The following is a 72,089-nucleotide window of genomic DNA, read 5'->3' on the forward strand; positions in this document are numbered from 1 at the left end:
TGTAGGGTTACTGTAAAGTATATTTATCCCTTGTTGACATTTTGAACCCGTGAATTCACATACTTTCTATGTCTGTCAAGTTTAGTCCTTTTATAGTATTCTTTAACACGTTCAAGCTGATGACACGTGTTAATACATTATAGGACGTAAATTTTTCGAGGTGTTACGTCGGGGCATGGCACTGAGCGAAACAGATTGTCCAAGAGAAATTCCATAACAACTACTTTACCGAATAGTTAATATTATGTCCCATACCATAACCTATTAAGCAAGTAAATTGTTACAGACAGCGATATCTCAAAGACGAATAACATGTTCCGACAACTCAGATTTAAATAAAATAAATTTTCTTTGTTTCTAGACTCCATCCTACTTGATTCCACAAAAGCAGGTAAAGCACAGCATCCTAAGCATTCAAACACCTGCCACATACGTTAAAATAAAGGTAAATACACATAGTGTAAAGGTGAGCATACAAGTTTGATATAGCATAATAGAGTTTGAAATCGTTTACGCATAACCAGCATGTAACTGTAGCAAAGTGAAAGCTAGTAGGTTATCGACAGAGAAATATGCACAGACGTGACTGCGAGTTGTAGAATGCGCAAGTCAGGCACTTCGAAACATAGAGAGCGATATATTTCTTCATGCCCGGCCACCAGTACTTGTAGCGAAGGTTCTGGTACATTTTATCGGCACCGGGATGAATAGAATATCGAGACTTTTGGGCTTCGTCCATCAGAATCTGTCGTAAATTGGTCCGCTTAGGGATCCAAATTCGGTCCAGATAATGGAATATCCCATTCGACTTATTCACTAGCTGGGCTCCATCGTTGAGAATCCTTTCCTTCTTCAAAGTGCGCTCGGTAAAACATGCATGTTGGGCTTCGCGGATGAGAGTTTCGAGATGATGTTGGGCTTGGATATTACGAATGCTATGCAAATAGCTTCATCTGCTGAGGGCGCTGGCAACGACATTTGCTTTGCCAGGATGATAACGAATCTCACAGTCGTAATCATTGAGAAGTTCCACCCATCGGCGTTGATGCATATTTAGTTCTTTCTGGCTGAAGATGTGTTATAGGTTCCTATGATCGGTGAAGACCGTACACTTTGTACCATAAAGGTAGTGTCACCAAATCTTCAACGCAAAAACAACTGCGCCTAGCTCGAGGTCATGGGTTGTGTAGTTCTTCTCGTGGATCTTGAACTGTCGAGATGCGTAATCAATAACCTTGTCCTGTTGCATGAGAACACAACCAAGACCAAGGTTTGAGGCATCGCAATAGACAACGAAGTCGTCGTTTCCGTCGGGTAGAGCAAGGACGGGAGCATTGCAAAGCATATGCTTGAGGGTTTGAAAGGCAGTCTCTTGTTCAGTTCCCCAAACAAAAGGCTTGTCTTTATGCGTGAGAGACGTAAACAGCACGGCGATTTTGGAGAATCCGTCGATAAATCGGCGATAATAGCCCGCCAGTCCGAGAAAAGAACGGACTTCAAACGGGTTCTTAGGTGTAACCCAACTCTTAACAGCTTCGATCTTCGCGAGGTCGACGTGAATACCTTGACTATTGACAATATGACCGAGGAATTGAACCTCCTATAGCCAAAATTCACACTTAGAGAACTTAGCATAGAGTCGATTCCCCTGGAGTAGCTCGAGAACCAAACGTAGATGTTGCGCGTGTTCGGTTTTCGACTTGGAATAGATCAGGATATCATCGATAAACACGATGACGAAGTGGTCCAGAAATGGTTTACACACGCGATTCATCAGATCCATGAAAACCGCGGGTGCGTTGGTTTAACCAAAAGGCATAACAACGAACTCATAGTGGCCGTAACGAGTGCGAAAAGTGGTCTTGGGTATATCCTCCTCTTGAATGCGTAAATGGTGATACCCTGAGCGTAGATCGATCTTCGAGAAACACGCAGCACCTTGTAGCTGATCAAACAAATCATCGATTCGAGGCAGGGGATAACGATTCTTGATTGTCAGCTTATTCAACTCCCTATAGTCGATGCACATCCGGAATAACCCATCCTTATTTTTTATGAAAAGGACTGGTGCACCCCATGGAGAGGTGCTAGGGAGAATGAAGCCTTTATCAAGCAATTTCTGGAGCTGACTTGAGGGTTCGCGCATTTCGGACGGGGCGAGGTGATAAGGAGATTTAGCAACAAGGTTGGCTCCAGCAATGAGGTCGATACGAAAGTCGATATCACGACTCGGAGGTAACCCTGGAAGGTCGTGAGGGAATACGTTAGGAAATTCACAAACAACGGGAACATCGTTCACACCTGCCTTTCCTTTCTTTTCCTTCTCCGCTACTACAATGTGCGCCAAGAAAGCTTGGTATTCCTCGCGGAGGTACCTGCTAGCCTGGACACACGACATGAGTTGGAGTTTCTTCGACGCGACTTCACCGTAAACACCCAATTGATCACCATTTACTTCACCGTAAACACCCAATTGATCACCATTAGCGAGTGAGAAGCGAATCATCTTATCGAAGCAAACAACTTCAGCATGATTCTCACGAAGAAAATCCATGCCTACTATGACGTCAAAACTACCGAGCTGCATTGGAATAAGATTGATAGGAAAGATGTGATTATTGAGTTCGAGAGTACAATCACGAAGAACAGAATTGACGGCGACGGTTCTTCCGGTGGCAACTTCAACATCGAACGTCGAATGGAGATGGGCGCGCTTATGATTAAGGAGCTTTTCGAATTCAAACGATACAAAACAGTTATCGGCTCTAGTATCAAATAAACACGAAGCATATATACCATTCACAAGGAACGTACCATTGACCACGTTGTTGTCGGCTTGAGCTTGGCGGACATTGATGTTGAAAGTACGTCCGCGGGCTGCTGGCTATTGTTGTTGTTGCTGCTGGGGTTGCTGCTATTGTGGCTCTTGCTTCACCACTTGATTTGGGCACATGTTTGCGAAGTGGTTGGGATCACCACACGCAAAGCAAGCTCTAGCATGGATCGCGGGTGCAGGAGCCGCTTGCTGGCCTTGAGGGGCAGGAAGTAGAGCTTGTTGAGCAGGAGCTTGACCTTGAGCTGGAGCTGGAGCTTGACGTGGACCAGTACGGCAGTTAATGGTAAAGTGGACGTACATGTTGCAATGCACACAGTATCTGCAAGCGATTCCCACTGGGTGATGATAAGTACAAGTAGGGCAAGCCGGGTGAGGACCAGTGTAAGCACGCTTTGCCGGCGGTGCGTTGGTAACCGGTGCCACTACTTGGCGGTGTTGAGGTTGCGGTGGGGTTGTAACTAATTGGAGCGGGGCAGCAGTGGTGACAACGTAATTTTTGCTATTGTTATTGTTCTTCTTCCTATTGCGACGAGCGGACTTTGAAGACTGCGGAGTGGAGGCGGTTTCAGCGGTTGGAATAGCGGTAGCTTGATGCAGATTCTTGGTGGCCTTATCCCAGTAACCAGACTTGACTCGCTTGTCGTTGATCTCAGTAGCGAGTAAGAAAGTCTCCTCAATTGTTGTCGTCTTTGCAGCTTGAACGAAATCAGCCACGCAATCCGGAAGAGCATGAATATACTTCTTTATGGTGATTTCAGGCGTAGTAACTTGACTCGGACAGATTATGCTTAGCTACTTAAAGCGAGCAGTCAAACCAGCGTTGTCTCCATCTTTCTGCTTGATATGCCAGAACTCGTCCTCCAGCTTTTAGCGCTCGTGGGGAGGGTAGAACTCATGCATAATAATGTCCTTCAACTCATCCCACGTCAGCCCGTAAGCTGCATCATTTTCGCGCTTATTTCTCTCGGCCGTCCACCAATCTAGAGCTCGGGATTGGAAGACGCCAGTGGTGTTAAGAGTACGGAGATTATCAGGACAGCCACTCTGGCGCAGGGTGACTTCGATCGAATCAAACCATTGGAACATGGTCATAGGCTCATCTTTGGCGGTAAATTCTTTCGGTCCGCAAGCTTTGAACTGCTTGAAGCTAAAAGCAGACTTAGGTGAATCAGTTCTGGATTCTTTTGAAGATTTGCTAGTGTTTTCATTCAGCTCACTAACAATCTGGGGGATAACTTTCGCCATTTGCTTAGCGACGAGGGAGGCGATGCGTTTGTCATCATGATTGCGACGAGCAGATCGAGAATGAAATGATCCAAATGACGACATTGTCTGCAATAGACAGCGCCATAGGATTCAAAATGCTATATAATCGAATCTCACCTCACACGTACTACTACTAAAGCTCAGGAACACATCAACCACATAAACACATTGGCACGTAGGCACATAAACCACGGAATCACATAAGCACATAGGGCACAGAAACACGTAATCTCATAGACACATAAGGCAGTCAGAATACAGAAACCATATCATATTTTGCACGTATTCACCTATCATTCAGGGTCCCGAGTTCGAGAATAGTGATTGCGATTAGCGAGTACACAACGAGTAACATAGCATGTGTTTTTCCACAAGTAGCAGCGATTGGTTAACGTTTTGAGATAGATGTGCAGTGCGAGTCGTGTATGTCGATCAAAGCGAAAAACGTATAAACCACCCAAAAATCGAATTACATAAACAGGTAAAATCACATAAAACACATAAAATCGACAAATATCAGAGTCAGCAGTTGCGGGCTCAGAATCGAAACACATAAAATCAGTGATTGCGAGCTTGAAATCGAGGATGGATTGTCTAAGGCTTTCGTTGGAACACGTCTACCAAGCCAAGTGATTCGACTATTCATAAAGACTTTTAGGTATTCACTTTGGCCTTCTGGACTGTGCTCTCGCCTCGATCTTGGGCGAACGACACGCATCCTTCCAGTTAGTTACAGTGTGACTTCAAGTCCTTGGAGTCCGTCGAGACTTAGGTGAGAGTTTTGTAAAACCAAAAATAAAGATCGGAACAAGTCGTCGAGGTTCGGGTTTCACCCCTAACTTAACGACTTCGTCCCTGTTTTGATGAGATAGAGGAGAAAATCCGCGTTTAAAGTACGGATTTCACTCCTGATTCAACGCAAATTCTCCTGTTTATAGATGAAAATGCGGGTCGAACAAGCAATTTAGTCGAGAGTTTGCGGTTTTCACACCTAATCTCGACCTAACCACTCGTTCATTTTCGAAAAATAGTGTGCAGTGATAGTGTAGTGTTCAGCGAGTGCGAGCGAGAAATAACAAGTAAGCTCGTACAAAACCCTTACAGGGCATGCACAAGTCGGTCTGTTGGTACTTAGACTATAGACTAGGTCGTTTATAAGACATCAACCCGGACTAGGTCGAGTCTTGCCTAATTCCCTATAGTTATGGCTCTGATACCAATTTTTAACACCCCAACCGATGACGGAAACATCGAGGCATGGCACTGAGCGAAACAGATTATCCAAGAGAAATTCCATAACAACTACTTTACCGAATAGTTAATATTATGTCCCATACCATAACCTATTAAGCAAGTAAATTATTACAGACAGCGATATCTCAAAGACGAATAACATGTTCCGACAACTCAGATTTAAATAAAATAAATTGTCTGTGTTTCTAGACTCCATCCTACTTGATTCCACAAAAGTAGGTAAAGCACAACATCCTAAGCATTCAAACAACTGCCACGTACGTTAAAATAAAGGTCAATACACATAGTGTAAAGGTGAGCATACAAGTTTGATATAGCATAATAGAGTTCTAAATCGTTTACGCATAACCAACATGTAACATGTAGCAAAGTGAAAGCTAATAGGTTATCGACAGAGAAATATGCACAGACGTGACTGCGAGATGTAGAATGCGCAACACATATCCCCATTGGGACACGTGAAGTAAAGCCCTTAACAACCCCTGTCCATGACAGGTGATGAGTCCAAACTATAGTACTATCGTTGCTAATGTGTCACGCAACAATCACTATGTTAACATACCATACAAGCATTCATCAAATAACACGTGACATGCAATAACGGTCAGCGTATAAATAATGTTTGCGTTGTGTGTCGATTGTGATTTAGAATACGTAACGTATGTAACACCCAAAAGTGCGTAAAGCAAAAAGGGATCGAGTATACTCACAGATTGTGTTTAACAAGTAAACACTCTCTTGGATTGAAGGGAGCGCTCAGAGAGATTAGCCTGAACAGTTAACGATAGCATAAGCGAAGAACGACGCGTAAAACAGTGCAAAGTGACCAAGTATCGGATGGTAACTCGAGCGAATGGCAATCCGATCGGTTGACCATTCGATCGGATGTCAATTCGTTCGGATGGTCATCCGATCGGATGGCCATTCGATTGGATTGACATCTGTTTGGTAAGGATGTGTTTGTGTATGATGACTTTGAAGTTTTCATTTTAGCATTTTGAAAGCAGAGAAGTATCTCTACCTTTCAGGTCGATCGATCGTACGGTCGTTCGAGCGGATAGCGATCCGATAGGCAGGACACTTAGTGAGAATAAGTTCACAGCAGGATTGTCACTCGATCGGATAGCAATCCGATCGGTTGGTAATCCGTTAGTTACTGATGATATTTGAAAATTATGAAAAATGGTTAAGTGTCGAAGTTCCAAATGTCATATCATCGGATGGTCTTTCGATCGGATGGCTATCCGATCGAGCGGCAATCCGTTCGACCTTCAGATGTTTGAAAGTTGAATAAAATGTTTAAGCGTTGAGGCCAAGTGCAATCCGATCGGATTGCGGTTCGATTGGATGGAAATCCGATCGGATGGCGATCCGTCCCGCGATCTGATCTATTTGCAAACTTGGAAGTTGTTTTGAAGGTTTTGCGGTTTGATCGAGACGGTATGACAACGTGCTAAACAACAGAACCCCATCATGAACCAAGTGATCTGATCGAACAGGAACCACCCTAGTCTGATCAGTTTACCGGTTCATGACGGTTGTTCATGTTTAACCCGAAATCGGTTGCTCTTTGATAGAAACCAGATCTTGAGCCAACATGATGTGTGTAAAATGCAACATATAAAACACATCAATTAAGGCATAAAACTAACCCTTTTTAAGTACTAATGTTGGAAAAAGAGTGTTTTTGTCTTCCTTTTGTATTTTCAGGATGAAATGAGCTCAAAATCACAAAAGAAGCAAAAAGACCACTAATTCTACCATAAATACAAGAAAAGGAACAAAAGTGGACTGCCCGAACCCTCAACGGCACCTCCCAAGACAAAGAGAAGAAAACAGAGTCTGAACACGCCCCGTGTCCAGCGAACACGGGGGCGTGCCCAGGAAGCAGCAGAAAAGACAAACCAGTAGAAGCTTCCATTGCTCACCACGGGGCCGTGTCCAGCGAGCACGGGGGCGTGGTGAAAGTACAGCAGGCGCATTAATTGTAATTCGCAATTACAATTAATGAAGAGAGAGAGTGTCAGACGGGCACGGGGCCGTGTCCAGCGGACACGGGGCCGTGTCCAGCGTTCTGTCCAGCCTATAAATAGAGGAGCTTGGTTTCATTCTCTCTCATCCCTTGGCACACCACCTCTCTCACACCTCATCCACCACCCACCACCACCATATCACCATCATCCACCACCATCATCCATTGTCCATCGTAGAGTGTGTGAGTCGTCTCGGGATCCAAGATTGATCGTAAGAGTTCTTGACAATCAAGGCCATGTTTGCCTAAGTCTCTTACATCACTTGGTGAAGACAAGTGTTTAGTATAATACTTTTTATTTTTAATCTTTTGCACTTTTTATTTGGTTTTGTATTAATGACTTTAATAACTAGTTACTTATGTTGAAGGTGATCTTTCCTTATTGTTTGTCCGTGGTGTCTTGGCATTATTTTACTGTCTATATAAAATAAAAGATTTTCACCATTCATATCTCCACGGTCTATATGGAGGTATGTTGGCTACCTGGTCGGGGGTTAAGGGAACGGTTTGGTAAGGGTCTTGCCCTTGTTCAGCGTTTAGAGGTCCTGCTTGGGACCTGGGTCAAATTTAGTAGGATCTCCTTCAATGCCCATAGGTATTGGATGGCGGGGATCCAAACTCTTTGACCCCCTCATAAGTTAACTACTATTAATACTATAACCCGGCTATTTAGGACTGTATCCCTGCTGACTCAGACTACTTAGCCGAGGGTAACGTCACCGCCAAAAGCGGGGCCTACCACAATTTGCATTAATAACTTAATTCATTATCTTTCAATAATCCGACCCTTTAGGATTGTATCCTTGCTGACTCAAACTACTGGGTTGAGGGTAACGTCGCCTTCAAAAGAGGGGCCTACTACAATAACTAAGATAATCTCTTAAACAAGTGCAAAAGTGCGAAAATAATCAAAGGTTATACTAATACACGTGTCGGATCCAAGTGATTCATCTTGTCTATCTGTTTTTATTTTATTTTATTTTTCAGCATTTAGTTAGTTTTTATTTTTCTTAGTTTAAATCATTTTTTCTAACCTTTTGATTTGATTAGACGTTGAGGATAAACCGGTATTAAAAGCTCTTGTGTCCTTGGACGACCTCGGTATCTTACCAACACTATACTACGTCCACGATGGGTGCACTTGCCCATATGTGTGTTTAGTGTTAGTAAATATCGTGTTTTATAAATTTAAAACTTGGCTAAAAGTGTAAAAAGGGCTTAATTAAACATCTAAAAACATATACACACTGACACGCATCAAGTTTTTGGCGCCGTTGCCGGGGACACAAGGATTTTAAGAAAGTTAGGAATCAACGGCCTAATCATCTTTTTATTTTTCTTTAATTTTTAGGATTTTTTTTTTTAGATTTTCCAGCTTCTGCAGAGCCCAGCACGGGGCCGTGCCTGGTCGGACACGGGCCGTGCTCAGCAACATTACTGGCAGTTTTTGTTCTTCAAGTTACAGAAGGCTGGCCACGGGGCCGTGTCGGTGCAACACGGGGCCGTGTCCAACTTCCAGTGACTGGGATCTGAAAAACAATCACTGTAACTCCGACCACGGGGCCGTGTTCGCTCAACACGGGGCCGTGGTGAACCTTCTGACCAACATTCTTTTCTATTTTTATTGCAGGACTTGGAACCCGACGCCAACCTCGCGTAGTGTATGAGCTCCAGTTCCAATAAAGACATAAAGGAACCATTAGAAGAACCCGAACGCTTTCTCAGAAAAAGGTTAAAAGCCAAAAACCAAGAGAAGGTTTCGGGTGATCCACCCCCAATGGCGGACCAACGTACCCTCATGGATTACTTACGACCCACTGTAGGTAATCTAGGCGCCGCTATCAATGCACCGAATGTCGAAGCTAACAACTTCGAACTTCGACCGCACTTGATACAAATGCTCCAAAACTCCGCGACCTTTCACGGGCTCGCGGACGAGGATCCCCATCTACATATAACTAATTTCTTAGAAATATGTGATACCTTTCGGATCAATGGAGCATCAAACGACGCCATCCGCCTTCGTATGTTTCCATTCTCACTGAAAGACCGAGCGAAAGCTTGGCTCAACACCCTCCCAGCTGGATCGGTAAACACCTGGGATGAACTAGCCCAAAAATTTCTATATAAGTATTTCCCTCCTTCTAAAACTGCTAAATTAATGGCTGAAATTAACACATACTCACAAGAGGACGGGGAATCCTTATATGAAACTTGGGAAAGGTTCAAGGAGCTATTACGCAAGTGTCCCCATCACGGCCTCGCAATATGGCAACAAGTATCCACTTTCTACAATGGGTTGTTGCCACATACTAGGCAGACACTTGATTCTAGCTCCGGGGGACTTTTAGGTAATCGACGCCCACACGAAATATATAATCAGATTGAGGAAATTGCTCAAACCAATTTTCAGTGGCACACTCCCCGGGGAAATAAAACTATCGCCCCGGGCGCCCATAAGGTAGACGAAAGCACCTCTTTACAAGCCCAAATCGAGGCCCTTTCTTCAAAAATAAAAAAATTAGAAATGACAAAAACAGTCTCGGTCATGGCTTGTGAGGGGTGTGGTGGGTCACATGAAAATTGGAGTTGCATGAAAGAAACGGACGATCAACAAGAAATGGTAAACTACATTGATAATAGACCTAGGTCGTCGGGTCCTCCAACGGGGACCTACAACCAAGGATGGCGAAACCACCCAAACCTTGGTTGGAGGGAGCCCGGCAATAGTAGTAACCAACAACCGCAACGAACAAACTTTCAGCAATCAAGAAATGAGTCACAAAATTTCACTCAACAACAAAGTGGAAGAGAAAGGCTCGAAGATACTATATCTCGCCTCGTCTCTGACACTGACAAGAAAAATTCGGAAAGATTCCTACAATTAGAATCAAACTTTAGGAATCAACAAGCTAGCATTCAAAACATAGAAAAACAAATAAGCCAACTAGCTCAAAATTTTTCCGAAAGACCACAAGGCGCATTACCTAGCAATACCGAAACCAACCCGAAGGCGCAAGTTCACCTCATCACACTACGAAACCGGACCGTAGGGCCTGCAGAAGTACCTCCAGCAACGGAAGAATCAACGCCAACACATCTGCAGGAGAAGGACCCTCCCCCATCAACAGAGCCTACCAAGGCTCCTCGAGTTCCGTACCCCGGTAGGTTAATTCGTCAGAAAACCAATGAGCAATTCGCAAAATTCGAAAGTTTGCTAAAACAATTGCATGTCAATATTCCTTTTATCGAAGTCCTAACCCAAATGCCCAAATACTCTAAGTTTATGAGGGACTTCCTTACACATAAAAAGAAAATTGAAAATTTGCAATTAGTTAATTTAGGCGAAGAATGCTCTGCCCTTGTACTCAATAAACTACCCCAAAAGAAGATCGATCCCGGAAGTTTCACGATTCCATGCTCAATAGGGGAATCACCCGTTCGCAATGCCTTGGCCGACTTAGGGGCTAGCATTAACCTCATGCCCTCTTCAATGTTCAAAAGGCTTGGCTTGGGAACCACAAGCCCCACAAAAATAAGCATACAACTCGCTGATCGATCGGTCAAGTTCCCGCAAGGTGTCATCGAAAATGTCTTGGTAAGGGTAAGCAGATTCGTTTACCATGTTGACTTTGTCATACTCGACATGGAGGAAGACACCGAGGTCCCCCTTATTCTAGGGAGGCCCTTCCTTGCCACCGCACAAGCAGTAGTGGACATGAATGACGGGACACTAACTTTGAGATACGGGGACGATGAGGTAAAGTTTGGAGTTGGGAAGAGAATAGAGGATGACGACCCGGTCCACTACATGAAGGTTATTGATTCAAGCTTGGATGCCGCTCTCCGACGGTGTAACTTGGGAGGCAAGGCACTCCAATCAAAAGACGTGTGACCGGGAATCGGGTCTAGCCAAGGACCCTTATAAACGTGGCGCACCACGGAGGCATTCCGCGGACCTATCCTTAGTTTAGTTTAATCTTTTAGTTTTTGCAGAATAAATCACACTTATGGTGGTAATGGATGAAAAAGGGAACGAGAAAAAATGGAACCATGCAGAAGAACAGAACAAACCGACAAAAATCTCCATAACAGAAGGCTCAACACGGGCCGTGCCCAACCAACACGGCCCCGTGCTGAGCCCCCTGCAGGAAATCACCCAGTTCAGGTAACTGGACACGGGCCGTGTTCAGCGGACACGCCCCCGTGTCCAGGCTTCTATTTCAATTCTATAATTTTTGTTACTGGCACTTGACCACGGGGCCGTGCCCGGTCAACACGGGGCCGTGTCCAGAGCGCCAGTAACACAAATCTTTGTTTTTAAACACACTTTTACATATTCTAATCAACCAAAAACTTTATTTTTGGACACATTGAGGACAATGTGTAATTTAAGTGTGGGGGGAATGCTAAAACCTTGAAATTTTGCAAAATCCTAAAACAAGCCTTACACAAAACTCTATTGGAACCGCTAAACACCCCAAATTTTTTCAAAAAAACTTTTTCATTTTTTTTTATTATTTACTTGTCTTAGTTTAAGTTGGGAATAACAAGTGATAAAAGGGTTATATTTTTTAAATTTACAACCGATAGCGTCGTGATAAAAAGAACTAACATAAGAAAATTATGAAACGGTATAACAAGTCTAGTTAAAAATTCAATTATATATGCTTGGTCACATTAAAAACCCATTCCCACAAAAGTGAGTTTTGAGCCTTTATTGAGCATAAAAATATACATATTTAGATTAAATGCTCATTTTTCGTTTCTTGTGTGAATAGTCGCTCGGTCTTTACAAATCTAGAACTTGCCACGACGATACATTCCCGGTCCTTACCAACTTAAACCCAAGTAAGTAAATGATGGAGGCATTAGGACTAACTATTTTTCTTTCAAAACCATTATTTTTCATTTTTTTTTACCTACCCAAAAATCCCCCTAGAAAACCCCTTTGAGCCTAAACCTTTCATTTCATTACCCCCAAAACTAATTTTTTTTTACCCACCAAAAACCTTTTTCATTTTTCACCCTTATTTTAGTAACAAGCTCGGTTTTTCATAAACATACCCTCTATGTGACGAAAAAAAAAAAATATGAAGTCAAAAACAAACAAAAGCTACAAAAGCTTGTTTGGAGAAATACTTCAAAAATAAATGTCACTAAAAACAAGGTATTTTACGAAAACCGACACTTGTTACGATTTTCGCCCTTTTTACTAACCACTAACAAACCACCCACCTTTAAACCCAAGCCTTCACCCCAAAAGTCCTCTTGATATTTACAAAGGTAAAAAGTTAAAAAGGAGGAGGATTGATCGCTTGGCAAGCCTATGGAAAACGTAAGTCCGTGCCGCTCTCGAGTGATTCACTTAAATATACACCTTCGGCCGAGTGTTGAGTGATCTCCCGTGAGGTATGTGAACTTGTATATAAATGGAATTTTAATAAGGCATGTTATGCCAAAATAAGTAGTTTATCTTATGAAAAGCTCAAAATAAATCATAACGAATAGGATTGTAAATAAAATAAAAATAAAACCTATAAAAACCTTGGATTCCCGACACTCTAGGACAAGCTAAAAACTTCTCTTCTACCTATTCCATTTGGGAGTGTAAGCCACATTAAAAGAGTTTTGCTTGAGGACAAGCAAAAGTTCAAGTGTGGGGGTATTTGATGTGTGTAAAATGCAACATATAAAACACATCAATTAAGGCATAAAACTAACCCTTTTTAAGTACTAATGTTGGAAAAAGAGTGTTTTTGTCTTCCTTTTGTATTTTCAGGATGAAATGAGCTCAAAATCACAAAAGAAGCAAAAAGACCACTAATTCTACCATAAATACAAGAAAAGGAACAAAAGTGGACTGCCCGAACCCTCAACGGCACCTCCCAAGACAAAGAGAAGAAAACAGAGTCTGAACACGCCCCGTGTCCAGCGAACACGGGGGCGTGCCCAGGAAGCAGCAGAAAAGACAAACCAGTAGAAGCTTCCATTGCTCACCACGGGGCCGTGTCCAGCGAGCACGGGGGCGTGGTGAAAGTACAGCAGGCGCATTAATTGTAATTCGCAATTACAATTAATGAAGAGAGAGAGTGTCAGACGGGCACGGGGCCGTGTCCAGCGGACACGGGGCCGTGTCCAGCGTTCTGTCCAGCCTATAAATAGAGGAGCTTGGTTTCATTCTCTCTCATCCCTTGGCACACCACCTCTCTCACACCTCATCCACCACCCACCACCACCATATCACCATCATCCACCACCATCATCCATTGTCCATCGTAGAGTGTGTGAGTCGTCTCGGGATCCAAGATTGATCGTAAGAGTTCTTGACAATCAAGGCCATGTTTGCCTAAGTCTCTTACATCACTTGGTGAAGACAAGTGTTTAGTATAATACTTTTTATTTTTAATCTTTTGCACTTTTTATTTGGTTTTGTATTAATGACTTTAATAACTAGTTACTTATGTTGAAGGTGATCTTTCCTTATCGTTTGTCCGTGGTGTCTTGGCATTATTTTACTGTCTATATAAAATAAAAGATTTTCACCATTCATATCTCCACGGTCTATATGGAGGTATGTTGGCTACCTGGTCGGGGGTTAAGGGAACGGTTTGGTAAGGGTCTTGCCCTTGTTCAGCGTTTAGAGGTCCTGCTTGGGACCTGGGTCAAATTTAGTAGGATCTCCTTCAATGCCCATAGGTATTGGATGGCGGGGATCCAAACTCTTTGACCCCCTCATAAGTTAACTACTATTAATACTATAACCCGGCTATTTAGGACTGTATCCCTGCTGACTCAGACTACTTAGCCGAGGGTAACGTCACCGCCAAAAGCGGGGCCTACCACAATTTGCATTAATAACTTAATTCATTATCTTTCAATAATCCGACCCTTTAGGATTGTATCCTTGCTGACTCAAACTACTGGGTTGAGGGTAACGTCGCCTTCAAAAGAGGGGCCTACTACAATAACTAAAATAATCTCTTAAACAAGTGCAAAAGTGCGAAAATAATCAAAGGTTATACTAATACACGTGTCGGATCCAAGTGATTCATCTTGTCTATCTGTTTTTATTTTATTTTATTTTTCAGCATTTAGTTAGTTTTTATTTTTCTTAGTTTAAATCATTTTTTCTAACCTTTTGATTTGATTAGACGTTGAGGATAAACCGGTATTAAAAGCTCTTGTGTCCTTGGACGACCTCGGTATCTTACCAACACTATACTACGTCCACGATGGGTGCACTTGCCCATATGTGTGTTTAGTGTTAGTAAATATCGTGTTTTATAAATTTAAAACTTGGCTAAAAGTGTAAAAAGGGCTTAATTAAACATCTAAAAACATATACACACTGACACGCATCACAACACATCACCAAGAAAGAGTAGAAGATCAGAACAAGCTCCGATTCTATCGGTTTTGAGTGTAAAAGAGTTGAAAGAAAGTTAGAAAACCATCTTTCAATCCTTTTAACCATGAATATGTGTAGATCTATGCGAAAACATTGTTTAATCATGTGGAAATCCTCCAGATCTGAGTTGTTCTTGGTGGATTGGGGCCAAAACTTGAAGTTCATAAGAACTCCATGATGACATCATCCTAGAACACATCAAATCCACTGATTTCACGGTTAAAAGTTAAGATTCAAAGGTGCAAATGATGAAGGAGTGCGTGTAGATCATAGAAGTACAAGATTTAGGTTGAAAACTTACAAGAATCGCGAGAAATCGAGAGAAAGAAGGCTTGAGTGCGGCTGGTCGAGTGGAGGAGCTGTCACATCACAAATGATGTGATAGGAGGGTATTTATAGGGTTTCCAAAAGAGGAAAGTGCACAAGGGTCGGATTAGTCACCGATCGGATGGCGACTCGATCGGATGGCAATCCGATTGGATGGCCACTCGATCGATTGGCCATTCGATCTAAGTGTTCGGCGTGTTGAGTTCGTTTCGATTCGCGTGTTGAGCGTTGCGATGCGTTTCGAGCGAGCGATGCGATAAATTAATAATAGGCATGCAATTACTATATCTAACATACAATCATCATAAATAACTTACGTTTAATGTTTGCGATTAGAGTTGCGATTGCGTTTCGATTGTTCACCACAAACATAAACATAAATAAACATGCACAAGTAACACATAAGTAGCACCCACACGTAAAACAATATCCAGAACGCATAGTTCGAGTTGCGAATGCGATTGCGATGCGATAAGCGATAAAACGATAAAACATGCGATAACATCGATTAGACCTCGATTATTAATTATCACACCCCTATATTTCCACGTATTACCGGTGGACCCGGTGGAGAGTATCGTGACGTAGTTGATATCATCATGTTCAAACATACACAAAATAGCACAGCGGAAATCTTGGAATATAAAATATTATTACAAACCCAAATGTCTGAAAATATCAAAGTATTTATTATAGACGAGTCTGTAATATCAAATCCACAGGTGGATCATTACAGAATGTATAAAATGAAGTCTAGCAGACTTTATGGCATCTTTAAGGACTTGCAAGATCCTCTTTTTCGACACCGAGCAACTCCCAACCTATTACGAGTAGTACCTGCCACTTAGTCTTTTGAAAATACGTCAGTTTTCACTGGTAAATACAATTAACTGACTCTTTTGAAAAGAGAATATGAAAAATTGATCTAAGTGCACAAGGCACAAACCATTTATAACTTGGGACAATCTTTAATAAAATCTTGTATACTGTTTTACATGTTTGTCATACATATGGGGCCGGTTTGGAAGCCAGTCATGATTAACCGACTCACCACTTACAAAACCCACGAAGGAGTTATCCCCAACATGTGGGTTATTTATATTTTATCATTTGCATCTGTCATGTGTATGCCTACACCCCGTGCATAGGTCGTGGCCATTTTTAACTTTAATGAGCCGAGGATATCCAGGACATGGTCGTTAACCCCCAATGTTTATGTTATCAAACAATACAAATTAAAACAGGTTATGCAGATTTATTAAATCACAATCCGACTAAATAATCTCATACCCGACCAAGCGGTATTATTTTATAATACCGTATCCCAAGCCCGTATAACGGAAAATAAGCTAAAAGTATTTACCTGAGCTAATACTTGATTCACAGCAAAATAACTCAGTCGTATTCAATCTATCTAAATGCAGGCAGCTTTTACCGGGTGGCTCTAGTCTGGAATGATGGTAATATATCCAATTCAGAATGCTAACGGGTCTTATTTAGGTCATGGACCTAGACCGGCTAACTTAAAGTTCTAGAAACGGTACGATACGCTAGATTAAGCGGTGACCGGAATAGAATGTGATTCAGGCCCGACAAGTTTGGTTACTTGTATAATATGGGCACACTATACACATTCTGAAATTTGAGGATTTGATGACAATGTTAGACCCGTTTCGGCTATTTTACGTAAACTAGTGACATAAACCGATCAGAACGCATAAATGCGTAACGGGTAACCAAATGAATTATATACAGGTCTCATATGTTATTATGCTTAAAATATGCTAATACATGAGTAAGATGTCAACATTTATGCCCAAGAAGTATTTAAAACCATTTTAAGTCACGTAAGGGCATTTTGGCCATTTTAATGATTATAAAAGAGATTTTATAATAAACTGAGGTTCTGGTCTTTAGTAATCAGTAAAAATATTTATTTTATCACATTACATCAGTAAGATATTATACATATGTGAGGTTTACTATTTATGGCCAAACTATGCCCCGAGAGGGCATTTTGGTCATTTCACATATGCTTTTAAGGACATTTTTGGAAGTTTGAGTTCATGACTTATACCTACTATAATGATATTAAAATTTGTTCAAAAATTCAGTAGGTAACAAGTCTTAGGTGTTAATTATGGTTTAAAACCATACTATGCACCTAAATAGCGTAAAAATCGCTAATTGACGATAATTAAGGTGTTTTATGGAAATCCGAGATTTTGATCAGTTTTGAATGCTCAAAATAATTTATTTAATGTATGAAATCAGTAGGAAAAGGTTTGGCATTCAAATCATTTGTTAATCTCATTTTATGCATGAAAAGGGTATTATCGTCATTTACCGAATTACACAAGAACTTCATGCTATGATCAGATTATAATCTGATCAACAATTCCAAAATCCTTAAAAATAATATCTTAACAGTAGGTAATGAGTTTTGGGTCCAAACCTATGTTTAAATATGATTTATGCAAGATATCGCAATTGAATTAATAAAAAGCTTCTATTTACGATATCGAGCATAACTCCTGTTTGAGAGCAAGAACTGATGTGAAATTTTCGGGACATACTTATATATCAGTAACAAAGGTTTTTGTCCTCTCACATTTCTAAAAATCTTGTTTATATGTCAAAAGGGCAAAATGGCATTTATAAGCATAATAACAATCATGAGCATTGATGTGTGTAAAGTGCAACATATAAATCACATCAATTAAGGCATAAAACTAACCCTTTTTAAGTACTAATGTTGGAAAAAGAGTGTTTTTGTCTTCCTTTTGTATTTTCAGGATGAAAGGAGCTCAAATTCACAAAAGAAGCAAAAAGACAACTAATTCTAGCATAAATACAAGAAAAGGAATAAAAGTAGACTGCCCGGACCCTCAACGGCATCCTCCAAAGCAAAGAAGAGAAAACAGAAGCCTGAACACGCCCCATGCTCAGCCAGCACGGGGCCGTGCCCAAGAAGCAGCATAAAAGACAAACTTGTAGAAGCTTCCATTGCCCACCACGGGGCCGTGTCTAGTGAGCACGGGGGCGTGGTGAAAGTACAGCAGGCGCATTAATTGTAATTGCAAATTACAATTAATGAGGAGAGAGAGTGTCAGACGGGCACGGGGGCGTGTCCAGCGGACACGGGGCCGTGCCCAGCCTTCTGTTCAGCCTATAAATAGGGGTGCTTGGTTTCATTCCATCTCATCCCTTGGCACACCACCTCTCTCACACTTCATCCACCACCCACCACCACCATAACACCATCATCCACCACCATCATCCATTGTCCATCGTAGAGTGTGTGAGTCGTCTCGGGATCCAAGATTGATCGTAAGAGTTCTTGACAATCAAGGCCATGTTTGCCTAAGTCTCTTACATCACTTGGTGAAGACAAGTGTTTAGTATAATACTTTTTATTTTTAATCTTTTGCACTTTTTATTTGGTTTTGTATTAATGACTTTAATAACTAGTTGCTTATGTTGAAGGTGATCTTTCCTTATCGTTTGTCCGTGGTGCCTTGGCATTATTTTACTGTCTATATAAAATAAAAGATTTTCACCATTCATATCTCCACGGTCTATATGGAGGTATGTTGGCTACCTGGTCGGGGGTTAAGGGAACGGTTTGGTAAGGGTCTTGCCCTTGTTCAGCGTTTAGAGGTCCTGCTTGGGACCTGGGTCAAATTTAGTAGGATCTCCTTCAATACCCATAGGTATTGGATGGCGGGGATCCAAACTCTTTGACCCCCTCATAAGTTAACTACTATTAATACTATAACCCGGCTATTTAGGACTGTATCCCTGCTGACTCAGACTACTTAGCCGAGGGTAACGTCACCGCCAAAAGCGGGGCCTACCATAATTTGCATTAATAACTTAATTCATTATCTTCCAATAATCTGACCCTTTAGGATTGTATCCTTGCTGACTCAAACTACTGGGTTGAGGGTAACGTCGCCTTCAAAAGAGGGGCCTACTACAATAACTAAGATAATATCTTAAACAAGTGCAAAAGTGCGAAAATAATCAAAGGTTATACTAATACACGAGTCGGATACAAGTGATTCATCTTGTCTATCTGTTTTTATTTTATTTTATTTTTCAGCATTTAGTTAGTTTTTATTTTCTTAGTTTAAAAACATTTTTCTCACTTTTTGATTTGATTAGACGTTGAGGATAAACCGGTATTAAAAGCTCTTGTGTCCTTGGACGACCTCGGTATCTTACCAACACTATACTACGTCCACGATGGGTGCACTTGCCCATATGTGTGTTTAGTGTTAGTGAATATCGTGTTTTATAAATTTAAAACTTGGCTAAACGTGTAAAAAGGGCTTAATTATACATAAAAAATATATTACACTACACACGCATCAAGCATATAATTCAAATTATTAAGGACCAGGTAATATAACTCCAGGGGGTTACACTACAACATAAAGTGGTCCTAATGGATGCTTAAAACATAGAAGGATTAAGCTCAATCGGGTCAGAACTGAAAGTCAAAGCAAAAGTCAAGCTTTTGCGACTTTCGGTTATGAACCGACCTTAAACTGATAATTGTCGGGTTAGACATGTTTAAACATGTTCTAATACTAATTACCAAGTTATTAGAATGATAAAATATGATTTATAACCTCTGTTTTATTAGTTATAATTATTATTTAAAAATATAGTCAGTTTGACTTTTTGACTTCTTAGTTTGACCCGACAATTAACTAGTCAAACGAAATAATTAGGAGGTGCCCTTTTAAGGGTTAATCACCTATCTAACTATGGTCACATAACCACTTTTAATTCGGACAATGATTGGACCATTTGCAATTAAACCGAAAGTCAAATTCAAATTAAGATATCTTTGACTTTTCGGTTTTTAAACTAAAAACTGAACTAAGGAAGGGGGCTAAGACACTTACAAAGGGTCCTAGCTATCTTTTCTACAAGAATAAGCTTCCCTTTGGGTCAGGAACCTCCAGAAATGCTCAAGAACACTTGAACAAGTGAGATAAGAGTGAATGTTTGAATGAGCAAGTGAAATGGCTGCACTAAAGGGGCTATTTATAGTTGTGGAGGACTTATAGGATCATCCCAAGTGGTTGTGTAGCCCCCAAGCATCAAATCCTGGCCATACAAGTGTTTAAGGACAACTATCATTTGCTTGGAGAGGTGTTAACTTGATGCCCACACCAAGAATTTGCAAGAAAGGTCCTCCAAGAACAAGCTGCAGCTCAAAAATCATGTTTCTGTCAAAATGAGGCCGTCGCCACGCGCGACGGCAACAGGGGGTTTGTGGCGCGACACCACCACCCAACATATCAGCAAAACAAGTTTCAATCTTGACACTTTTGGTCCCTACACCTTTTAATGCATGTTATCTTTCATTTTAAGCATATCTGGCCCTTCTAGTTAGTTTGTAGATGATCTAGGGAGTATAACCAAACTCTGTTAGGCCCGGTTTCGTTAAACGATCTCCGGAAACATAAGTTTTGCCTCGTTGACGCTTTAAACCCTAATTCTTGGGAATTCGCATAAACAATACATAACGATCTTGAAACCTCGTGAAATTTATATCACTTATTCTTGAGAGTATATTTGAATATTTCGAAGCCCCGGGTTTGTTAAAAGGTCACTCAGAGGTAAGAATTAACATGTTGACACGTTTAACCCCTGTAGTTTATAATCTTTCGATTATTTTCACAAACGGCTTCTTATATCCAATTAATTACTCGTTTAAGAATATATATTTTTTTTGTGGGTGGTCATTCAGAGGCACAAGTTTGGCATGATGGCGCTTTCAGTCCCTTCGGTTTCATATTTTGATCGTTTTACAACTTTAGTCCTTCAAACCCAATCTTTCACATGATTAGGGTTTAGGACACGTGTCTTTACATAGTTGGACACGTTTTTTACGTGGTGTTACATTAATAGATACTCCACATAATACAAGTATACAACTAAGGTAATTAAAATAAAAGATTCGATTACAGGTCAAAGAAGTCAAATCAATAATTAAGCAAGGAGTGACAGATCGCAATTAGCAATCTTTTCTTCCTTTGACTTCAATCTTGACTTTTACTTTCGAAACACGGGGTGTTACATGGGCCTTGGGCAGACGTCTTCGACAAGGAATATCCTCTTTGTGTCTTCTGACACGATCGTTAGTGTTTGCAGAGTGTAAAGACGTTGGTGCATTGTGATTGGAGCCACGTGGTCTGACAGTTGTTCTTGTTGTCGAATCTATCACCAACCACGAGTGGAGATCATGGAGCCGTGAATGACGTGACCTGATTGGTTACACGTCACTGTCTTGTTGTACCTATTGTTTCCTAGACGATTGGCCATCGTGAGAGTTGTTTGGTCAGGGTCTAGCGCGAGCTGATTGACTACAATGTTTGCCACATGTACTATTTGTACTTGTATTAGTTGTTGTTGTGTTGGGTGCGCCGTCGAGGGCCCGCACGCGGGTCTAACGACCACCAGGAATTATTCAGCTAACTTTGGGTATGGCTCCTTACACACGAGTGTCGTAACTTCTCACGCAGAATTTAAGACCGTACCCCTTAAATTTCCTTATTCATTATTTGAATTTGACAAAACACACAAAATCTTTAGATCACCCGTAGTGGGGAAATATTTGGGCGTTTTATGCCAAAACCATGCCCATCCACGCCCTCAAACCACCCCCATAGGCGTTTTTCTCAAAAACATTTGTTTTCGCGCTGTTTTTTCCATGCCATGTTCATTTTGTGTTGGCCAATGATTGTGCATACCTTTTTGTTTGGCCAATAACAATTTTTGATGGTTTTTTTATTTAAATTCTATTACGTCCCTTTTAACGTAACGCCCACATCCCCGTTACATCCATTTTAGAAAAACGCCCCATAATGCCCCATTGCTGACCGGACTACCACATGGCGCAAAATGCCCAAGGGTGGGGTGTCTTCCACTACGCATGATCTTATATTTCGTTTAAACTCTTGAGAGTCCCCGAATTTCAAACGGAAATTTAGGAGGTGTTTGGGATTCCTTCTCAACAAGGACTTATTAACTTATATAAGTCATAAGTGAGAAGTTAGAAATCTAACTTCTCAAAAATAAATTCTCAACACACAGAACCTTCTTAAATATGTTAATCCAAACACTACGGGGGTGTTAGGGTTAACTTATTTTGGAGTAACTTATGACTTGTTGACTTATAAAAGTTAATAAGTTGTTTTTGTAGTGTTTGGATTAACTTATTTAAGAAGGTTTTGTGTGTTGAGAAGTTAGAATTTCTAACTTCTCACTTATGACTTATATGAGTTAATAAGTCCTTATTGAGAAGGAATCCCAAACACCCCCGTACAAAAACAACTTATTAACTTTTCTAACTAGGGCTGTAAACGAATCGAACGTTCAGTGAACAGTTCGGCGGGAAGTTCGTTTATGTTCGTTCATTTATTAAATGAACGAACATGAACAAGAAATTTCTTTCAATTAGTTAAACGATCGAACATGAACAAAGGTTTGGTTCGTTCAATTGTGTTCGTGAACGTTCGGTAAGGTGTTCGTGAACGTGTTCCTAAACATTCATTCATTTGCGTTCGTTTATGTTCATATGTTTGTGTTTTAATTAAAGATTTTTGTACTTTCATATATTTTATCTATATGTTTTATATTATTAAACTTTTATTTATTTTATTACCATTAAACTTATTTATCTTAGGTAAAAGATCAAATACAAATAAAGTTAACGTACAAAACGTACGAACTAAAGGAAAAGATAAAAAACGTAGTGGCATTTTTGTAATTATCAGTAACTATCAAAATTACTCTACAAATGATCCTGTAGAGTAATTTTGATCTTTTGTAGAGTAATTTTGTATAATGTTCTTGTAGAGTAATTTTGTTCTTGTAGGATCATTATCATAATTACTCTACAAGTGTGAATCAAAATTATCCTGCAAGTTTATCAAACAACATACAATTCAAAATTACTCTACAAATGATCATGTAGAGTAATTTTGATCTATTAGAGTAATTTTGTAAAATGAACATGTAGAGTAATTTTGATCTTGTAGAGTAATTTTGCTAGCATTTAGTTATAAGGTTTAGCTTTATGGTTTAATTTTTAGCTTTTAGTTTGGGGGGGGGGGGGGGGAGGGTAAGGTTTTTTTAAGGTTTTGGGGGTGGGGGTGGGGGTTAGTTTTTTTTAGGTTTTTGGGAGGTGAGGGGGGGGTTAGTGTAATTTTGATAATTACTCGACAAAATCAAAATTACTCTACAGTATCATTTGAAGAGTAATTTTAATAATTACCCTACAAGCAGATGTTTAAGCCATATGATCTCATCATAATGCAAAATACTTAACACTTGAGCTTTTAGTTTTTAACTTTTATGTTTAAAACTTATCTTTCCTTTTTCATGTGTTACTTCATATAACTTTTATTTATATTTAAGATTTATTATTTCTCATTCTTATGTTACTTTATTTTGCATTCGTTCAAAACTTAATAGTTAACTATTAGCTTTATTATTTGAAGTATACACATAGTAAATAATTATTGGAGTGCTGTAATATCATATATCAAAAAATATTATTAGAAATTTAGACTATTTTGAAAAACAATTAATTTTTGAACCATGTTTATTATCTACAAATAGGATTAGAAACTTAGACTATTTTGAAAAGCAATTATTTTTTGAACCACATTTATTTTAGAAAGTGTGAGTAATACGTTTGTGTTACATATTGTTACTCTTCTTTGTCTACAAAAACTAAATAGGATTAATACGTTAATTTTAGAAGTATCGAACTTGACCAGTATGTCATATATCTAAAGAAAAGCCTGCAGCTAGATCAACAACATCATCCAGTTACAACTCCTCACTCCCCTTTTGAACGTGTTTCCTACAAACATAATGACAAAGAAAAAGAAAAACAAACAAAAAAGCCTGCAGTCAGATCAACAACAAACCCACGGGCAGAAGACTGAGTCCACCCAGGTGCTATGAAGATAGTTTCGACCTGATCTCCTAAGCTGTTGAAAAGTACTGTTGTTATTTACAAAAACAAGACAAAGTCACTAATTATAAATAACATAATGAATCCATCCTTTTATATCAAAAATAGTAGCTCGTAATCAATGATAGTTTACAAAGTCCATAACTAAGAACTCAACTAAAATAATTGATTAACGAATCAAAACTGAAAGAGCTGACAAAAGCAAACAAGCAAACCAAAATAACTTACCTAAGCTAAAAACTGACAGTTTGGTCTTTTTAACCAGTATTTACGCTTCAGTTTTGGTTATGCCTCACTCTAAAACCAAACTGAACCGAATCGAACAACACCGAACATTTTCAAATGTTTATTATTAAATATATAGTTTAAATTCATTATTTTAGACCAAAAGTTTTATGCCATAGTTTATTAAAAAGATGATTAACAAAAACTTTAGTACAAAAGTTTTAGCCCAATTATTTGGGAATATTTTTACTAGCCCAAACATTTCAAACCTAAATGAACAAACTCATAACTGAACTGAACCGAACCGAGCCCATACGCAAAAACCGAAACCAAAAAATCAAAACCGGACAACAGTCTAAAACTTAAAAACTGGATTTTCGGTTTTGGTTCAGTTTAAGCCCAAAACTAACACGGATCGACCCATGCAAAACCCTGCAAGTATTAAGTTTCATATTCAAGTTTCCTCATTATTAACCAACTAATCAAGCTTTGAAGATTCTCAACTTTTTGTAATTTATATGACATAGAAACATGAATGAATAAGAGACGTGAGCTTGTCTTATAAGAGACATGTCTTCTACAAGTGAAATAACTATAAACTAAATTAAATTAAACGCAACAAAAATAACTTTATATTTCGTTTTGGTCAGTGACTGAAAAATCTACGTTCAATGAAGTTTCTTCATTTTCCAGACCGTTTAATAAACGTATCATAGAAACTTTTTATCCATCTTAAATATCTAAGTAAAAAAACTTGTATAAAAGCTATTCTATTCGTCTTAAATATCTAATTAAAAAAAACTTTACATATAAAATGACATTTTACTTTTCATAGAAACTTTATATCCTTGAGATGTTTAAGCCATATGATCTCATCATAATTCAAAATACTTAGGGTGAAGGGGGCAGCCCCTAATCAGGTGAGGGGAAACTTTTTTTAACCCAATCATACGTTGCCATGTCATTTCCCCTCTATAACTTCCCTCTTGTCCAAAAACGTACGGGGTACACCCCTCTTAAGGGAATTGTTTTTTTATTCAAAAAAAAAAATAATAATTGATTGGTTGAAAATTAGGGTGGCCCACCATCTCCTCTCTCCTTCATGCGGTGAACACTCCCCTCACACCCTCCCCGATTTGCCTCACCCCCCGGATGGCGGCACCCTTCCCGCACGGCAAACCCACCCCCCGCATGGGGTCACCGAGGGTGCTGCCGACACCCTTAACACTTGAGCTTTTAGTTTTCAACTTTTATGTTTAAGACTTATCTTTCCTTTTTCATGTGCTATTTTATATAACTTTTATTTATATTTAAGACTTATTTTTTCTCATTCGTGTGTTACTTTATTTTGCATTCGTTTAATACTTAATAGTTAACTATTAGCTTTATTATTTGAAGTATACACATAGTAAATAATTATTGGAGATATATCAAAAAATATATTAGAAATTTAGACTGTTTTGAAAAACAATTAATTTTTGAACAACGTTTATTATCTACAAATAGAATTAGAAACTTAGACTATTTTGAAAAGCAATTATTTTTTGAACCACATTTATTTTAGAAAGTGTGAGTAATACGTTTGTGTTACCTATTGTTACTCTTCTTTGTCTACAAAAAACTTAATAGGAGTAATACGTTAATTTTAGAAGTATCGAACTTGACAAGTATATCATATATCCAAAGAAAAGCCTGCAGCTAGATCAACAACCCCATCCAGTTACAACTCCTCACTCCCCTTTCCAACGTGTTTCCTACAAACATAACGACAAAGAAAAAGAAAAAAACAAACAAAAACGCCTGCAGTCAGATCAACAACAAACCCACGGGCAGAAGACCGGGTCCACCCAACTGCCATGAAGATAGTTTCGACCTGATCTCCTAAGCTGTTGAAAAATACTGTTGTTATTTACAAAAATAAGACAAAGTCACTAATTATAAATAACATAATGAATCCATCCTTTTATATAAAAAATAGTAGATCGTAATCAATGATAGTTTACAAAGTCCATAACTAAGAACTCAACTAAAATAGTTGATTAACGAATGAAAACCAAAAGAGCTGACAAAAGCAAACAAGCAAACCAAAATAACTTACCTAAGCTAAAAACTGACAGTTTGGTCTTTTTAACCAGTATTTATGCTTCAGTTTTGGTTATGCCTCGCTTTAAAACCAAACTGAACCGAATCGAACAACACCGAACGTTTTCAAATGTTTATTATTAAATATATAGTTTAAATTCATTATTTTAGACCAAAAGTTTTATGCCATAGTTTATTAAAAAGATGATTAACAAAAAACTTTAGTACAAAAGTTTTAGCCCAATTATTTGGGAATATTTTTACTAGCCCAAACATTTCAAACCTAAATGAACAAACTCATAACTGAACTGAACTGAACCGAACCCATACGCAAAAACCGAAACCAAAAAATCAAAACCGGACAACAGTCTAAAACTTAAAAACTGGATTTTCGGTTTTGGTTCAGTTTAAGCCCAAAACTAACACGGATCGACCCATGCAAAACCCTGCAAGTATTAAGTTTCATGTTCAAGTTTCCTCATTATTAACCAACTCATCAAGCTTTGAAATTTCTTCTTTTTTCTTCTTACAAAGAATTTTCTTCTCATTTGAACCCTCCACAACTTGTATAAAAGCTATTCTATTCGCCTTAAATATCTAATTCAAAAAAAACTTTATATATAAAATGACATTTTACTTTTCATAGAAACTTTATATTCTTGAGATGTTTAAGCCCATATGATCTCATTATAATGCAAAATACAAAATACTTAACATTTGAGCTTTTAGTTTTCAACTTTTATGTTTAAGACTTATCTTTCCTTTTTCATGTGCTACTTTATATAACTTTTATTTATATTTAAGACTTATTTTTTCTCATTCGTGTGTTACTTTATTGCATCAATGGTTTCTTGAAGTAGTTGATAATTTAAATTTAATAATTACTAGACATGTGTAACACTTATGACATATATTCGTCACGATAATGCTACCATAAATATTTATGAATAAGAAAACTACCTAAAACAAGTGCCGCAACGCAAAGTCTCACTCCCGCCGCATCGCGCGGGCACCCTACTAGTTTCATTAATGAACGAACATGAACATAAAATCTCATTCGATAAGCGTTTATAAACCGTTCGTGAACACATATATTTCCTTAACGAACGAACACGAACAATACCTATTGGTGTTCATTCGGTTCGTTTACAGCCCTATTTATAACTCAATAAGTCATAACTTACTCCAAAATAAGCTAACCCAAACACCCCCTTTAGACCATGGGGTATGGTGAGGCGGGGGTTGGGGGGATGAGTTGACACGTGGAGTTCGAGCCCCCCCACCGGTAAGTGACGTGTCCGTGGGGTATGGCGGGGTGTGGGTGAACCTCGTGGCTTGGCAGTTTATTAAAAAGAATACAAAAAATAAAAAAAAATACACACAACATTAAAATGTCCCGCTATGACATGGCCAACAAGCGAATAGGAGCCGGCCACATAGAATCGTTAGTCCGCCCCATGCCCGGCTTTAAACTCCTGCCCCTTGGGCCACGCCCCAACCCAAGCCCACCCGGGGTGGTGGCTTGGGCGTTTTCAGCCAACCCACGCCCCAATCCAAGCCCTATATCCCACAGTCTTAAGTTAAAAAAAATGGAATTAATGAATGATTCAGCAGGATATGATTGGGTGGTTCCGCTGGTGGCACAATAATACTCCGGTGATCCGTCAGTGATCCAAATTTGCCGTTCAAAAAAAAAAATGAATGATTCAGCAACAGTCAACTGTACAAGGGTGAAGTCTGCAGAGGTCAACTTGGGGGGTGTTTGGCCTAGCTTTTTTATCTAAGCTTATAGCTCTTTTAGCTTATTTTTATAAAATAAGCACTAATGGGTGTTTGGTTTAGCTTTTTAAGCTTATGCTTATTAGCTTACTAGATTATAACCCCGTGTATTATACGGGTTGAGTAAATTATGTTTATATACTAAATAATAAAACATTATATATTTATATATTTAAAAACTTCATTTGTTGCACGGGTTGAATAAATATGATTTTATATATTAAATAATAAAAAGTTATATATATATATATATATATATATATATATAAGAACCATATTATACGGGTTAAATTAATGTAATTTTATATACCAAATAAAAAAAGTATATCTTTAAAACCACAAGTATTACACGGGTTGAATAAATGTAATATTGTTTACCATATAAAATAATACATCTTTAAAAAACCTCATTTATTATACGAGTTAAATAAATGTAATTTTATATACCAAATAATAAAAAAGTTAGTAAATGTAATTTTGTATAGTGAAAATAAAAATTTAATATATTAATACAAAGTTTGGTTTTCGTGATAAATAATTTGTTTTATTTAAAATGTTTTAAATTAACAATATACAATTTCGGATAATATTTTATTAGAAAAATAGAATAATGGTATTCGAAATTTAAAGTAGGATAAAATTTAATATTAGCTCAGTATTCATTTATTTATTTAATTAATATAAGATAAGTTTGGAAGTGAGGCGAGAAAATCATAAAATAAATAGCTACAATGAACGACATGTGTCACACATTAATGTTTTATTATATAGTATAGTATAGATAAAAATTTAGATTGATATAAATAGATTATTTTGTTGTAGCAAAATTTGTTAACGAAGTCTTAATAAATTTAACCCATTATTTAAAACTCCGTAAATGTATAAATGATAAATAATATTAGTTAGAGTAAATTACGATTTTGGCCCCTGTGGTTATATCACTTTTACCCTTTTAGCCCAAAAAAGATTTTTTTAACATTTGAGCCTTCAACGTCTTTTTTTTTTCTAACCCTTTTGGCCCCTAACACTAACCCCATCCATTAAATGTTAGGGGCCAAAAGTGTTAGAAAAAAGACGTTGGGAGCCAAAAAGATTAGAAAAAAAGACGTTAGGGGCTCAGATGTTAAAAATTCTTTTTGGGCTAAAAGAGTAAAAGTGATATAACCACAGAGGCCAAAATCGTAATTTACTCTATTAGTTAAACTAGGTTATTAACCCCGTTTATTACACGGGTTAAGTAAATAAAATATCAAATAGTTAATAACGAATATTTAACAATTATAAAACGATATTTTAAGACACTTTTCTAAATTTTGATATCCGAACAAAATGTTGTTTTATGTATGATCAAAACTTGTGATGTTTGTCAAGTTTATAAATATGAAAACATTTGCACCATCAATTAGAAGACAAATTGTATCATCGACTTTCTCACGACGTGAACCCAAGTTTTATTTAAAATAACAGTAGTATTAATTTATTAGTTCTAAATGTATCATCGACATTCTCACGACGTGAACCCAAGTTTTATTTAAATAACAGTGGTTTTAATTTATTAGTTCTACTAATATTATTGAAATGTTTAGATTAGGCATATAACAATTAGCCAATTAGATAAACTTATAGCTACAAAATAATATTTAAATTAATTAGATAAGTATAAATTATCGGTAATTATTAAGTTATATAGCTTTAAAATTTAAATATATGGACTTGAGTTTCATCTTAAAAGGATGATTGTTTTTGAATAAATTTATTAGTATGATAAATGTAGTTATTATTCTTCTTATATTTTAAATAAATTAAATAAATAAATTATTTGTTAAGCAAGAAAATCGTTTCCTCCACCCTCGTTATGAAAATGCTTGATATTTGTTTCAATTATTAAGATATAATTTCTATCCTAGCAATTAATATAAATAAGAAAATCGTTCCCTCCACCCTCGTTATGAAAATGCTCGATATTTGTTTCAATTATTAAGATATAATTTCTAACCTAGTAATTAATATAAATAAATAATAAGATAATTTATGGAATTTTATCCGTAATTTCTTAAATGTTTGAAAAAAAATATTAAATTTAATAATTTAAACTAAACAATAATTATCTACAATTAAGTAAGAGTAGATGATTTAGAATAATAACCTAGTAATTAATATAAATAAATAATAAGATAATTTATGAAACTTTATCCATAATTCCTTAAATGTTTGAAACGGATATTAAATTTAATAATATAAATTAAATAATAATTATCTACAGTTAAGTAATAGTAGATGGTCTAGAATAATGACATGTGTCCTTTTATTGGTTTCTTTTATTATATAGTATAGATAAATAATATTATAAATGAGAAGAAGATTAATATAAATAATAATTATCCATAAGAAATTAAACTAAATAATATTTAATAGGAGGATTATCTATAATTAATTAAATTTTTTTTAACTAAAATAATACTTATCTATAAAACATGGTCTAATATGATGACAAGTGTCCCCAAAATGATTTCTTTTATTATATAGTATAGATATAGATAATTTCAAGAAGCTTATGGGAACATGGTTTTTTTAGCTTATTTGAATAAGCTTATTTGAAGAAGATGGTTTTTTTACTCATTACACACAATGATATTATACCCCTCCCGATAATATAAAATAACTTAACAAACAACTAAAGATTAATTATTAATTATCAACTTGTAGAATATAACCTAATCCAAACACTTAAAAATAGCTTATTAAATGAAAGAAAATAAGTATAAGCTATTTTAAAATATAAGCATAAAAAAAAAATAAATAAAAGCTAGGACAAACACCCCCTTGGTGCAGCGGCGCAGTAGGTTGTCAAATTTACTATTTTGGCTTATCTACGCATTGAAGGTTGCCAGATAAGTCCTCCGCCACACACGAGTAAAATCCATCCCCCTCGACGCCGGATTACGTTCAATGACGCGTCTCTCAGATATCTATCTCTTCTCTTACAACTCCCTTCAAGCTTTCGGATGGTATTAACAACACAACCACTATCCTCGGCCAAAACACACACACTAACTAACTAACACCCATTCTTTGTGTTCAGGGCAATTGCTTTGTTCAGAATTTTAACTGACTTCTTCTCTACAAAGTCGGTCAACGGTGGCTACGCTTCTGCCGGAGAATTGATTTGTGAGTCATTTTATCAAACACCTAGTGTGCATACTTCGTAGTTTGATTGATGTAGGCTCACTTAGTTTTAGTGTTTAGTTAGGATTTATGAGTTATTAGACATAGTTTTGGGTTTATGAGTCATTTTATCAAACACTTGGTGTGCCCATTTACATTTTTAAATGTGGGTTCACTTAATTTTAAAGTTTAGTTAGGGTTTATGAGTTACTAGACATAATTTTGGGCGTAGATATTACAAGATCTATTTCATCAATTATTCTGTTTGTTTGAACAAAATCTGCATCATTTCTGACTTTTAGGGTTTTTCAGTTTAGTGAAACATTTTGTCTTTATGAAATTTACTACTTGGATTGATTTTAATTGTTGTTGTGAGATAGGTTTGTTGCAGACTCTTGCTTTCATAGAAGTGATCCATGGAGTTTTAGGTGGGTACCCGAGAACAACACAAGTCCTAAAACTATAATGTTAACATAGGATTTGAACTAAAAGTTCTATTTTTTTTTTGTTTTTGTATTTGTATTCAAGGTATTGTGCCTAGTGGATTTCTCTTCCCTCTGATGCAATGGGGAGGAAGGACACATTTCCTGCTCGCCATAGTTCGTAAAATATACGAGGTCCGTTTTGTCTTCCTTTATGCATCTTGTTTAACTATATACCAGAATTTAGCCCAAATATATATAAGAATGAGAAATGAAGGTGTTATAAATCTTTGATTTTGAACATCTTAGCTGTTGCTTCCTGTTCATACTAGTTTTCTGCATGTTGACTGTTGTTGTATATGTATGTTCTGCTTCTTTATATAGGTTCAAGAATCGCCTGCAGTTCTCATAACATTTGTTTCTTGGTGTTGCATTGAGGTAAATTCACCCTTCTGGTTACAATACATCGTTGCATACATCTTCTGAAGTTGATTTCATTAGGGTAGTGAGCCACTCGACCAAAGCTTTATTTCCGATCGTTAGTAGTAAACCTATATTCATTATATCTCTATAACATGCGCTAAAACAAGTGTTTTGACTAATCTCACGGAAACAGATAATTAGGTACCCATTCTATGCTTTGAGCTGCTTGGGTAGCTGCCCGTCTTTCCTTACCTACCTCAGGTTCGGTTCAGTCATCTTATTTGACATCAGCTCATGTCTTTACTGGTTCAGTTGTGCACATGAAAACATTTTGGACACTGAAGTTTAATATTTAGTTGAGAAAATAAGGGTTTCTTTTTTTTTTTTTAATATTTTGCTAGGTATACAGTCTTCATTGTGATCTACCCAATTGGAGTTGTGGGTGAAAGTAAGTTGTTTCTGTGTTATCTTCATAACAGTTTTCCAATACGTGCACGTTGTATATACTGACCAACTTATTCCTTAAACAGTGTGGATCATGTACCAATCACTCCCGGTTATCTTGGAGAAAAACCTTTATGCAGATTATTTTGCTGCCGTCCCTTTCAGCTACTATACGTTTGTCAAGGTATCTTACCATATAGATTTTGCTCCACGTCATGTGCCACGTCACCTATCTTTTTTCTATTTCTGTAACCATTAGCCTAAATGAAAACAATTTCAAAGTTTGAACCTTTATGTGAGTGCAAATAAGCGCGTTACGATTACGAAAAACCGAAATCAGATTAAAGTTTGTTGCTTTACTATTCTATTTGCTTATATTTAACTATTAGTTACTGATATGTTTTTTTTATAATTTAATTCTTTTTTCTTAACTTTTGAATCCAGGCGGTCCTCATTTGCTATCCATTTCTATGGCTGCAACTGTATCTATATTTGTTCAAGCAACGACGTTCTAAACTGTATCCACGCAGTGAGAAGGAGAAAAAGAGAAAATGAAGATCCAACACTTGATATATCTAGCTGAGGTGATAATTTAAATCCCTTCTGCATATTTTTTTAAATGTATCTAGCTGTATGTATCTAGATGTTTAGATCTACATGTGTATTATAATTCAAATATTTGCACATCTATATTATTAAACATGTATTCTTGTTATCTCTGTATTCTTATGCTGAAAATAATGCACATATACATGTTAGTCCTTGTGTAAGAGATTAAGCAAAAATATCCGAATCTATGTTTAAATGAGATTGAGCAAAAATATCCGAATCAATGTATACAATGTACTATCGAAGTTAATTACTTATTTATGATATTGCCACCATGTGAAAGACAGCCTATGATCCGAGGAAATAAACGACAACAGCCTATGATCCGACCTAAAATTATCATTTTATTATGAGCCTTTTGTACAAATTTGAACGTAACAAAGACAAATCTACAAGATTAATCGCCTATTTGCAGAAGAAAAACATATAATTTGTACAAATTATTTGAATAACCTTCATTTTGAGCAAGTTAACGAGCCGAACCGAGAAAGCGAGGCCGAAGGCCTTTAACGAAACGACTACGTGGCTGGGTCAGTTTGGCATAAACACCATCCTTCATTGCTGCAAGAGAATCATGAGTCCCTTGCTCCACAATTTGGCCTCCATTAACAACCAATATTTTATCAACTCGTCTCATCATAGACTCTCTACGTGCAACTATTATTGTTGTTTTGCTACCGATTAACAGTGTGTCAAGAGCCTCTTGCACCATACGTCTTGACTCGTGTTCGATCCTATTGTCAGCCTCATCCAACAACAAAATGGGCGCGTTTTTCAACACCACACGAGCAATGGCGATCCTATGTTTCTGTCCCGGTGTTAACTCCATCCCGTCGGGACCAGCCTTAGTGTCATACCCTTTAGGCAAACTACTAATAAAATGGTGAGCATTCGCGATTCTGGCTGCTTCTTTGATCTCAGTTTCACTTGCATTACGTCGCGCATATGCTATGTTTTCTCTAATGGTGGTCGAGAATATGACCGGTTCTTGTTGAACAAAACCGAGCTGGCTCCTTAACCATCTTAGATTAAAATGTTTCAAGTCTTTTCCATCTAGAAGTATCTGGCCAGAAACCGGATCGTAAAATCGTAAGATCAAAGAAAGGATAGTACTTTTTCCAGAACCGGATACCCCGACTACACCCACCGTGTGTCCGCCTTCAACTTTAACGTTGAAATCTCGCAACACCATGATTTCTGGACTTTTCGGGTAACAAAAGCTGACATTTTTAAACTCGATAGTTCCATACGCACTAACGGGCTTAAGTGCAGTAGATTCATCATGGTTAACCTCAGGAACATGATCGATGATATCGAAAACACTAGCGAGATCTTTCTGTCTTTTGTGTATGTTAGGTGTCATAATCCCGAACGGTTCCACTAGTGCAAAAGTTGCAAATGTAAAGACGATATATCCTCTAAGGGCCGTGGGAAGGTCGATATGGTCATTTCTTACAAAAGCAGCGGTGTACCGAAGTAGAACAGCGTTGCACGCGAAAAAGAGAAATCTTGAAAAACCGGACATGAGTCCAATTGAAATTCCATGAAGGAAAGTTTGTTTGTAGACCTTTTTTAGATATATAGTGTAGAGTCTCGAAGCCTCATTTCCGGCACAATACGCCATTACAGTCGAGATGTTACTTACCAAATCTTCTAGAACCACTGAAGCCTTCTTATGAAGCTCCGCAATTCTCCTCGAGAACCCAGAAAACAACCTTCTCTGAAAATCGACGATTGTTATTAACATTAATTAAATCTGGATTTAAACAACGAATCGAAGATAAACTGTTAACATTGACAAGAACCTGTGCGACTGTAGTGATGATTAGAAATGGTATAATCACCAAAGCCACCAATGCAAACCTCCATTCCATAGAGAATCCGATAATTATAGCAGTGAAGGCAGCACAAAAGTCCTGGATGATCATACATAGTCGGTTGCTGAAAACAGCACTTGCATATGTGGCGTCGTTTGCTAGTCGTGATAATAAGATGTCAGTATTGTTTTCATCGTTATCAAACCATCCTACTTCACTCTGGAGCATGGCTGAAGATTACAAATATTCAGTTTCAAAATTAGAAACAAAATGATAGTTAGTTGCTAAAGAAAAGATATAATAAACGTAACGGTTTTACCTGAAAACATCATTCTTCTGATTCTTTCGGTCATTTTTTCTCCCATGATTCCGAAGTAGAAATGATGCAGTACGGTGGCTACTAAAGCAATGATAGCCATGAGTGCAATTATCAAGCACCATTTATCAATATCAAAACGGCTTGCACCATGTCTATAGTACGCAGTCACTATGAGGCCAACAACATAAGCAAGGATCGGTCTTAAAGATCCAAACGCCGAAGCCCCCACGCTTCCCAAAACTGCGTATAGACACTCTGGTAAACTTAACTTCACAAGTCTCCGTAAAGACGGTGAACACTTACGGTCTGCATTGTGTCTCATGACTTCAATACTATCATCAACTGAGTCATTGTCATTGTTATTCTTACTTGGCAACCTGAAAATCATAACAAACTCACAATTCATTTAACCATCACAAACACGCGCGCACAAGAAGTACAGTAGCGTAGTAGCGTACCTTTCAGGGAGTTTGATCACTTCTTCACATCTAAGAAGCTCTGAATACAGGCCATGTGAGCTAATCAATTCATCATGCGTACCCATTTCGACACACTGGCCACCATCCATCACAGCGATTAGATCAGCTTCTTTCACAAGATTCAATTTCCTAGCGATCATTATAGTTGATCTCCCACGTGTAATCATCCGTAACGTCTCCTGAACAGCATTTTCTGCTTCCAAATCGAGTCTGCTGGTAACTTCATCAAGCAAGAGAATTGTCGGGTTTGAAAGAACTGCTCTAGCAATAGAAATTCTTGTCTTATGTTCGTCTGTCAACGTTAAACCGCTTTTACCAACCTGATGAATATCCAAGTAAAATATTTGAAAAAAGAAGTGTAAAAGATGGTAGTTTATTGAAAAAAATATGTTTGCAGACCGGAGTATTGTATCCGCTTTCAAGTGAACTTATGAATGCATGCACATGTGCGATCTTAGCAGCCTCCTCAATTTGATCTAACGTGACGTTAGGACGTCCATAAGCAATGTTATCTGCTATGCTTGAACATGCTAAAGCGGTTTCTTGTGTCACCAGCCCTATTTGGCGTCTCAACCATTCTAGCTTCAAGCTTTTAATATTTACTCCATCCAAAAGAACCTCTCCTGCTCCACATGACACATTATAAATATTATTAAAAAACAACTCAAAGTTACTGTAGCGTCCGTCACATCACGCTCAGAAACTTTTTTTTACTTTAGCCCTTTCACTTTCAGTTTTTACACATAGACCCCCCTTAACTTTCTAAAAACTTTATGAAATGTCATTTTGACCCCCTCGAGTTTTAATGCTTATTTTTGTATATATATGTGTCGGTATGAACTCAAGTTGGTTTACGTTTCGACATAAATTTTGTCGGGTAAGATATAATACGTTTTCGTGCTTATTTATAGGTACGTTTTCAGCTGGTGTACGTTTTGACGTAAATTTTGTTCGGAAAAGAGTGAGGTCAAATATAATACGTTTTCATTAGGCAGCATAAAGTCGAGTTTTTTACGTTTCAATGCCGCAACAACGCGCGAGAGAAATGTACTAGTTAGAATTTAAAATAAAGATTATTGTACTAAAAGATAACAGAGCTAGATCATCTTACCCAAATTAGGATCATACTGGCGTTCTAGGAGGCGGATCAAACTACTTTTTCCCGACCCACTTCTTCCCACAAGTGCCACAGTTACTCTAGCAGGGATATTCAGGTAAAATCCACTTAAGACAGGGATCGCAGGACACGTGGGGTATCTAAAGTAAACATCCCGAAACTCAATTTTTCCTTGCACAAAAGCTAAAGTATTTCCATCTGAACACGTAGCTGAACCCGAGTTTCTTATAACGCCATACAATCTGTATGCAGCTATACGGCCTTGCTCAAATGAATACAGGATTGTAGACGCCTGATTTAACGCACTACAATATAAGATTAGTAAACAAGGTGGCAATAACTATAAAAATAAATATTATAGCAACAAGAATATAAATTCTTACATGCCAATTAAAATTATAGCAAAAATGGCGGTAAGGATTTCAGCGCCGCTAGATTTTCCACTTGTAACTAAAATTCTTCCAACCCAAAGTTGCAAAGCACAAGAACACATTCCGAGTCCATCTGTGAATCCAATGCTAAGTCCTTGTACAAGGCTTATTATAATACCGTATTTCAGTGTATTGTGAAGAGAAGACGCGTAAGAGTGTTTGGCTAATGCTTCGTTTGTGAATGCGTATAGTGTTCTAATGTTTGACAATGCCTGCAAAGAGCATAACTTATTTAATAAAATGAATAAAATCCACATGAACAAGCTTAATTATTTTTATACAACACGTTAAAATTCCGAAGTTGAGATACACGCGCGTACCTCTTCAGCAACGCTTGCGGCATGAACGTTCGCATCTTGAAGGCTTCCTTCAAACTTACGGAGAAATATATTTGAAATCCAACCTGCAGCCAAAATTACCGGACTTGTTGCCAATGCTACAAATGCGATCTGCCAGCAGTTTATAAACGCAATGACAATCCCACCTAAACATGCCGCAACGTTGTGAAGATAATCTCCAACCTGTATATATAAAGCTTGTTATTTTTTTAATTATTTAAAAAAACTAGAAGAAATAGAAGAATATACGAATGTTGGGAAATAGGTATACCTTTTCACCAAGAACACATTGAATAACTTGAGCATCAGTCAACACTTGATTAACTACGTCCCCGTTGTTTCCATACGTATCAAAAAAGGTCATGTTTTGGTTTAGTATTACTTGAACGTACTTCGTCCTTAACACGGCAGTTTGTCTTTCGGCCGCAAGAATCCAACACCATATCTCTATAAGATAAATACAAGTTCACACTAAGCATAAAAAAATAATTACATTTGATAGTGTAAATTTTTTCTTACTGATCCAACTAGCAGCAAAGACAACCAAGCCTATATACACAATATACAAAGCATACTGCAAATTCAAAACAACAAAACAGTTTGTGAGAAATTTTGAAATACATCCACAATCAGTCACAAATAAGCAAAAATAAAAATAAAAATTAATAATAATTACAAGAGAAAAATACCCGAGAAAAACGGTCAAACAGTTCATCCGCATTACTATGAAAGCTCAATAAATGAATAACTTTTCCGAATAAATGTATGTATACCGCAAGCGATGCACCATGAACCACAGAACCCAACGACCCGAGCACCATAAGAATCCAGTCAAACCTATCCGCACAGTTAAACAACGCCATAAACGGCACTGCAGATGGTGAAACTACTTTTTCCTCCCCAATGTCATCATTCTCATCTATAACACTCCGGCGACTGGTGTTGGGCAAAGGAGTGTCCGGGGCCTCAGAATTCTCGGACACAGGCGTCAGCGGCCCCACACCATGCGCCGAAGTCCACCCAAGTTCCAACATCATTCAGATTGAAAGTTCAACCACTTTGTGTAAAAGTAAAAACTAAAAAGTAATTTGAGAAATTTAATGATTTGAAAGTGGCACATAATGACTGTTTTAGAAGAATGAGTTACAACTAGATGTTAAGGATATAAACATTAATTCAAGAATAAAAAGGTTGACGATATGATTGTATTTTGGGTTAGTTTATTCTGTTGAGTGTATGGGTATGTTGGTCTCTTCTTTCTCGGGTTCCCGCCAGTCCGGCAAATAACTTGAACCCGATTGGATGATCCGAAATCCGAAATATTACAATAATATTTATAGAAAGTTGACTCAACATTGGTCATGTCAATTGGTTGGCATGTATCATTAAGAAAAGTTAAAGTTAGGAACAAAAACATTACATACATTTCTATGCTCGGTCTTGTTATTGTTAGTTGCATTGTAAAACATATTTTTGACCAAAAATAAATTTGATATAATTCGAAGACAAAAGATAAACCGGGTTCAATTTTTCTATTAAGTAAGTTAAATTTATGTTTAACTACAATAACCACTCGAGTTCTAATATTTTTGGTTCAATCTTTTATGAATGTTATAATAAAAATGGTTCGAATATAATGAATATGAAATTTGATTACTATTTAGTTTGTTAAAAGGAAAACTTACTTGACGTAGAATAATCAAGAAGAAAAAAAAAAAAACCTAGTCGCTTCCTTCAGTTAGATATTCAGTCTAGATAATCATAAATTATTTTTAATAGCAATGAATAATATCAAAATTTAATTACTTTTAGTATATGGTTACACAAATGCATAAAAATAGCATCTTGTGGCTGTAGTTTAGTGGTAAGAATTCCACGTTGTGGCCGTGGAGACCTGGGCTCGAATCCCAGCAGCCACACTACAATTTTATTTTTACGCATTTATTTTTTCTCTTTTCCTTCAACTGTTAGTGATGCAAAAAGAAATGTCTAAAGGCTTGGTTTTCTGAAATCTAATAACAGCAGTGGCGAAGTTTGAAAATTTCCACCGTGGGGGTCGGAAGTCACCGAACCTAAAAATTCTATATAAGTAAATATTTTTTTTATAAAACCAAAAATTTTTACACGAAACGTACATACATAACACTACTGAGCTGAATAACAGAATATAGATTTTAAATTTTTATAAGATTAATTTGTAGAACTCTTTGAAATCAGAATATAGTTCAAAAGAAAGTTCCATGTTTTATTAAAGAATTAAATAATCCAACAAATTCGACCAAGATATTCAACTCTCACATTATCACCATTGTAGACCACAACCACCACCCCATAGTCGCCACTACCCACCCACCCCTACCACTGCAACTAACCACTCCAACATTATAGACATGGACGGTTATATGTAATCTACAACATCGAACTTAAATGACTTTGTAGGTTCTCGGATTATTTGATTGGATTGGTAATCACGTCACTACTTCATTGAGAGGAACGTGGTAAAATGGCGTGTTATACAACTACTTGGGCTACTAGTTAGTTGTGTTAAGCTAATAGTCCGAAAAAGTTTCACGATCATCAATATAAATTAAAAAAGCTCTAAGTTGACATTTAAGTTATATTTCAAAAAAAAAAAAAAAAAAAAAAAAAAAAAAAAAAACAAACAAACGAAACAAATCAAAAATCCTATACTTATACTCAAAACCCAAAAAAATAAAATAAAAATACAATGACTCAATTCAGTCCGAAAAAAAAAAATCTAATTGACCGGTAATCTTATTACCATATGGTTGAAAAATTATGAGCTAGTCATATGATCACTAAGGGTGAAGGGGGTGCTCACCTAATAGGTGAGTCCCCTCTCTTACGCCAAACCAATCCCCGTGTGCCACGTCAACTCCCCTCTTAAACTCCCCTAACACCCCAATTTGATGGCGCCACTCCCCTCTTAACTCCCCTTATTTTTTTATTCAAACAAAAAAAAAAGAAAAAAAAAAGAAAAAAAAAAGAAAAAGTTTGATTGGTTGAAAGTGGGCTGACCCACCATCTTTCCTCTCTCTCTCCATCGGCGAGAGCCCACTGCCTTGTCTACCTCTCTCTTGTTCATCGCTCCAATGGCGCCGCCCCCCTAATCGGTGAAACCCCTCCCCGAATTACGCCCCGCCCACCCTAAGATCGTGAGTGACTAATCATTTGTTTATGCCTCCAAACTTTTTGACTATAATTAATACCAAAATAAAGAAAATGTCTTTCTTCTATTCGTTTAACCAATTACGAGCTCCAATATAGTTATTAGGTGTCAGATAATCATATATACAATTTTTGAAACATTATAGCTTTTAGTTGGTGTTTAAACCTTATGATGATATGAGATAATGACTTTATATTTTATCTTTTATTTTCAATTAAATGTGTTATATAACACATATATAGGATCTGTCAGCTAAGATGACTGATGCATAAAAACTTATTGTGAATTACAAATGGTCCACATAATAGCCCGTTATTTTTATATACATACATATGTATATTTAGCCGTAATTTTGTCAATAGAGTGGTGGTGCATTAACAGGGCCGTCTCTGAAAATCCCTAAGAACTTTTAGGCCCTGTGCGAGTAGGAAAATTGGGGCCCTCAAAATAAATACGTGTATATAAAATCAGTATTAGTATTATGACGATGGTTGTAATAACAATAAACAATAAAAAATTATTATAGCAAAATGATCTATGTTAAATAGTGAGGTCTCCATATGTATTAGATAGACGGATGAACAAGTTTCAGAATCGGACGACATTTTCTATATCTCAAAGTCCACAATAAGTAACAAAGATTTTAATATGTACATTACATGTTTCAATCAACATACAGGGTTCAAGTGTTATCTAAACATCTGTATGAAAATGAGCTCAATTAATTTCAGAATTATTAAAAAAACTTATCAATTATCACAACTATTCATGTTCATAGACTTGATACAAAGCTCAAATTAGCATGGATTGAGAAAAATATCTGAGTTTTATGTTACAAATAGATTATTACACCTAACATTGGTTTCATGAACAAGCAAAAGTAACCAACACTTCAATTCTTTAAGCAAAAAGAACTCTAATATGTATAAACATATCTAAATTAGTTTGCAACACTAACCATTTCATATAAGTAAAATAAATGATACTAGAAAACGGAGTCCTACTAGGTTTATATTGTAAAAGAAAGAACTTATTATGTAAATGATAACATTAGGAAAAAAAAGAACTTACAAAAATTAAACTAAAGACTAAAAAGGTTAATTTGTTGGAGTATATGGGCCTTATGAGTTTCCACCAATTAAAAAATAAGCTGAATCATCTAGTTGAGGCCCAAACAAAACTTGAAAGAACTCAAAAAGTAGAAAAAAGAAATTAACACCACAGGGAATCGAACACGGGAGGTTTAAAATGGCAAAAAAGTGGCCTTTCCACTGCACGAAAGAGCCAACTTGTTTATGTTTTTACGTTAAAAGATTTATATATAAATTAAAGGTATATTTTTAAACAATTTTGGGCCCCTCGATATTATGGGGCCTGTGCGGTGACACTTCCCGCACAGGCCCAAATCCGGCCCTGTGCATTAACAAAGACAAAACCTTTAAACACCATAAAAAAGATTTTGGGTTCAAAACTTTAAACGCTAGAAATAAAAGAAATTTGTAGTTAAAAAGAAAAAATAGCCCGTATTCATCTGCCGGCTCCTTTTTCTGTCGTTCTTCCATACAGGCTACAACCTCTCACATCTTCCATAATCACTTAACTAACCTTCCATAACCAAAATCACAAACCCATGTCCATTCTCCGCAAATCACCCTGCACTTACACTCTCGTTCGCCATTATCACAAACAACAAAAACCCCACAAACCCCCCCGCAAACTGATCCCATTCGTCACCGATCTCAAAAACATTCAAAACCCAGACGAACTCTTCTCCGTATTCAACGATTACCACCAAACTGGCACCTTCAAACACGACTACCCATCTTACTCATCCCTCATTTACAAACTTGCCAAAAAACGAAACTTTGAAGCAGTTGAAACCCTTCTTCAACAGTTACAGCTGTATAACGTTAGATGTAAAGAAGCCCTGTTCATTGGGTTGATCCAGCATTACGGGAAGACCGGGTTTGTCGATAAAGCGGTTGAATTGTTTCGGAGAATGCCGTCGTTTGATTGCTACCGTTCGTTGCAGTCGTTGAATGCGATTTTGAATGTTTTGGTTCAGAATGGGAGGTTGGATGATGCTGGGGAGATGTTTAAGGGGTGTTCGAAGATGGGTTTTCGACCGAATGTGGTGTCGTTTAATGTTATGATGAAGGGGTGGCTTGGGAAGGGGGAGTGGGACGGTGCGCGTAAGGTGTTTGATGAAATGCTTGAAAGAGAAGTTGAGCCTAGTGTGGTAACTTATAATTGTCAGATTGGGTTTTGGAGTAAGAAGGGTGAGTTTACACAGGCTAAGAGGTTGTTTGATGAGATGGTTGGCAAAGGGAAGAAACCGAATGCTGTATCGTATGGTTTGTTGATGGAGGCGTTGTGTTCGGTGGGAAAGTTTAAGGAGGCGAAAAAGATGATGTTTGATATGGAATATCAAGGGTGTAAACCGCGGCTTGTTAATTATGGGGTTTTGATGAATGATCTTGCGAAAAGAGGAAACTTTGATGAGGCTAAAGGGTTGCTTAATGACATGAAGAAAAGGCGAATTAAGCCGGATGTTGTAATGTATAACATACTGATTAATTATCTATGCAAAGAGAGTAAAGTTGAAGAAGCCTACAAGATGTTAGTTGAGATGCAGGTTAATGGTTTTGAGCCGAATGCAGCCACATATAGAATGATAGTTGATGGTTATTGTAACAGTGGAAAGTTCGATGAGGGCTTGAAGGTTCTAAACGCGATGTTATTGAGTAGGCATTGTGCGCGGTTGGAAACCTTTTGTTGTTTAATTATTGGTTTGGTTAACAACGGGAAGGTGGACGATGCTTGCTTTGTAATGGAGGAGATGATGAATAGACGAATGAGCCCTGATTTCTCGTCCTGGGAAGCATTGGTCGCTAGCACTTGCAGTGGGGATAAAAGTGCCTGTTTGCTTGTGTCCGAATTGGTTTCGTCAAGTGTATAGGTCCATTTGTTTCGTTTAACTCTAGCCGAACAAATAAATGTACACAAACACGTTAGTTAAACAAATATTGTTGCTCGTTAAGAAAATAAACTTGTTCGTGTTATTTTTTATATGTTTATTTATTAATATGCTAAGCGAACACATACGCACATGGATGAACATAAAAAATTTAAAACAAAAATCCAACATTCTTAAACGTAAAATCAATATGACAATATCATCATCGTACTCAGTAAATCCCAGCAATAGCAAAACCAAGGTAGGATCTAAGGAGGGTAAGATGTGGACTGCCTTACCTCTACCCCGTAGGAATAGAGAGGCTGCTTCCAGTGAGACTCTTAGCTCGATAGTAGTTTTGCGTCAAGCCTTGGACATAAGGCACATAACACTCAGCAATCGGGACAAAGACCAATTAGTGCATGTACCCTTTTGTCTTTCAGCTATCAACGCCACCACATGATGTATGATTAACCGTCCTCAACTTTTAACGTTATTTTCACAAAATTAGTAAAATAACGTAAAAATTAGTGCACTTTCACTTTTGCCCCCCGATGGCCCACACATATATACATTATATGCGCATATCGCAAGTGGAGTTCTAACTAAATTCAAAATAACATCATCATTAAACAATTTGAAAATTTTTGTCAAGTTACTATCAATTGATCAATATCCATATTCTAACCTCTCTTATGTTTCACACTACTAATGTATTTTGTTAATATTTACTTTATTTCCTTCCAATTAATACTTTATTAATAAAAAAAAACACTTTAGGGTGTTTGGATTTAAAATACTTTTAGTAGTAGTTGTTTAGAATTTAAAGAACACAAGTTTAGTTGACTAACTCTAATGGCACCCACTCCATGTTATCAACTTCACCATTTTTGAATCCCCCATTTTAGTGTGTGTATAAATACACACATCTTTCATAATTCAAACACATCACATCTAACAATATCCACTATCGCATCAATCATTCACTTGATCAAACAAACCTTTCTTATGGCAGCCTCTACCTTCACTTTATTTTCACTACTCTCCCTTCTTCTTATCCTAGCCACCACAATCCCATTAACTCTCTCGGCTCGAACCCTAGTCGAGGAACCAGAACCCACGACCCCCGTGGTTGCACCCGAAGCAGGCGATGATGTGACTCCCTTGGGCGCCATACCACCTAACCCAGCCACTAGTGCTGCAGGAGTGGTACCCGTCGAAGGTCCTGATCACACACTAACCTTTTTCATGCATGACATTCTCGGCGGGTCCAACCCCTCGGCTAAAGCCGTCACTGGTGCTGTCACTAACCCGGCTGTCAACGGTCAGGTCCCGTTTGCAAAACCAAACGGTGCCAATCTCCCGGTTAACAATGGCGTCCCACAAGACGATGGTAACAATGGGATTATCAACAACAACAACCTCCCATTCCTAACCGGTCTAGGCGGGACCACCTCGAATGTTTTCCAAAACAATAACAATAACAACAACAATAACAACAACAACGTGTTTGCAGCCATTAACGGTGGACAGCTACCTCAAGGTAATGCTTTACAACAGTTTATGTTCGGGACATTGACCGTGATTGATGATGAGTTGACCGAAGGACATGAGCTGGGGTCGGGTCTGATTGGAAAGGCTCAAGGGTTCTATGTATCAAGCTCAATAGATGGAAAGAGTCAGACAATGGCATTTAGTGTGATGTTTATGCATGGGAGTTACATTGATAGTTTGAGTTTTATGGGGGTTCACCGGAGTGCGGTTGCGGAGTCTCAGCTGGCGGTTATGGGTGGAACTGGTAAGTATGTGAATGCTAAGGGACATGCTGTGGTGAAGACATTTCAGGGTACAAACCAGCAGAACAATGATGGCACAGAGACACTGCTTCAAGTTACTGTGTATCTTGCTTATTAGTAGTTTGTTTTAAGTTTGTGGGTTTGTTTGTTTGGTTTGTGATTCTCATATTTATGTGACCTTTAAAAAATGTTGGTAAAATTACAAAGAATTTCTATTTTTTTTTATTATTCTGAAACTTCTGTATGAATACATATTAACTGATCACCATGGTATGTGATATATGTATGATATTATATATGTATTGTTAGTTTAATTGAAATAAGTAAATCATTCAATAACACTTAGGTTTAATAAAATCTATACTTTCTATAAAAGGAGAAATCCCAATAACATAAGAAAAACTGATGTGTCAGCAGGAGAGTATGTCCAACAATGCTTTTCTTATGTCATTATTATATCATAAAGCTTAATATTAAAAGACTTTAAAATTTAAAGGTGGTCCACATTTAAGATGCAAAGGTCTGCTGAGGAAAGGTCTGCCCATTTAAAGCCTAATATAAAATAATATTTAAACTTTTGTTTAAACATCTGCCCTCAACATTTTATAATCAAACATCAGTTCCCAATAAACATCTGTCGACATTCAAAATTTTGGCTCCACATTCAAAATTCAAACCATATATTCCAATTCTATAAATAAGGGTTAATAATCTGGCTCCACATTCAAATCTCTCCCGCTCACTTCTGTGAGCGTATCTCTCTCTCTCAAATGCATCTTTCTCGTGATTCAGCCGCTAATCTCCGATTACACTTCTTTGTTTGAATGTTTGTTGATTATGTTTACATGTTATCGTTCCAGTATCATTGTTCCAACATCGTTGTTTCAATAAAGCTTCCCATCACACATCAACCTTTCAATATCGATGTTGCAGTATCATTGTTGCAACATCGTGAAAAGTTGCATGTGCTATCTTCTTTGATGGGAGAGTTGCATTGTTCGATTTTCGTTAAATCGAAAGTCAGGTTTTCTTGCGTCAGGAAGATTTTCTCCTTTTATAGAAAGTATAGATTCGTGCAATATCGTGAAAAGTCAGATGTGCTACAACAGTTGAGAAGAGACCTTTGCATGTTAGGTTTGTTTCTTATTTTGATTAACTGTTGATGATGTTGAGAGTTTTTATTTACACTGACATTTTAGAATATGTTAAGATGCATGTTTATATTATTAAAATGAACTACTACATAGAAAAATACAAATTTAATAAAATATTTATAAAGTATTACACGCTAGAGTTAACACTTGCTAGGATTTCGTAGACTCTGGCCTTTCTCCATGTGATTTCATGCTCTCTTTTGAATTTCAGGTCAGTTAGCATGTTGCAGATTTTTTGATCCTGTTTTAGAAGTTGTGTCAGAAACTCTTCTGCATTCTTCTGGAACTCTGATGGAGGAGAGTGGAGGACTTCATCGAGCAATGCTATGCTTTTCCAGGTTTTGTTGTAATTAGTGTCATTTATTATGTCGACTTTCCTGTTTAGTTCTTCGTCTGTTCTTTGTTCTTTGAGTGACCACATGGAGAACTGTGTTTTAACATCGCTGGTGTCTGACCAGTGGTAGAAGCTGAAGTTTGCCATGTAAATTTTTTTGTTGGTTTTCTGATTTGGAACAATTTTTGACAGAAAGGGATTTGTCGGACAATTTGTTGATGTTTTGAATTAAAAGTAATCATCGGTCTTTTATAGAGTTTAAAAACGCGTCTACATGGTAAATCAAGAGGTTAATTGTAATTGTGATAATCTGCAATTGTTCTTTGAACTTCGAAATTTTGTCCCTTGGGTTTCTTGGTATTTAATTTTACAGTTTTCCCATAAAAGTTGGGGTTTGAAAAGGTTTTTGCATTAAAAGAACGCTGTTTTGAAATATACATTAATATGTTTATACTAAATGTACACGTTTTCATAATACCAAATTTCAGTATATAAACTCATAGTCACTTCACCTGTTTTTCATCACGTTTTCCTACGAAAATATCATACTTTCAGGAAAGTCGAGTAATATAGTTTATTCAAATGGCGTCATTCACATATGCAAAATCAGATGATTTAAAGCAGCGTTTTGTCAGGCAAATCGAGGAACAGGTGTATGAAGATAGGGCTACTCTTCAAGAGTTGAAGAGATGTTTTGATGGATTGCAAGTTGTCCTGTTCACTAGAGAGCAGGTTTCCAGAGATCTTATGCGGATGCCTTCAACCTCCGTTCGTGAGCTTTGTGTTATCAGTAATATAGAGTGCGGTGATAGAGACGTGGAGTTCATGGCGATGTTGAAGGACATACATCGAGAGGTTCAGCAATCGATGGAGTTGAAGCTAAAGTTTCTTAATTCTTGCTGTTTTTTGTTAGATTTGAACTTTAATGTTGTTCAGTATGTGATGTAATTATTGGAGTTTTAGTTTTAATGTCATGAATAAATGAATAAATTTTAATTTTATGAATTTATGTTGTGTTTTGTTTTTACTTATTTAGTGTTTGAGTAAGATTTAGATTATGTTGATGTTGAATTGTGTCTGAACATCTGTTTGGTAAGTCAACAGAGGTTTAATAGTGTCAAGGGTTGGTTTGATGGTGAACATATTATGTTGATGTTGAATTTTGTTTGAACATCTGTTTGGTAAGTCAACAGAGGTTTAATAGTATCAAGGGTTGGTTTGATGGTGAACAGATGAGTGCAAAGATAAAACAAATGTTTAGAATTTGATCATTGATAGCAGTTTTTTGAAGAATCTGTGCTCCTGCAAATTACAGAGAGTCAATACTTGGAGTTGTAAAAGGTCTGTTGTAGTTAAAGTTTGGCAAAAGAGAACATCTGCTGATGATGAAACAACTGTGTATTCTAACGACTGTTGATACTAACAGTGGTTGGGCTAATGATGAATAAGTATTATTATATAACCTCTGCTATAAGTCTGACAAAAGAGAGCATCTGTTGATGAATAAATGTCTGAAGATGCAAAGGTCTGTTATGGGTCAACAGATGTTAACAAACAACAGATGATATTCAATCTTAAAATTCTTAACAGAGGATTTTGATACTAACAGTGGTTGCGCTAATGATGAATAAGTATTATTATATAACGTCTGCTATAAGTAAATATTATATAATTTTGTTTATCAACAACAGTTTTTTGGAAGAATTTACGGTATATTTTTGTGTTATAAAAGGTGTGTTGTAGCTAAAGTCTGACAAAAAGAGCATCTGTTGATGAATAAATGTCTGAAGATGCAAAGGTCTGCTATGGGTCAACAGATGTTAAGGAACAACAGATGATATTCAATCTTAAAATGCTTAACAGAGGATTTGATACTAACAGTGGTTGGGCTAATGATGAATAAGTATTATTATATAACGTCTGCTATAAGTAATATTATATAATTTCGTTTATCAACAACAGTTTTTTTTGGAAGAATTTACGGTATATTTTGTGTTATAAAAGGTGTGTTGTAGCTAAAGTCTGACAAAAGCGAGCATCTGATGATGAATACATGTCTGAAGATGCAAAGGTCTGCTATGGGTCAACAGATGTTAAGGAACAACAGATGATATTCAATCTTAAAATGCTTAACAGAGGATTTGATACTAACAGTGGTTGGGCTAATAACAGATGTTAGACTTACGACTGTTGAGTTACACCGATTGAAAAAAACTGTTTTTGAAACTTCTGCTTTCCTAAAAATACATCCACTATTAAAGGTTACCGCCTGTTGTGATAATTTCTGTTTATCCTAATGACTGTTGATTTACTAAACTGCTGACTGTCATCCATTATGACAACAGAGGTTCTGACGTGGACAGATGTTAGCTAAAAATAAAACAACTGCTGAAAGTTATCATCTGTTCTCATAACTTCTGTTTATCTAACGACTGTTTGATTCACATTGTTCCCAACGACCAACAGATGTTTCCAAACAATTTTCATCGGTTGTCGCAAGAGAGGTTCTGACGTGGACAAATCTTAGCCATCAAATATTTGTAACTACTGCCACGTCAGCATTCACTTCTTCTCTCTATATAAAAGCTGTTTCATCCCTAAATCGAGGTTCTACCACTGCAGTCTCGAATTCAAAATTCTCAAAAACAGTTTCCAACATATTAAAAACCCTCCAATTTAAACCTTGTTTCATCCCCAAATCACCTTCTTATCCGATCATGTCTCTGAACATCAAAAACCCTCACAACTACCTCCCCATCTTCGAGAAAACCAGCAAAAATACCAGCCATCACTCAATAATTGACCTTTTAACGTCATCGAAATACAAATCAATTCTTACTGCTGATGCTCCGGTTCATACAGAAACACTCCGACAATTTTGGTTTAATGCTGAAATAGAGGCTGAAGATAATAATCCAGTTGCCATCACATCTAAGGTCGAGGAAAGTGTGGTACGAATTTCTCCCTTTACAATTTCCACTACATTTGCATTGGACGACTTGGGAGGTAAGAACAACTTTGAAAAACTTGAACTTCATACAGAGTTCATTGAAAGAGGGTATGATGCACAATTAAAGGAAGTTACTATCTACAAACCAAACTTCCCTCCGCCAATGAAATTTTTGTTTCATACTCTTTTAACTTGTCTCTCAGCCAAGACCACCGCATTTAATGAGATACCTTTGAACATTCAGTATTTGGGTTATGCTATTTTAACAAAATCTGATTACAATTTATCACAAGCACTGTTTTCTGATTTGTTGAATAATGTGAAAAATGTGAAAAAATTGAAAAAAGGTGTTCGTAGTAATGCTTTTCTGTTGTATCCAAGACTTCTAAGCTACTACCTACGAAAACAAGTGTCACAAACAGATTTTGAACAAGGTGTAGCTTTTCAAATAAATAGTCTTACAAGTAAAACTTTTACTAAACTAATGGATAAAGAGTCAAAAGTTTCAACAACTGAAACAAAGGGAGATGAGCATGTTTTAGATGCGTGCGCATCAGTTGCTCTAACTTCTGTTGTTGAGCGAACTGCTCCTGGTGATCATGACACCACAAACGGTGTTGTGAAACACACACCAGGAAAACACAAAAAGAAAGCTGTCACATCCAAAAATCCCATCAAAACTAAACAAAATAAAAAGGTTCCTCTGGAAGATGAGATCCCAGAGGTTAATGCAGTGACAACACAAATGTCACTTGAAACCACTGCTGCTACTTCTTCACAGTTGTTTGAAAGATCTCAACCCATCCAAACTCCTCATGTATCGTCACAAAAGGATCATGTTGTAAGTACAGGGACACCACAACATGAAGTAGACCTTTTATATGAAAGTATGTTTAAAAGTCCCTCTCCCAGGGCAATCACTCTTTCTACACCACAACCCTCAGCTCAAGTTCCATCAACAATATTACCTCTGTTTGAAGCAATTGAATTTCAGAAAGAAAACAGTTCCTCTAATGCACACATTACTGAGAGTAGATCGTAACAAATGACTGTGTCTGAACCAATTCAATCTCCTATACTACAAACAGTTGAGTAGGTTATCCCCGTTGAGTATTACGAAACTCTTGGTGGTAGTTCAAGTGGAGCAGCCGCTACAACTGTTGAACCCATTGGTGATCAGTTGGACAGTGGTTACATCATTAAGACTCCCTTGAAGGTAACTACTGATGAGGTTACAACTGTAATCTCTGCTTCAGTGGGAAGTCCCCAGAACGAAGAAAAAGGGGCATCTGTTTCTAATGATATGGAGACTTCTCCTATTATCAAAACAAATACAACCACTACAGATGGGAATTCAGATGATCCTATTAAAGTAGGTGATGAATTAACTTATAAGGATTTGACGGTTAGAGTGTCTACCATTGAAACATATGTTGCTGAAATGAAAGAATTGATTAAGCAGATGATAGAGCTTTTTAAAAATCAACCTACTAGACAGGAAATTGCCAACGAGCTTTGGAATTCTATGCAACCCATCCTTCAAGCTCAGAGGAATTTGGCTGAAAGTAACCGCAATTTCAGTTTGGAATTTATCAGAAATTTGGTTGATGCCAGGTATAAAGACACACAAGCAGACATTATGAACATTAAGGAACATCTGTTGGAACTTACTGGCTCCATCTCTACATCAATCTTTGAGAAAGATGATGATGACAATGATGCCAAAAAGGGGGAGAAAGATTCATTGAGAAAGTTGCCACCAGATTCAAAAGCTAATCCTACAGAAATTGTATCGCCTGCTCAACTTAAATCCCAACCTTCTCCAAAAAAACCACCATAAAAGAAGGAGAAAATACCTTCCACACCATCATCACTCATTTTGTCAATAGATGCCGGGAACACAAAAGTATCAGCAGATGTTTACCAAACAGCTGCTGAGACACCAGTTGTTTCAGCAGAAGTTTCTCAAACATCTGCCATGATCATTTTCACTACACCAACCACAATCCAACCATCTCCAACGTCACAAAGATTTCCCAGACATTCATCTTCACTACCAAAACATTCTCCTTCACCAGAAATCATCTCCACACGTAAGAGAAAAACTCATATCGATAGAATCACAAAAATGAACAATGATCCTCTGGTAAAGCCAACTCAACCTAATTGGAAGAAAGTCAAAACAGTGGATTCAGATGAAGTATTGAAGTTTAAAAGAATGAGAGCAGAGCTTGTGGCTGTTGATTATGGTCCAGTTAGATCCATTGCCAGATGGTCTAAACTGAAGATAGTTGAGACCTACAAAAAGCTGGAAGAAGTTAGAGCTGAACATTCAAATGTTCTTCAAAACTCAGTCTATCCTACAACTGCTGCTCTGTCTCCAAAAATCGGTACTCTGAAAAACCTTCTCTCATCATCTGATTTGTCTGAATCAATTGCAAATTTAGTTAGCAGACCACAATCACCAAACTCATCTTCAATAATTCTTTGCCCAAGAAAACCAATTGATCCAAAAATAGTAAAGTGGAAGTCATGCTCAAAAACCCAAGTATTGACTTTGATCAGATCAGATGGTAGTGTTGAAGATATTAAAATGGATAATGCATATAATCTGAATGCATACGATCTCCAAGATTTGTTGGACCTTCAACTTGAGAGGGATGATGAAGAAGACATGTTCTCCCTGGACTTTGAACTACAATTCAAAGGACAAATCAGGGAGATGTTGATGAGAAATAAAAATCAGTAATAAAAAAGGGTTTTCGTATCATCTGTTGTATAGGGAGATTGTTGGATCAGCAGCTGTTACATTGTTTGCAGTAGCATATTTAACCAGATCACAACATGTAGCGAAGGACATGTTGTTGCGTAGCAAATTCTTGAGTGAGGTTTGATGTGTGTTGTTTAGGCAGGTGATCGTATGTTCTTAGTTAATGTTTGTTAAAGTTAAGTTGTATTCGAATTTTATTAAGTTTGTTAGACATCTTTCACATGTACTTATGTTTATAACAATTTATATTGTCAATGGGTGGATACTCTCTTTTATGAATAAGAGAATGGAAATAATCATATGTAACTGATGAATTTTATTAAGTTTGTTAGACATCTTTTATTAACTTTGTTAAATATCTTTTATATTTACTTATAGTTGTCTTTTAGCTATAATAGATAACACGTTTTGGTACAATATCTATACACATATCTATATGTTCTGTCAATATATGCTATGCATGGTTTTCTAAGAAACGACCCGTGTTTGCACACGGATCTTACCGCTAGTGAAAATAATAAGTGTTCAAAAGGGGTTAATTTGGGCTGGTTGGCCCAGTGGGTCAAAGAAACTTAATATTCACTGAAAAGTAGTTGTAATAAAATCTAAAGTAAAAAAGGCGATAAGGTTGGCCCATTGTAGCTTTAATCTTTCTTTGTTGCTTCTCGTTTTATATCTGTTCCATTTAAATGGATTAGTTTTCCATTAATTGCATTGATTGTAAGAAGCCTTATGCTGAATTGTTAGTTTTGCTCTTTAGGTTTGGATTTTCATAATTATGCAATTAAGATTCAAAAAATAAAACTATTTTTTTCCTTTTAAACACCTTGGTATTGTTAGGCCAAAGAGTCTATTGCTACAACAAATATGAGACCAAGTATAGTGACAGGGCTGGTTAGGCAAAAGGCTTCAAGAGTCTCGTTTTGCCTAACGCAGGTTACGAGTCCCCCTACGTATGCATACGTAGGGTAGGATCACTTTTATTATCAATTGCTTACAATTCAAGGCCGAGAATGTCTCAAGCCAGATTCTGTGCATGCGATGTGATAGTTGTATTGAATGTAAAGAATAGAACATACAAAGTGTATATTCTAGAGAGAGAGAGTGATACGGATCCGTATACGAGTGGAACAATCTCTAGAAAAAAACACAATGTTCAAAAGGAATTCTTATTTTATTCATAACCATCCAACCTTGCTTACAATTGCTTAAATAGAAAACACTAGAAATAAACATGGAAACGAAATAACATAATTAAGGGAATGATCAATATTGAAATAAAAAAGGAGATAACTTAAAAATATAAAAGGATTGGTTGGATGGAATCAAATCTGGCAGTCTTCCTAGCCACGATTCAGGTCGGGTCCTGGACTTGAATCACCGGGTGGTTCGTCGATAGGGCCTGGATCCGTATCATCCTCCCCCTCTAAAAAAGGACTCGACCCCGAGTCACCTTCATCGTCGGGAACATACGGTGTTAAATCAGCAACGTTAAAGGTGGCAGAAACCTTGTAGTGACCAGGGAGATCGATCTTGTAAGCATTATCCCCAATACGTCGAAGTACACGAAAAGGCCCACCAGCCCTCGGGCGCAACTTCCCAAAACGGCCTGGCGGAAAACGATCCCGACTTAAATGAACCCAAACTAAATCACCCTCGTTGAATACCACATGTCGTCTATGTTTATTAGCCCGCGCTTGGTATTGTAAATTATGCTTAATAATTTGTTCACGAACCTGTTCATGCAAGAGCTTAATCTGTTTTGCTTGCTCATCCCCATCGGTACTGAAATGCTCCAACTCGGGAAATGGGGCGAGATCAAGAGGAGTGAAGGGATTTCGACCATACACAACAAAAAACGGACTTCATCCCGTGGAGCTATGGTTGGATCGATTATACGGAACTCGGCTTGAGGCAAAATAAGATCCCACTTCTTAGGATTGTCACCGACAAGGCTCCGGAGTAAATTTCCCAAACTTCGATTAGTAACTTCCGTTTGTCCGTCAGTTTGCGGATGGTGAGAACTACTAAATTTCAACTTTGCTCCCAATCGTTTCCATAATGTGCGCCAAAAATGGCTAATAAACTTAACATCACGATCGGAAGTGATAGTCTTGGGAACGCCATGCAATCGTACAATCTCGGCAAAATAAAGACGCGCAACTTGCAAAGCGTCAAAGGTTTTGACACACGGAACAAAATGAGCCATCTTTGAGAAACAATCAACAACCACCATAATTGAATCCTTTTTCCGTTGTGTTAACGGTAAGCCTACCACAAAATCGATGCTAACGTCTTCCCAAGGCCGTGTAGGGGCTGGTAATGGTGTATACAGACCTTGGTTGGTGTTGTGAGTTTTGGCAATGTGACAAACGCGACACCTTTTCAAAATTTTAGAAACTTCCCGTATGATTTTCGGCCAAAAAAAAAAAACGATCTTGGACTAACGCAACCGTCTTAGACCGCCCGAAGTGACCCCCCAAAGCCCCTTGATGACATTCAAGAACAATAGCCTCCCGAAAGGAAGACTGAGGAACACATAAGCGTTGCCCTTTATAAAGGAAGCCACCCTTTTGCACAAAACACTGATACGGTGCGTCCTTACTTTTTTGCCAAATATCATGAAAGTCAGGGTCGTCTTGGTAAAGATGAGAAAACGACTCAAACCCGGTGACCCCAAAAGTGACAGAATTAAGAAGAGCTGGCCGACGACTTAATGCATCAGCAACCGAATTTGCCGACCCAGCTTTGTGTCGGATAACGAACGTGAAATCTTGAAGTGTTTCGACCCACTTTGCGTGCCGGGGGTTGAGTTTGGCCTGACCTTGGATAAACTTGAGAGGTTGATGGTCCGAGTATAGAATAAATTCACTGGGAAGGAGGTAATGCCGCCAATATTCGAGACTTCGAACAATAGCATAAAATTCTTTATCATAGGTACTATATCGGCGCCGGGTGTCACTTAATTTTTCACTGAAAAAAGCGATAGGGCGGTGCTGTTGACTCAAGACACCACCAATCCCACCCCCGAAGCGTCACACTCGACTTCGAACACATGATCAAAACTTGGTAAGGCAAGGTCTGGCGCATTAGTAACCGCTGCTTTGAGGGTAATAAATGACTTTTCGGCTGCAGGAGACCATGTAAACTTGCTACTTTTCAAACACTCCGTAATAGGGGCGACAATAGTGCTAAAATTTCGGATGAAACGCCTATAAAAGGACGCGAGACATGAAAAATTCTAACCTCGTGAAGCGAAGTCGGAGACGGCCACGTGGTAGTAGCCGAGACCTTTGACTCATCCATACGTATACCATTGGCCGACACCAAATATCCCAAAAAAATAACCTCTGTTGTCAAAAAGTGGGATTTCTTCGCGTTGGTATACAGTTTTTGTTCTCGTAGGATTTTGAAAACATCCCGAAAGTGGCCTAAATGAGCTGTTACATTTTTGCTAAAAACCAATATGTCGTCGAAATAAACGACAACGCATCGACCAATAAGGGGCTTAAAGACATGATTCATGAGCCTCATGAAAGTACTTGGGGCATTAGACAACCCAAATGGCATCACCATCCATTCATATAACCCATCCCGTGTCTTGAATGCGGTCTTCCACTCGTCTCCCGGTCGCATGCGAATCTGGTGATATCGACTACGTAAATCAATTTTGGAGAAGACTATTGCACCATGTAAATGATCGAGTAGGTCATCAAAACGCGGAATAGGAAATCGGTATTTGATGGTGATTTTGTTAACCGCGCGACTGTCAATATACATCCGAAAGCTACCATTCGGCTTGGGCACGAGGAGGGCCGGGACGGCACAAGGGCTCATGCTCTCTCTAATGAGGCCTTTTTCCAACAATTCTGTGACTTGGCGATGTAACTCGGCAAGCGCTTTTGGGTTCATACGATAAGCGGGTTTATTGGGAATACTAGCGCCAGGTAAAAAATCAATACAATGTTGTATCTCTCGGATTTGAGGAAGACCTGCTTGAATATCATTCGGAAAAACATCATGAAACTCGGCTAATAGTGGTTGGGCTTCCGGTGGAGCGGGAGGTACATCGGGATTTTCCTCGGCAATTAATAAACCAAAAATTATGTGTTCGGGAGTTGTTTTTGTTATAGCCACAAATTCTGACTTAGAAACCAACAAAGCTTGTGATTCCTCCTGTTGTGGGTTGTAAGGTGCCAACGTGATATTAAGACCATCTTTTTTGAATGTGTAAGTATTGTGGAATCCGTCGTGTTTAACTCGCCGATCATATTGCCATGGCCGACCCAATAATAGGTGACATGCATCCATTGGTATGACCTCACACCAAATTTCATCCATGTATTTATTACCAATGGAGAATGAGACTAAACATCGATGAGTAACTTTGAGTAGATTACCTTTTTTTAACCACGTAAGTTGGTACGGATCAGGGTGATCGTGTAATGGCAGATTGAGTTTTTCCACCATAGAACTTGCTACCATATTTTCACAACTGCCCCCATCAATAATAACATTACAAACTTTCCCTTTCGACATACACTTTGTTCGGAAGATGTTGTTACGAAGCCATGTCGTGTCATCGGTTAAATCGGCCATCGCGGTATTGAGAAGACGCTGAATAGCAAGGGCTTCACCCCGATCGGGGTAAAGGAATTCGGTCTCTTCCTCTCCGTCAGTATCATAAGTTGGTTCAATGTCATCAATAAAAGCAAGAACTTGCTTATTTGGGCAATCTCTTTTAAGGTGGCCAAGGCCTTGGCATTTATAACAACGAAGAGCATTACCCGTGGAAGTTGACTGACCTGTTGGTACTACGGGGGGGGGGGGGTCGGCTTTGATTGGGCCGGCCTTGGGTAGTGATGATGTCGACGCCGGGGTCCGGGAAGGTGGTTGTGCGAGTGGCAGGTTTTGACTTAGCAATTGCTTGTTTTTCCACTTGATAGGCTAACCTGCAAACATCATTAAATGACCAATATTGTTGCAATTGAATAACATCTGAGATTTCTGATCGGAGTGCCCCCAACAAGCGAGCAATAACTTGTTCTTCATCTTCATCAACACCACAACGCATACGCAAGCGTTCGAATTCCTGAATACATTCTTCCATAGATAAAGAATGTTGTTTAAAATTGTGGTAATCCATGTAGGATTGTTGGCGGTGATTGGCGGGTAAAAATTTAGACCGTAATACCCGCTTCATCTTGTCCCATGATTCGATTTTGTGTTTGCCCTCCCGTTCCCGTTGTTTCTGCACATATTCCCACCGTAACGAGGCATATTTTTTAAAGCGAATAGCAACGAGTTTTACCTTAAGTTTTTCGGGGACATCCCGGAGGTCGAAGTTACATTCAACGGTTTGTAACCACTCAATGAAATCATCCGGTTGCAATGTTCCCTCGAATTCTGGAATCTCGGTGCGAATAACCAAAGCCCGGATGGGGTCCGTGGGTGGCGGGGGTGGTGGATCCTGGTGCTGATGACGGCGTGCAAAAACATTGTGGAAGTCCTCATCTTCGCCTTCCCACACATCCGTTACTGTTACAGAATCATCTTGATATTGATTGAATTCGAGTTCACGAATTCGTGCTTGGAGGCGTTCAATCTCAGCAATGTCGCAGGGATCACGTTGTTCATGACTGTTGCCTCCGGCGGCGAATCTACGGTGTTGATAACGACGATCTCTCCCGTGCGCATACATCCCAAGTAACCCGAGCTGCTGATACCACTTGATACGGATCCGTATACGAGTGGAACAAACAATCTCTAGAAAAAAACACAACGTTCAAAAGGAATTCTTATTTTATTCATAACCATCCAACCTTGCTTACAATTGCTTAAATAGAAAATACTAGAAATAAACATGGAAACGAAATAACATAATTAAGGGAATGATCAATATTGAAATAAAAAAGGAGATAACTTAAAAATATAAAAGGATTGGTTGGATGGAATCAAATCTGGCAGTCTTCCTAGCCACGCTTCGGGTCGGGTCCTGGACTTGAATCACCGGGTGGTTCGTCGATAGGGCCTGGATCCGTATCAGAGAGTCAGAGATTTCGGAATGTCTTGTTAAATGACCAGGAGTGGTCATTTATAGAGAAGGATAATCCTCAAACAAGAAACCTTTGACTAAGTGATCCGGTACTGCAGATAGGGGGTTGCCCATTTTGGAGGGTTGAAGGCTTTAACTTGCGGATAAAAGAGTGCCTCGTCCCACATGTTTCTCTTCTGCGGCTGAGCGAGGATGTCACACATTAAGTGTGATGGGACGTGACCCTGTCCCATGCTTTTTGCTGTTCACCACAGCTGGGTCGTCAATTGAACCCTTTTAACCTTTTACGCTACATTACACTAAAGTTAGTTTCTTAAGCTTTGAGCTACCCACGTCACCAGAGTCAAAGACCCTTTGGTTTTTAATTGGTTGTTGTTCGTTGTAATGATTGGAACTAGGAGTTGCATACATGACACTTATTTACGGTTAATTAGTAACAACTGACTTAACTTGACAATAGAACTATTGCTTGGAATTATGTTTCTCCATTGTCAACCCAAAGTAGAGAGACAATTTGAGTTAGTTTCCCACTAATTGGGTGTGTGTGTGGGGGGTGGGGTGGGGGGTTTCTTAACATACTTTCTAGGGTTGGATAAACTTGTACCATTACCCACCTTTACTTGTGTTAACTTGATAATGTCAAACTTTACTCTATGTGGTTTAGTAAATGTAATTGTATTTAACTTGATTATGTAAATAATAAAAACGGAGTATATTAGACAATACATCATGGCACAAGTATATATCATCCCCAATATAATAAGATTATGTGTAGTGGTCAAGACTCATAACTTCTATAAGAGAAGGGGGTGGGGGTGGGGGGGGGGGGGGGTTATGCGATAAGTGGCAAAACAATTGAAATGAGATATAATATTTGTGTGTAGTGGATGGAGCCCCATAACCCCCTAGCACCTATGTAGTTAATATCCCGATATATCACTTTTTATCAGTCCCCTGCCGAGGTATAGGTGCAAAATATCGGTATAGATAATATCGGCGATATTAACCGATATCAGTCCCCTGCCGAGATATCGGTGCAAAATATCGATATCGATAATATCGGCGATATTAACCGATATATGACCGATATTGGACCGATATTTGACCAATATATCATCGATTTTCCCGATATCAGTACATTTCTTCTTAGTTCTACCATTCGTCTTTCTTCTTATTGTTATTATTAGTGTTTTAAGTCTTAGTCAGTTTCTCCTTGCTACAATTGTTAGAGTTTTGCAAGTTGCAAAAGGTTAATTTGTTAATGGTAGGAGACTATACTGAATTGTTAGTATTAAGTTGTTATATATTATAAATTCAACATGATTTTAAATTACCGATATCCCACCGCGATAACCGATATCTCAAATAGCGGTCATTGACCGACATTCGATATTTTACCGCATTAACTACTTAGCCTAGCACTTCATATCCCTTTCTCTTACCCTCACACCACTCTCGCCATTGTCACCGTTATATTCATCGTGGGAGTCGAAAAATCCAGCCCATAGTGCCTAGGGGCGGTGTGGCCCGGGGCTATGGGGCGCTATGGTGGGGATCACGGCTGGATCACACTCAAATATACAAGGCCTAAGAAAGCTCGTAAATCTTATACAGTCAACTCAAAAACATCAAACTATATCATGAGCTTCGATGTTAAACTTATCACTTCTCAACTTTAGCTCGCTAAAAGTGTACATCATATAATTAGCGATGTTAAGTTAACACATAGTTGTTAGACTAAAAAACGAAACCAAAAACATTTAGAATTTTATTAAACAAATTTTAAGATTACCTTAAACTTATGGTGACACACCTTTAGGTTATGGTGCCTCAATAATGCAAAAGCACCATATGAACCACCTTTGGACACATATACATTTGTGTTTCACCGTGGTCATTAGTTGACTCACCGTAGACATACATTGTCATGTTACACCTTTGCGTTCATCATTTCAAACTAAGTTTGTGCATATAGTTAAAGTGATGTATAAATTAACATGTAGAAGCTATGGAGTGAACAATTTGCCTAACTCAAAACTCAAATAACGGTGTGTTTGAAATCATGCATGATCATTTCTTAAAATGCACACAAATCAACAAATTAAATGACCAACACTGCTTGATCCCAAGCTATTCTCCCTAAAAATAATTAATACTTTAATGAAATTTTACATATTGACATTGTACCCCTTTCTATTACATTTTTTATACCCTAAGTTTTAATATTATTTGGACGGTGATCGACATCAAGAAACCGAATTGTTCTCTCGATGGCACAACGGAAACAATAAGCAAGCTTTGAATCAGATAACTAAGCTGTATTAGAAAAATCGAACCATTCTATGCTAGCATTACATAACGGATTTTCGATTTCGGATTTTGATCGGCATTGTTTTTTCTGATTTTTGCTCTAAACACCTAGGACTCCGACATCGTCATTGTTGATTTTGTTTACTTCTGCTTCTGTTTTCTCAGTTTAGCAAGAATTATGATGCTTTAATTTTCTTTGTTTATCAATTTTTTGCTCGATGTTTCACCTTGTTTTCTTTATTAGTTTTCAGTTTCAATCTTACGTTTTTCTTGAGTTCCATTTGATCGAATGGGTAAATAAAAAAAATGAAGTTAAAGATGGCATATATGAAAATTTAGAGTTTTAGAAAAATAAGAGTAAAAAGGTCATTTATTGAAGTGTTTTTAATTATTTAGGTGTATTTGATATTTTAGTTACTTTATAAGATCATATATGATATTTTTAGTTTTGCATGGGTATATATGACATTTTTAAAATTTACTAGTTTTTTTCAATGTCGCGCGTTGCAGCGAAACCGAACAAATGATAATGTAAATCAAACGTGATTTGAATATAAAACATATTGTTTAGAAAGCCAAACCATTAAAACGGTTTAATTTATCATCGTACCGTTTTATGATAACAAATAAATATTTTATTTTGAGTACAACTTCGTTTTAACAAAACATATAACGGAATGTCGAGTGAATAAATCAAGTCCAACTACGTACTTAACTTTTAGAAAAAAATTATAAACGTAATTTATTAAAGAAGTATCAAATTAATTGATAAATTAATATATGTTCTTAAAAAAGAAAAAGAATTATTAAAAAATGATAAAGGAAATATATGGTTTAAAAAAGGAAAAATTAAAAATATGTTATTAAAAGAATATATAATAATAAACTATTATATTATAATATTAACAAAATAATAATAAAAAGTTATATATTATTATAAAAATAAAGTTACTATTCATGGCTCGTCGTTAACAATATATATATAATAGAAATATATATGAAATTGCCCCTTGATTAAATCCTCTAATTTAACGTGTGGGCACTTGTGAAGTGACAATTTTAATAAGTGTGGATTTGATAACTTAAACTTTATACTTTGAAAAACAAAACTACATAATAAAGTATTTCGTATGTAATAAATCATTAAGTTTGAAATGCTTATAGAACTTGATGAAACAATGGTTAACCAGGGGAGGTTAATTTACTGGTCTCGTTAAGTAGGGTTAATCCCTTTTTTCCAAGGATCGGTGGCTGGACCGTCCGCTGGTTGATCTCCTGCACAAGGAAACAAACCGTGACTCGTAACAAGGAGGATGGGGTGCGGGGTACTCCTTGTTACCACTCTCCGGCGTGAGAATCAGTAATTTGCTTGTGAAGCAAAGTGTGTGATAGTAGTAGTAGTGAGAGAGTTGTGAAAAGATACCTCAAACCTGGTTTGGGATGGGTATTTATAGGCGAGGAGTGAAGGAGGGTGGTTGAGTGGACAGACTGACGACGCGCCGCCCTTATGCAGGTGTGTCAGGCTTGTCGACTGTGGAGGTGAAGCCACGTCCTACTGCGATGTCAGTCTGTTGCTTACGTATGGGCTGACAGGCGACTGTCATTGGTGCCACTTGCTCTGTGGTGTCAGTCCCACTTGCCTCGTGGGTAGGATGCGGTGCCGCGCCACATCGCTGCCTGCGGTAACTGCTGTTGTTTCCGCGTTCTCACTCTGGTGAAGATTGCGGGATGGGGTGCCAAGACGCATCACTGTTGCTGTTATCCAGATCCCTTGTTGTGACGAAAATGTTCATAGGATGCGGTGCAAGGCCGCATCGCTATGCGTACACCCATTTTCATACACAAGGTAAGTCTTCTTCTTATCACTTGACCGATTGGATTCGACCGCTGTGTTCGCGCGTGCCCGCACGGACACAGATAAGTTCTTGCTGGTGGGGGTTTTTTATAAGGGTAATGGTTACTCGCGGTCATGCTGACGCGAGATCTGGGACCATACCCCTTCAAGTCCCCCCAGTCTAGTGTTGTTTCCTCATGCAAGTTGCATGTGGGAGGAATACTGGACTATGGTGTCTAGAAGGTAGTGTGGGAGCTGAAGAAGATTCTAGGCCAGATTGATGGCTCCTGCTTCAAGTAAATCAAGATGGGGATCTGGTAGAGTCGTGTGACGTCTCTTCCATACCGGTGAGCAAGTTCCGTCTGATGCGGAATTCTCAGCCGAGGATTTTGATCCGGTATGTAACACCCCGTGTTTTCGAAAGTCAAAGTCAAAGTCAAAGTCAAGATTGAAGTCAAAGGAAAAAAATATCGCTAATTGCGATCTATCACTCCTTGCTCGATTACTGTTTTGACTTCTTTGACTGTAGTTAATCTATTTTATGTTAACATTAGTTGTATTATGTTGAGTAGATAATTAAAATCGAAGTAATCGAATATTTATCGCTACGAAACGCATTACGACTGTGAATAAAAGGAAGTAACAATGCGATAAAGTCAATTAATCGATAATCGGACTAATCTAATCATCATCGAACTCAAAACTCGAATATCGCTTTTTTGATTACTGTTATACGTGTGTGCGCGCCATATGTGTTACTTGTGCATGTTTACCTTATGTTATGTGTGGCAATCAATCGAATAGCAATCGAAATTCAATCGCAATCGAAATCCAATCGAACTCAATCAAAACGGAATTATGATTATTGATGGTGAAAAGACAGCGCGAGATATAGATGCTTGTATGTTAGATATAGTAGTTGGAATTAAAAAGTAATTTGAATAGGAAACTCTATCGTACTCGCATCGTCCTCAATCGAAATCGAAAAATCAAAAATCGTCACACCGAACACTCGAATCAGTCAGCTGAACGATCAGGCAGGCTGTCCGATCGAGCTGCCTGGCCGATCGGCCAGCCTTTACCTCTTGTGGCATCCTATAAATACCCCCGTCATTGTCAAACTTTCTACTTTTGGAAACCTCTGTCCGACCAGCACGCTCAGCTCACTTTTTCTCTAGATTTCTCTTGATTCTGGTAAGATTTCGTCCTAAATCTTGTACTTTCTTGATCCACACGCACTCCTACCCTTTCTATCTTTCAAATCTTAACTTTTAACCGTGAAATCATCAAGATTCAAGTGTTCTAGGACGATGTCATCATGGGTTCTTGAAGAACTTCATGTTTTGCCCTCAATCCACCAAGAATAACTTGGATCTAACCGATTTCCACATAAATCAACAAAGATCTTTCACAGATCTAAACATATTCACAGTGAAAGAGATTGAAAGATGGTTTTCCAACTTTCTTTCAACTCTTTTACACTCAATATCTTCAAAACCCATAGAAACGGAGCTTGTGCCAACTTGCTAATCATTCTGGTGGTTGCGTGGCCCCAGATCCGGATTCTATCCATGAGGTTCACCGATTTCGAGTTAAACGTTAAACACTGTCTCGAACCGTTCGCTAACCAGATTTGGGTGATTCCTGTCCGATCAGGAGAACCAAGTAAAGACGAGGGTTCTGTGATTTGACTCGTTGTCAAAATACCTCGATAAAACGACAAACAATCAGAATAACCAAGTGTTAGACGAACAGGCCGACCAGGTCAGGGTGCTGACCGATCGGACTTCTGTCCGAACGGACAGCCAGCCGATCGGACAGTCAGCCGATCGGCTAGCACATGGTCCCACACTTAATCAACTTGTTTGAAGTTGGGTATTGAACGAATGGCTAACCGATCGGACTACCGTCCGATTGGATTACTCTTCGGATCATGAGATACTTGACTTCAACACCTAATCGACTTTTCATCATGTTCCATGCTCGGAAATGCCACCCGATCGAACTACTGTCTGATCGAGTGACCTCTTGCTGAGGACATGTCCTTCACTGAAGTACCAGCCGATCGGGTTGCCGACCGATCGAACGATTGTCCGATCGACCGACCTAAAAGGCAAGGATACTTCAAGGTTTTCAAATTCTACAATGAAAACTTCAAAAGTCAACCATCATACACAAACACATCCTACTCAAAAGAAGAAACAATCCACTCGAACAGCCATCCGATCGGACTCCCATCCGACCGGACAATTTTCCGAACGGACTGTCAACCAAACGGCCAGCCGTCCGATCGGACTACCGTCCGATCGACCAGCTGTCCGATCCATCGACACTTGTTTCCGTTTTACGCATTGCTTATTGTTATACTATCGAACTGTTCAGGCTAACCTTACTCTCAAGCGCTCCCATCAATCCATCAACCGCTGTGAGTATACTCGAACCCTTTTTGCTTTAGCACTTTTGGGTGTTACATACGTTACTTATTCAAAATCACAATCGAACACACTACTCAATACTTTAAACGCTAACCATTATCGCATATATTACGTGACTAAATGAATGCTTGTTGTTATGTTTACACATGGAATGTTGTTTACCTGCCTTAACGACGATAGTACTATAGTTTGGACTCAGCACCCGTTCACACGGGGGTTGTTAAGGACAATTACTTGCATGGATTACGGTGGTAATCATGTATTGCGAACTGCCTCGGGCAGTCAACCCGCAGTCATTGGTATCGATAGATCCATGTCGATAATTAACATGCTTCGTTTTCCTCCGTGTACGTGCTGGTTATGCGTAAACTATTTCTAACTCTATTATGCTATTATCAAACGTGTATGCTCACCTTTACATTTTATGTATTGACTTTATTTTAACGTATGTGACAGGTGTTTAAGATGCTTATCTGCTAGGAAAGCGAGGCTAGAATAAAGCTCTAGAGCCCAACAAATAGTTGTCTGTAGTGGTCAAATTTTGGGTCTCTAGAAGCAGATAAACAATTGCTGTATTTAAAATCTGAGTTGTCGGAACAGAAACATTTGCCTGGATTTTGTCTGTAATAATTTGTTTACTGTTTGAGATACGGTACGGGATGTGTTATTTAAATTGAATAGTAATGATAACTGTTATGGAAACTTCTGGACAATCTGTTTCGCTCAGTGCCATGCCCCGATGATTCCGCCATCGGTTGGGGTGTGATAGATTGGTATCAGAGCCATAACTACAGGGAATTAGGCAAGACTCGACCTAGTTCGGGTCGATGTCTTAGAGACCTAGACTGTAGTTAGGAACCAACAGACCAAGCTTATGTGCTATATCTCGTTATTTCTCGCCTACACAACACTATCACCGCACCATCATTCGAAACCAAGCAAGTAATTTGATCGAGATTAGGTGTGAAAACCGCAAAACTCTCGATTAAATTACCTATTCATCTGCATTTACCTATAAAACGCGAGAATTCGCATTGAATCAGGAGTGAAATCCATACTTTGACGTGGATTTTCGTCTTTTGACGCGGATTTTCGTCACCATTTTGCTTAAACAAGGAAGAAGTTGCTAAGCCAGGGGTGAAACCCTAACCTTGACGACTTGTTCCGACTTTTATTTATCTCACCAAAGCCTCGACGGACTCCAACGATCTGAACTCACAGTATGACTAGAGGAATGTGTGCCGGATGCCCAAGAATCGAGGCAGAGGCCGATTCTAAAGGTCGAAATGTGTATGACAAGTCCTTGAGAATAGTCGAATCTCTTTGGGTAGTCAATGTCTAATAGCCGCAGACAATCCATTCCTCGATTTATATATGTTTTCGATTTTGAGCCTGCAACTGCTAACTCTGAAAATTCGTCGATTTTATGTGTTCTATGTGTATTTACCTGCTTATGTGTTTAAAATTGTTGGCGTATTGAGATACTATGGGTTTCGATCTAACGTCTTTTGCTTCCGCGAATCACACAACACACTACACATCGCTAGCAAGTCGCTACAATATGGACAACGTTATGCTATGATATACGCTCATACTCTACTACTCGGCATGCTATACGATTATACTATATTACTCGATATGCTATACGCGATCGCTATATACGAAAGACTCGCGAACTTTAAACGATAGGTTTCTGTATTCTGACTGCCTCTGTGATTAACTGCGTATGTGCTTATGTGCTTTGGTGATTCTGTGCCTTACGTGCTTATGTGCTTCTGTGATTATGTGAATCTGTGATTTCATGCCTATGTGTTATGTGATTATGCGTGTTACTGAGCTTTAGTTAGAACTAGACGTGTGAGGTGAGATTCGATTATGATGTGATGAGTCCTATGACAATGTCTGTTGCAGACAGTGTCATCTGGATCCCGTCACCTACTTACTCGCCAAGAAAAGAGAGACAAACGTCTTGCTGCTATCATCGCCAAACAAGTAGCAAAAGCTGTGAGTGACGTCTATGAAAACATCAGCAAATCGTCTGAGGAGTCGAGAACCGAAGCTCCCAAAGATGCTACCAAGACTGTTTTCAGCTTCAAACAGTTCAAGGCATGCGGACCAAAGGAATTTACCGGAGAAGATGGCCCTACAGCTATGTTTCAATGGTTTGATTCCGTTGAAGTCACTCTGCGCCAAAGCGGCTGTCCAGAAAATCTCCGTACCCTAAACGCAACTGGCGTCTTCCAGTCCCGAGCTCTAGACTGGTGGACGGCCGAACGAAACAATTATGAGCTGACTTGGGAAGAGCTGAAAGCTATCATGATGGATGAATTCAGCCCTCCCCATGAACGCCAAAAGCTGGAGGACGAGTTTTGGAACATTAAGCAGAAGGATGGAGACAACGCTGCCCTGACTGCTCGCTTCAAGCAGCTCAGCATTATCTGTCCCGATCAAGTCAAGACGCCTGACATGGCAATTAAGAAGTACATTCGAGCTCTACCTGATTGTGTTGCCGACTTTGTTCACGCCGTGAAGACATCATCAATTGAAGAGACTTACTTGCTTACCACTGAAATCAACGACAAGCGAGTAAAAGCTGGTTTCTAGGATAAGCCCTCCAAGTCTCTGCATCAAGCCACCACTACACCGACCGCTGAAACCGCCACTGCTCAACCATCAAAGTCATCACGCCGCAAGAAGAAGCACAACAACAGCAGCTCCAGTAACAAGAATTGTGCTGTCACTACCACTGCTGCTCCCCTGCAAGCCGTACCGGCTCAGCAGCAGTCTCATCACCGACCACCACCAGTGACATATGCACCGCCAGCAAAGCGTGCATACACAGGTCCCCACCCGCTTTGCCCGACATGCTCGTATCATCATCCGGTGGGTCTCGCCTGTCGTTTCTGCGCTCATTGCAATTTGTACGGTCATTTTACTGCCAACTGTCGCTATGGTCCCCGTAACACCGTAGCTCCTGCCACTGCTCATCAAGCTCTACTCCCAGCCCCGCAAGGCTAGCACGTAGCTCAGGCACCCGCAATCAATGCTCGAGTTTGCTTTGCATGTGGTGATCCTAACCACTTTGCAAACATGTGCCCTAACAGGGTTGTGAAGCAAGAGCCCCAGCAGCAACACCAACAGTAGCAGCCTCAGCAGCAGCAACAAGCAGCACGCGCCAGAACCTTCAACATCAATGCTCGTCAAGCCCAGGCTGACAACAACGTGGGCAATGGTACGTTCCTTGTGAATGGTATTTATGCATCATGTTTGTTTGATACTGGAGCCGATAACTGCTTTGTGTCGTTTGAATTCGAGAAGCTCCTTAGTCGTAAGCGCTCTTATCTCCCCTCGACATTCGAAGTTGAAGTCGCTACTGGAAGAACTGTCACTGTTAATTCCGTTCTCCGTGATTGTACTCTTGAACTCAACAATCACATCTTCCCAATCGACCTCATTCCGATGCAACTCGGAAGTTTTGACGTCATAGTAGGCATGGACTTTCTTCGCGAAAACCATGCTGAAGTTGTGTGCTTTGATAAAATGATTCGATTCTTGCTCGCAAATGGTGATGTATTGTGTGTATACGGTGAAACTACTTCGAAAGGTCTCAAGCTTATGTCATGTGTCCAAGCTAGCAAGTATCTCCGCAAGGAATACAGAGCTTTCTTGGCTAGCATTGTAGTAGCGGATGAGGAAAAGAAAGGTAAGCCGGGAGTAAAAGATGTCCCCGTTGTGTGTAAATTTCCGAATGTGTTCCCCGAAGACCTTCCAGGTTTGCCGCCAAGTTGTGATATCGACTTTCGTATCGACCTCATTCCTGGAGCTAACCCTGTTGCCAAACCCCCTTATCGACTCGCGCCATCCTAAATGCGGGAACTCTCGAACCAACTTCAAGAATTACTTGAGAAAGGCTTTATTCGCCAGAGCACCTCTCCTTGGGGCGCCCCAGTCCTCTTCATTAAAAAGAAGGATGGGTCGTTCAGGATGTGCATCGACTATTGGGAGTTGAATAAGTTAACCATCAAGAATCGTTATCCTCTGTCTCGTATCGATGATTTATTTGATCAACTACAAGGTGCTACGTGTTTCTCGAAGATCGATCTGCGCTCAGGCTATCATCAACTACGCATTCAGGAAGAAGATATACCTAAAACCGCTTTTCGTACTCGATACGGCCACTATGAGTTCGTTGTTATGCCTTTTGGTTTAACCAACGCACCCGCGGTTTTCATGGATCTGATGAATCGCGTGTGTAAGCCATTTCTAGACCGTTTTGTCATCGTGTTCATCGACGATGTCTTGATCTATTCCAAGTCGAAAGCCGAACACGAGCAACATCTAAGTTTGGTTCTCGAGTTACTCCAGGGGAACGAACTCTATGCCAAGTTCTCCAAGTGTGAATTCTGGCTAGAGGAGGTTCAGTTTCTGGGTCACATCGTCAATAGTCAAGGTATTCATGTCGATCCCGCGAAGATTGAAGCAGTTAAGAGTTGGATTACGCCTAAGAACCCGTCAGAAGTTCGTTCTTTTCTCGGATTAGCGGGCTATTATCGACGATTTATCGAAGGATTCTCTAAGATTGCTGTGCCGCTTACCGCTCTTACTCATAAAGACAAGCCTTTTGTTTGGGGAACCGAACAAGAGTCTGCCTTTCAAACCCTCAAGCACGTGCTTTGCAATGCTCCTGTTCTCACATTGCCCGACGGAAACAACGACTTCATTGTCTATTGTGATGCTTCCAACCTTGGTCTTGGTTGTGTCCTCATGCAGCAGGACAAGGTTATAGCTTACGCGTCTTGTCAGCTCAAAATCCACGAGAAGAACTATACAACCCATGATATCGAGCTAGGCGCGGTTGTTTTTGCGTTAAAGATTTGGCGACACTACCTGTATGGTACCAAGTGTACGATCTTCACCGATCACAGGAGTTTACAACACATCTTTGATCAGAAAGAACTTAATATGCGTCAACGCCGATGGGTAGAACTTCTCAACAATTACGACTGTGAGATTCGTTATCACCCAGGCAAAGCAAATGTTGTTGCCGACACGCTCAGCAGACGGAGTTATTTGCTCAGCATTCGTAATAGCCAAGCCCAACACGATCTCGAAACCCTCATCCGCGAAGCCCAACATGCTTGTTTTAATGAACGCACTTTGAAGAAGGAAAGAATCTATCACGACGGAGCTCAGCTTGTAAGCAAATCGAATGGGATCTTCTATTTTCTGGACCGAATTTGGATCTCTAAGCGGACCGAATTGCGAAAGATTTTGATGGATGAAGCCCACAAATCCCGATATTCTATTCATCCCGGTGCCGATAAAATGTACCAGGATCTTCGCTACAAGTACTGGTGGCCGGGCATGAAAAGGGATACCGCTCACTATGTCGGAAGATCCCTGGCTTGTGCAAGAGTCAAAGCTGAACATCAAAGACCCTCTGGCTTACTCGAACAACCACCAATCCCTATATGGAAGTGGGAGAGTATAGCTATGGATTTCATAACAAAGCTTCCGCCCACGTCATCAGGTCACGACAGCATTTGGGTTGTCGTTGATCGCTTGACCAAATCGGCCCACTTTTTGCCAATACGGGAAGACTACAAGGTAGAACGATTAGCCCGAATCTACACCGACGAGATCATTTGTAATCATGGTACGCCTCATGACATCATCTCTGACCATGATGCTCGGTTTACCTCGCGATTGTGGGAAACGTTTCAAGCTGCTCTTGGTACGGCGCTTAACTTAAGTACCGCATTCCATCCTCAAACTGATGGACAGACTGAAAGAACGATCCGTACTCTTGAAGACATGCTCCGCTCGTGTGTCATAGACTTCGGTGGTAATTGGGATAAATACCTGCCGTTAGTCGAATTCTCGTACAACAACAGTTATCATACCAGCATACAAATGGCACCATTCGAGGCCTTATACGGAAGAAGATGTCGATCGCCTATTGTGTGGCACGAGATCGGTCACTCGCAACTAACCGGTCCTGAGCTACTACAAGAAACGACTGATACAGTCCTCCAAATTCGGGACAACTTGTTGAAAGCTCGAAGTAGACAGAAAAGTTACGCCGATACAAGATGCAAGCCCCTTGAATTTGACGTTGGCGACTACGTACTCCTAAAGGTATCACCTTGGAAGGGTGTGGTCAGATTCGGCAAGAAAGGGAAACTAGCGCCTCGACATGTTGGACCTTTTAAGATTCTGGAAAGGATCGGAAAAGTCGCCTACAGACTCGAACTACCGGAGGAACTTAGTAACGTCCACCCGACTTTCCATGTGTCAAACCTCCGGAAATGCCTGGCTGAGCATGATTTAGTTGTACCTCTCGATGACCTTCAAATAAACGAAACACTGCACTTCGTGGAAAAGCCTGTCGAAATCATGGAACGCCAAACCAAGCAACTCAGACGCTCGCGCATTCCTATTATGAAAGTCCGATGGGAAGGCAAACGAGGCGCGGAGTTCACTTGGGAACTTGAAAGCGACATGAAGGCGAAGTACCCGCAGTTG

At 38.6% G+C, this 72,089-nt stretch overlaps 4 protein-coding genes and 1 non-coding gene across 5 annotated transcripts; 4 read left to right on the forward strand and 1 right to left on the reverse strand.

The window, feature by feature from the left end:
* The first annotated feature begins 31,036 nt into the window (after window positions 1-31,036).
* Window positions 31,037-33,433, forward strand: LOC110865262 (very-long-chain (3R)-3-hydroxyacyl-CoA dehydratase 2). Its single transcript, XM_022114499.2, has 9 exons — window positions 31,037-31,224; window positions 31,299-31,384; window positions 31,762-31,809; window positions 31,910-31,998; window positions 32,188-32,241; window positions 32,420-32,487; window positions 32,628-32,674; window positions 32,757-32,854; window positions 33,115-33,433. Exons 1-9 carry the CDS (start codon window positions 31,166-31,168, stop codon window positions 33,223-33,225), a joined length of 660 nt encoding a protein of 219 aa, XP_021970191.1. The 5' UTR covers window positions 31,037-31,165; the 3' UTR covers window positions 33,226-33,433.
* A 167-nt stretch (window positions 33,434-33,600) lies between these two features.
* Window positions 33,601-38,814, reverse strand: LOC110944633 (ABC transporter B family member 20). Its single transcript, XM_022186287.2, has 11 exons — window positions 38,470-38,814; window positions 38,300-38,354; window positions 38,052-38,227; window positions 37,763-37,963; window positions 37,395-37,654; window positions 37,006-37,316; window positions 36,294-36,517; window positions 35,874-36,214; window positions 35,416-35,792; window positions 35,085-35,326; window positions 33,601-34,999 (listed from the first exon to the last, which is right to left on the reverse strand). Exons 1-11 carry the CDS (start codon window positions 38,812-38,814, stop codon window positions 33,749-33,751), a joined length of 3,783 nt encoding a protein of 1,260 aa, XP_022041979.2. The 3' UTR covers window positions 33,601-33,748.
* An 813-nt stretch (window positions 38,815-39,627) lies between these two features.
* On the forward strand, window positions 39,628-39,699 carry TRNAH-GUG. Its single transcript has one exon. It is a non-coding gene; the product is annotated as a tRNA-His (tRNA).
* A 2,795-nt stretch (window positions 39,700-42,494) lies between these two features.
* LOC110865261 (pentatricopeptide repeat-containing protein At1g07740, mitochondrial) lies at window positions 42,495-44,041 on the forward strand. Its single transcript, XM_022114498.2, has one exon. The coding sequence runs from the start codon at window positions 42,601-42,603 to the stop codon at window positions 43,927-43,929; it is 1,329 nt and encodes a 442-aa protein (XP_021970190.1). The 5' UTR covers window positions 42,495-42,600; the 3' UTR covers window positions 43,930-44,041.
* Window positions 44,042-44,888: 847 nt separating this feature from the next.
* On the forward strand, window positions 44,889-45,950 carry LOC110865260 (dirigent protein 10). The gene has a single exon (XM_022114497.2). It carries the CDS (start codon window positions 44,935-44,937, stop codon window positions 45,838-45,840), a length of 906 nt encoding a protein of 301 aa, XP_021970189.1. The 5' UTR covers window positions 44,889-44,934; the 3' UTR covers window positions 45,841-45,950.
* Window positions 45,951-72,089: the final 26,139 nt, after the last annotated feature.

This window comes from Helianthus annuus, chromosome 6 (assembly GCF_002127325.2).
Source record: "Helianthus annuus cultivar XRQ/B chromosome 6, HanXRQr2.0-SUNRISE, whole genome shotgun sequence".
NCBI lineage: Eukaryota > Viridiplantae > Streptophyta > Magnoliopsida > Asterales > Asteraceae > Helianthus > Helianthus annuus.

What these genes read in the sequence shown, in the direction of transcription:
- LOC110865262 (XM_022114499.2), top strand. Translation starts at nt 31,166, where the DNA reads ATGACGCGTCTCTCAGATATCTATCTCTTCTCTTACAACTCCCTTCAA. An exon ending in TAGTTCGTAAAATATACGAG is followed by an intron (nt 31,999 to 32,187) that starts GTCCGTTTTGTC and finishes TTCTTTATATAG; the next exon opens with GTTCAAGAATCGCCTGCAGT. An exon ending in GCTACTATACGTTTGTCAAG is followed by an intron (nt 32,855 to 33,114) that starts GTATCTTACCAT and finishes TTTTGAATCCAG; the next exon opens with GCGGTCCTCATTTGCTATCC.
- LOC110944633 (XM_022186287.2), bottom strand. Translation starts at nt 38,814, where the DNA reads ATGTTGGAACTTGGGTGGACTTCGGCGCATGGTGTGGGGCCGCTGACG. An exon ending in CCGCAAGCGTTGCTGAAGAG is followed by an intron (nt 37,655 to 37,762) that starts GTACGCGCGTGT and finishes TGCTCTTTGCAG; the next exon opens with GCATTGTCAAACATTAGAAC. An exon ending in AAAGCGGATACAATACTCCG is followed by an intron (nt 36,215 to 36,293) that starts GTCTGCAAACAT and finishes GATATTCATCAG; the next exon opens with GTTGGTAAAAGCGGTTTAAC.
- LOC110865261 (XM_022114498.2), top strand. Translation starts at nt 42,601, where the DNA reads ATGTCCATTCTCCGCAAATCACCCTGCACTTACACTCTCGTTCGCCAT.
- LOC110865260 (XM_022114497.2), top strand. Translation starts at nt 44,935, where the DNA reads ATGGCAGCCTCTACCTTCACTTTATTTTCACTACTCTCCCTTCTTCTT.